The sequence below is a fragment of the Physcomitrium patens genome, chromosome 6, assembly GCF_059467195.1.
Source record: "Physcomitrium patens ecotype Gransden chromosome 6, ASM5946719v1, whole genome shotgun sequence".
Lineage (NCBI taxonomy): Eukaryota > Viridiplantae > Streptophyta > Bryopsida > Funariales > Funariaceae > Physcomitrium > Physcomitrium patens.
Window position 1 is genome coordinate 16,402,399 of NC_143415.1, and position 72,089 is coordinate 16,474,487.

A 72,089-nucleotide genomic window follows, 5' to 3' on the forward strand; every position below is an offset into this window, starting at 1 on the left:
TGGTTAAAATTATTAAAAAGAGTATTTTTAAGTACTTTGTATTAGATTTAAGCACTTTTGATTAAAAATTCAAATTACATTCTTCTTATAAAGGTGAAACATATTAGGATTTTAGGATATTTATAAAACACAATCCTATTTTCTATAGCCAGATGTCCAATGTCGTGTTGTGATTTATTTACTATGTAAAAATATTGTATTTATATGTTTGATATATGATTTATTGAATAACATGGTAAGAGCCATATTAATGGATTTTAATTGATTATAGAATGAAATTAGATTACTCTCTTAAAAGGTTAAAAGGACTATTATTAGAATTTATATAACTTTATTTTTTTTTAAAGTAACTTTTGAAGTTGATCTTATTAATAGTAATTTTTAAACATTTAGAGATATCCTTGTTAGTCATTGGTGACCCTTGAAGTTTTATTTTGATTCTTTTATTTAGTATTTAGGACATATATTGTATAAATCTTATTAAAAAAAAGATTGGAGAGGGGGCTTGAAAGCAAAAAGAGAAGTTAGGACATCCATATAGATGAATGGAAATGGATGATGAAAATCTCTATTCTTATTGGCCAAAAATCATATCCAATAGGCTTCAAGGAGGCTGCCCATGGCCATATTAGAGATTAGGATTATTTTTTTAGAGCCATTTGGACTTTGGACGCTAGGATCAGCAAGTTTAGGTTTTTGGCTATGGTTTTGGTGCAAATTTTGTGTGATTTGGAGTTTATATAAAAGAAATATGGACGCTCAAAGTTAAGATGTTGATTTTGTATCTACTGTCACTTTTTTGGATATAATGCACATGTACAAAAAGTAATAAAGAATTGAAATTTAGAGTTGAAGAGATCATTTCATGAGTACACTTTTGACATATTTTTTGATGGATTCGAAGTTGGAATGAAGGAGACATTAGAGGTTGAAATCAATGCTTGTAAATCTAAAAGTAGTAAGTAATCCAATTCACTAATGGTTGTATTTTGAGCTATATCTTAAGTACTTTGATGAGATTTTGGCTCAAAATTTCTAAAAATATATATAGCAATGTTAATAAAAATTTTGTATAATTCTGTGGCATTTGAATTTTGGATTTTTGAGTTATAAAGAAAATAGTGTTCAAATGCTTATGAGTTAGGGTTTAGAGTACCTACTAGGATTTCTAACATGTCAAAAGATTGATAGTAATTTTAAAATTCATTCTTTTTTTTTTATAATAAAGCTTAAGGATAATAGCTATATTATATAAAAATTTGAGAGAAACTAAATGATTGGATCAAAAGATATGAATTTCTAAAGTCTGGAAAGAAGAAATCTTTTGTCGAAAAAATATGTTTTGAGAGTTTTTTCTACAATTTAGGCATTTTTATATAAAGTGAAGAGGTTTTGAGAGCTAAAACTTTGTATATAAGTTAAATTTAGAATAAATCATTTATTAGAGTTTAGCAAATAAGTTAAAATTAAACTTTCTATAGTTAAATACTTAGTATATTTCTAAATTTGATATCATGCCACATGACATCGTTGCATTTCCAAACAAGATAACATGTTATACCACAACGTATTTGATATCACAACCTTAGAAGAGACTCTTGATTTTATTTGAAGTAGAAACAATTATTGATGGTATTACAAATATTTTTTTTTAAAAAGTTATGAAAGCTTCAACAATAATTAAATATGAAAGTAATCATCTTATTTTAGAATGAGATATTATTAATGGCTACCAAGACTTATGAACTACCTTCAAAGAAAATAAAGACCAAGATATGTGATAAATATAATTTGTTGCATCTTCGATTTCTTCAATATGTGATCATTACTCATTAAAGAACTCATCCTTAGAATTGAGGATAATGTCACAAATATATATATATTTATTTTAATAATTATCTAATTAATATGAATAAATAGAAGTACTTATACTATGTATATATCAAAAATCAATAATGAGGTTTAATTTTTATACTAATTTTTTTTGTAATTAAGAAATAAATATAAATAAATTGAATTTATAAATGAATTCTTATAATCTTTCTACTACAAAATATAAAGAAGCTTAAGATCAATATATAAGTGAAGTTTAATAAAACAAGATCAAAAATTTTTAAAATTTCTTTAGTAAGTCAAGTTCTTTTAAAAATTATATCTTTTTCAATACTTTGATGAAATTACTCAAGTATGATTTAATAGCATACTTCTATTGAGATTTTTTTTTTTTTGGTATATATCATTGGTAAAGAAGGATTTATATTTTTTATATAATCCAAATTTATTTCTAAAACTATTCACAATTAAATTTATAGAAGGTAATCAAAAAAAATAGTAAAAATAAGATTAAAGCTTTAACAATAATAAGCTTATTAAATTACAATTTATGTTATTGAATTCCAAAATATTTCTTGTAATATGGATTAAAGCAATAATTTCTTTATTAATCAAATTAAATATGATTTAAAAGATAATAACAAAAATCTACCATTAATATTACCAAAAATAAATTTATAACCATAATTTTTTAATTAAGTAATTATATGAAATAATTGATTCTTTAAAAAGTAAAAAGAACAAAGATATGTTTGAAGAAAAATTAATTAATTATGGCAAGAACTTTTTTGTTTCCAAAATTTATTTATCAAGACTAAAATCCATATAATTTGATACAAGTTAATTCAAGTAGTTAAAATAAAAAATAAAAAACATAGATTTTTTATAAAAAATTATATTAATATTATATGAAAAGATTATTAGGTATAATAATGTTGATATATATTCATTGGATTAATACAAATGCATTAATAAATACATGAAAAATAAAATCAATGATATTTAATTGTAATAGAGACCTTGTAATTAAAACATTCTAAATTATAACCATCAAATATATGTCTCATGTTACTTATCTATGGTAAATATTATTTAAAATAATTAATATTTTTAAAAACTTTAAATTTTGAATTTTTTACTAAAGTTCTTAATCAAATTAGAACTTCAATATATTTTATAATTAAGAACTTTGGATTACAATAAAAATTAATCTTTTTAAAGAAAATATGAAAATATCTAGTAGAAATTATCAATGGATAATAATTTACAACTAAAGATATAATGTCACGGACACAGAAATTGTCACGGTCACAGAAATATAGGCTCGAGATCTAACAAGAAGTTCAAGAAGAACTGGCAAGAACTAGATTAATCAGATGAATACAAGGACAACACCAAAGAAATGAGCTAGAGTTCCAAGAGATGTGTTGTCTAGACTGAAGAACTCTTTAGCCTCGATTCCAATATATACTCCTATTTAGGAAACTTCTTAAGTAACTTCCACTAACTAAGAAGCTTCTAGAAGGTTCCAGAGACTTGCTTCTAGAAGGTTCTAGAAACTTGTCTGTAGAAGGTTCTAAGGACTATATCCCTAACATCACTCCCTTCTTTAGCTTCAAGGTCTTTAAGAAGCAATGTTATTATCAATCAGTACCAACGCAAGAAAATGAAGATCTGTTGCATGACGTCTACTATGAACTCCAACCATTGTTCATGAGGCAAGTGGTTCATCGGCCCTTGAAGCCAACGGTGTCGTATTGTAACACGAGTATACAGTGAAAATAAAAAGAAAGGGAAATTTTATTAATATTCAGTTACCTCGAATATTGAGAGCATCGACCAACTCCAGTGTAAATACTGAGTGGTCAGGTTCAGTCACTCCGTTACAGTCAGCCGGGGCATACTGAAATGCTCCGTTCGATTCCAATAATGGGAGTCAGCAGGAAGAGAAGGACCAATTCATACGACGGGTTCGAAGAGCCAATTGGATCCAATTTCAAGAATCCAATCCGGGTCTTCTTATCCAATATGAGACCTGAATTGGTCGATCAACCCAATTACGAGAAATCCAGGTTTTACTACGGGTCTTAGCCAATCCGACGCGAGAACCAATTTAATCCAATTACGGGAACATCCAGGTTACTACTGGACTCTTATCCAATATGAGACCTGAATTGGTCGGGCGACTCAATGTGGTCCCAATTACGGGGTTCGATTCTGTTTCAGGCTGTCCTGTTCTCTGTGCCGTTTCAGGCTGTCCTGTTCTCTGTGCCGTTTCAGGGAACGTTGTTTTTGGTAAATGGATTTCTTAAAGGTAAAAACGGAGGAGAAAGCTCTGACGACGAGAGCCAATTTCAGATCCAAGCTTGACGGTGGGAGCCAATTCCGGATCTAAGATGGAAGATTGAAGAAATTCAGAGGATAAGGTTAGAGGGGATATAGTTTGAGAAAAAAGTTTTTGAAGGGGGGTTTTTTTTTTCTTCTCTGGGAATCGGGGGGAGCTAGTTTTCAGCTTTTGCAAGGTTACTAGTTCGGTTTTCATTGGAGGTTTTTGAAGATCAAGGGGATTATAGAAGAGGTGCTTCATGCTTTGGATCGGGGAAGGAAAGACATAGAATTTGGATTTTTCTTCTTCGTAGAATTTTGGAAAGACTGAGGCAATCGCTACTGAAGTCAGTATTATAATGGTGAATCGGGATTTTTAATGAAGTGGGTTTGAATACTCTTGACTGTTTTGTAAAATCGAGTTACGTCTGTGATTGAAGGATTAAAAGGGCGTCTATAGGATTGAGTATGCGGAGTGAATGAAATTTATTGGGTTAATCTAACAAGACAGTCAGTGGATACAAGATCGTAAGTACAAAGCGGTATTGAAGATTAACAGTTTGAATTATTCGGGGTTCTCTGTAACGTCTAGAGACCTACCGACTGGGGCAAAAAGGACTTCGACAAGCAGTCGAAGAGCATCCATATAGATTTACGGTACATTGTTGCAGTCGTTTATATTTCAGCAGTCAAAACTGATAGACTGCTTGACTATCGACGAATCTCCATACTACCTTCTATAGCCAAACGTCCGACGCGTTCTCGAGCAGGAAAGCACGTAATACGACAACGGTAGTGGCCCACGCCTTCGATTTTTGACCAAGCATGAACTTTCGTGTCCTCATTGTGAAATTATCCTGCAAATATGCCTTTTGGCTGACTATTATAAGCAGACTCGAACTAAAATATAATCATCAGTGATCGGTTACTAGGTATCCTCCATCGTCATCGTGGTGTAGGTGATTCTTCATCTCGGGGTCACCTTTGTGAGCTAGTCAGTTGAGATAATCTGACTGGCATAGTATCTATCTCTTGGCTATCCATATAAGAAGACCAAACTATGGCTATTGAAAAAATTCTACTTTATCTTGGAAAAAATAACTACATCAACTACGAATTTTGGTAGTGCTCTCCTCTTTTTTTATATTCTTGGGTGAGCAAGCTTCAGAAAAAAGCTATCGTCGAACCGGCTTAGGTTTATGAGCATGTTGTTGATGAAACTCCTATACTTTTTGTGGCACATTGGCAAGATTTTCAGCTGGTTCCCTCGTTAGCTCATTAATGTCGTAGCCGCACTAATGAATAAGATACTCCAACTTGTCCCACCTTTGCTGTGAATCCAGTACCTTTTCAACCTCGTATTCCTCGTGGTTCTCGATCTCAATACTAAGTGGCTAACATTGCACTCTTCTAAGAAAAGACGACTCTCGATAAGGCTCCAACAAAGAAACATGAAAGATTGGATGTACCTTCATAGAAGTCGGTGTCGTATTACGTGCTTTCCTGCTCGAGATTGCACAGGGCGTCTGGCTGTAGAAGGTAGTATGGAGATTCGCTAATATTCAAGCAGTCTATCGATTTTTGACTGTTAAAATATAAACGACTGCAAGAATATACCGTAAATCTATATGGATGTCCTTTGATTGCTCGCCGAAATCCTTTTTGCCTTAGTCGGTAGGTCTCTAGACGTTATAGAGAACCCCAAACAACCCAATCTGCTATTCTCCGATACTGCTTTATACTCACGACCTTGTATCCACTGACTGTCTTGTTAGATTAACCCAATAAATTTCATTCACTCCGCATACTCAATCCTATAGACACCCTTTTAATTCTTCAATCACAAACGTAACTTCGATTTGAGAAAACAGTCAAGAGTAATGACACCCACTTCATTAAAACCCTGATTCATCAATACAGCACTGACTTCAGCAACGATTGCCTCAGTCTTTCCAAAACCCTATGAAAAAAAAATCCCAATTCTCTGTCTTTTTTCCCCGCCCGAAGCATGAAGCTAGCTCTCTGATCCTTCAAAAAACCCTTATTCTCTCCTCTTTCATTTCTTAACCTATCCTCCCCTTTAACCCTAATTCTCCCCTCTTTCAAACCCTAGCCTCTGAATTTCTTCAATCTTCCGTCTTGGATCCGGAATTGGCTCTACCGTCAGAGCTTTCTCCTCCATTTTTTGCCTTTTAAAAGGTTCTTTTTTTAGAAACAACGTTCCCTGAAATGGCTCAAAGAATAGGACAATCTGAAACGGAATCGAAACTCTCGTAATCGGGACCACATTGAGTCGCCCGACCAATTCAGGTCTCATATTGGCTAAGAGGCCCATAGTAAGACCTGGATGTTCCCGTAATTAGGTCAAATTGGTCCTGTCTCTTTTTGCTGACTCTCGTTATTGGAATCGAATGGAGCATTTCAATATGCCCCAACTGACTGTAACAGGGTGACTGAACCTGGCCTCTCAGTATTTGTACTGGAATTGGTCATTGCTTCCAATATTTGAGGTAACTGAACATTAATAAAAGTCCCCTTTCTTTATATTTTTACGGTATACTCATGTTACAACACGACACTGGTAATTCCAGACGGTATGCCACTGAATTGATTTGCTTCTAGATGATAAATGGTCCCAATCTTCGATAGTCCAACTTATCACATGGTCACTTGGTTTTGATATTTTGTCGAAGAAGCCATGCTTTATCTCCAATTTTGAAAGTAGGTGCTTGATTTCGAAATCTATCTACAGACGCCTTGTAGGATTCTTGAGCAGATTATAATTGAAGCTTCAATGTAGTTTGAAGCTCTGATAGTTGCTTCACAAATCCTTCAGTTGCAAGATTGTTATTTGTTGACGGACTCAATAAATAAAGCTTCGGATGATACCCATAGTTAGAAAAGAATGGTGTGTATTGAGTCGATGCATAGAAAGTGTTATTATATACAAACTCGGCTAGTGGTAGATATGCGGTCCAATCGTCTTGCTGATAGTTGATGCTGCATTGTAAGTATTGTTCCAAGACTTGCTTCACCCATTTCGTTTGGTCATCAGTTTGAGGATGAAAAGCTGAAGAAAGCTTGATATCCACCTTCAGTATCCCAAAGAGAGATCTCCAAAACTTTGACACGAACTGGGTTCCTCGATCTGATATAATATCATCTAGTAGTCCATGATATCGATACACATTATCGAGAAAGAGCCTTACTGTGATTTCACTACACGATGTCTTCTTGCAAGGGACAAAGTGCGCCATCTTTGTAAGCCGATCTACTATGACAAAGATGTTGTCTAATCAATTTGATGATGGCAGGTCCATGATGAAGTCCATAGAAATTGAAGACCATGGTCGACGTAGAATTGGCAGTGGCTGTAGAAGTCCATAAGGGCGATGCCAAGGATTCTTGGATCTTGAACAAATGTCATAGGAGAGGACAAAATCTTTCACATCCTTCCACATTTGGAGCCACCAAAAATCTCAAGAAATAAGCTCCAAGGTCTTGTTGAATCCAAAATATCCCGCAACTGGAAAATCATGGCAAGATTGAAGCACTCGGAGTCGTGCTTGTCCTTTTGGAATATACAATCGCTCCTTAAAGTATAAAAGATCTCCCTCCACCTTGAACTTGTCGTCATTGGCATGCTACTTGATATCAATGGCTATTGAATCTTCAATGGTCACGGCACGTACCTAGTTTAGGAAGTGAGCATCAATTGGCACAATAGTAGCGCAAAGCCGAAATTACTCTAGCTTCAACAACGTCATATATTGTTGATCAAACGCTGCTTTTCTAGCCTTTGGTACAAGATACGATCTCTGCAATAAGACATCAGATAGTCGATGCTGCTTTCTAAGTCGATAAGCGATACCAAAATCGAACCTAGATATCAACATACTCCACCGAGCTTGACGTCGATTTAGAACTCGAGCCGACATGAAATACTCCAAATTCTTGTGATCCATGTATATGATCACTGGGTGTGCAGCTCTTTTAAAAAAGTGATGCCATTCTTGGAAAGAATCTACTATAACAAGAAGTTCCTTATTATGGATCTTATAATTGATTTCAGCAGCAGAGAACTTTCGAGAATAGAATGCAACCGAATGGAGCTTCTTGTCTTCTCCCATTTATGAAAGTACAGCTCCCAAAGCAAAATCCGAAGCATTAATTTCTAAATAGAAGGCCTTTTTAAAGTCTAGATGTACCAAGATTGGAGCCATAGTAAATGTCATCTTCAAGTCTTGAAACACCTTCTCCGCTAGAGGTCCCCATTCCAGCTTATCCTTGTATGTCAACCGAGTGAGAGGAGCAGCAACTTGAGAGTAATTCTTGATGAAGATCCGATAGAAGTTAGCAAAACCAAGAAAGTATTGTATGTCTTTAACCGTCTTCGGAACCTCCCAGGACAGAATTGCTTCCACCTTCTTGGGATCTATCTTCAAGCCTTCCGTAGTCGCAATGAACCCCAAAAACTCCATCTCGATTTGGTGAAATAAATACTTCTCCAACTTAGCATATAGTCCTTGCTCGCATAGTTTCTCAAAGACCAAACGAACGTAATTTTTTATGCTCTTCCTCATTTTTAGAGAATATCAGAATAACATCCAAGTAGATGACAACAAAATCGTCAAGGTAGTCCCAAAAAATGTCATTTATCATATGTTGGAAGACTGCTGGAGTATTGATAAGACCAAAGGGTATGACATTATACTCAAAATGGCCATACCTTGTACGGAACGCTGTCTTCCACTCATCTCCTTCCTTGATTCGTACGAGATTGTAAGCTCCCCTTAGATCAATTTTTGTAAAGATCCTTGCACGTCCAAGTTATTCAAAGAGACCACTAATCAAGGGTAACAGGTAATGATTCTTCTTTGTTATCTTGTTGAAGCCTCGGTAGTCCATGCACATCCGCAACGAGCCATCTTTCTTCTTCACAAATAAGAAAGGTGCCCCAGCGGACAATTTTGAATGACGAATGAAGTTCTTGGCTAGATTCTCATCGATGTACTTTCGTAACTCCGCCAACTCCGTCTGCGATAGATTGTAGATTGGGCCAAAAGGCGGTTGTGCTTGTTCTTGCAAGTCTATGGCGCAATCATATGGTCGATGTTCAGGTAGCATGTCGGCATTCTTCTTTTGAAATACATCTTTAAAATCCTTATATTGCTCCAGTATACTTGCTGTCGAGATCCTCTCCCCAGTGGTTGGAGCCACATAAATGACAAATGGTATGCCTTCCTTGGACGATCTTACAAACGCTCTTGCTCCAATGAATAAGGATTTCTCTATTTGGGATTTTCTACTAGGCTTGCTTTTGGATGGTTTTGTGAGAAAGTTCATCTTCCGCAACCTCCAATCTATGGATGGATTATGCTTTTCCAACTAGGAAAGACCAAGAATAATAGGATTTGATGGAGTTCTAATAATAATGAAAATAATATGACTACTATGGCCCTTAAATGTCACTTCTATAGGTTCTGATTCATGGGTGACACTACCAGACAATAAAGGTCGCCCATCTATGACCTCAACGTGAATAGGTTTGGATTTTTGTACTAAAGGGATCTTATGACGCTTCACAAATTCTTCGTCTAAGAAAAAAGTAAATGCTCCTGAATCTAATAATGCTAAGGTTCTCAGTTTTTGAGGGCCAATAAACAAAGGAATTTTAAAATAAAGGGCAAGTTGAGTGGAAAGAAAGGAACTTGGTTGTTATTGTGATATTTCACTGTCCAGTCGCATGGTTCTTATTGTGGCTAGGCATCCTCGTTTTCCTGAACAAAGGCGCCCTTGGTCCTGATAATGTGTCAATTTCGCTTCTTGCAACAGTTTTCAACTTTGTGGCCTTCTTTACCACAATATAAGTATAGACCTTCTTCTATACATCGCTTTTTTTCTTCTAGAGTAAGGAATTTGACATGTACTGCATCAATTTGTATGTCTTCTATCTCTGAATGTGAATTCATGCTGCTTGCCGACATAGTTAGGGCATGGTAAACCGTATGTTGTCTTAAGCGTTGATCTTGGCGATGTTAAAATAGGCGATTATCGCACTTCACAGCTTGGCTAATAACTTCGTTGAAAATTTGTGGATCAGGAAGAGTTAATAGCAAATCCTTCACATCGTCTCTTAAACCCCAATAGAATTGACTCATCAACGCTTCTTCATCCCAATTGATGTCGCATACTAATTGCCTGAAATCTAATGCATAGACTAATGTAGAGCGCATCCCTTGTCGTAGTGACCGGATCTTTGTTGTAGCCTATCGAACCTTATTGTGTTCACCAAATGCTTCCGTAAACGCCTCCAAAAAGGTTTCAAAGTTGTTTAGTATGGACGATTGTTTCTCAAACAAAGGAGCAAACCATAATAGAGCTTACCTTGTAAGTAAGGTTCCAATAAGCCCAACATGTGACTCCTCCGTTGGATAGCGTTTGGGCTGTAAAACTGTTATCAACTTGATTTGATTGAAGAATCCTGAAAAGTTGGAACATGTACCATCAAACTTGTCTGGAAGGCTAACTTGGGGCTCCTTATGTTGTAGAACCAGTGGTGCTTGTCGAACCTGAGGCAAAATTGCTTCTCCAAGTGCAGAAGTTTGAGGCTGGTGCAACTTAGATTGTGCTATCCCAGATGCTCCATCATTATGAAGCCTTGCCAGGACTCCTTCAATCTCAGCAGTTCTTTGTGATAACGTAGCGAGGGCATTGATGATAGCATCCAACTTAGACTCCGAACTTTCCATCATACTAATGTCTTGGCCTTCGGCCATTCTAAGAGAAGGACAGAAATGGCTCTACAAGAAGACAATATTGGTTTAGAGGAGGGTACTCCGCAACCTCTAAAATGCCTTAAGAGCTTCAAGAAAAGAGGTAATCTACTCTCTCCAAGAAGAATAAGACTCCAGTATAGTAACAAAAGAATCAGTTTAGAGGAGGGTAATCCACAACCTCTAAAACGCTAGTATACCTTCAAGTAGAGAGATAAACCACACTCTAACGAGGAAGAAACTAGCTTTGATATCTGAGGTGAGTTCAGTCTCAACAAACTGTCACGGACATAGAAATTATCACGGTCACAGAAATACAGGCTCGAGATCTAACAAGAAGTTCAAGAAGAACTGGCAAGAATTAGATTAATCAGATGAATACAAGAACAACACCAAAGAGGTGAGCTAGAACTCCAAGAGATGTGTTGTCGAGACTGAAGAACTCTTCAGCCTCGATTCCAATATATACTCCTATTTAGAAAACTTCTCAAGTAACTTCCACCAACTAAGAAGCTTCTAAAAGGTTCCATAGACTTGCTTCTAGAAGGTTCTAGAAACTTGTCTCTAGAAGGTTCTAAGGACTATGTCCCTAACATATAGTAGAAAAAATCAAGATATTGAAAGTAATATTGAAAGATCAAATATTGGATATTATCTTCAACATCAATAAATTTCCTTTAAATCTAGTAATACTTGGCTTCATTTGGTTTTAATTTAAAATATAAATACAAATAATAAATTAAAAAAATCACTTAAGATTTAATCCAAACTCCAAAAAGAAAATTTATTTTTATTTTTTTGAAACAAAATCATATTTGTAAGTTCTCAAAATTTTAATATTTATAATAATAAGTCAATATTTAAATAAAAATTGCAATAAAATCTTAGAGTAATATAAGACTTAATTTATAAGAAAAATATTGAAATATTACAAAATTATAAATCTTATAAATGTGAATTTGATATTTAAAAATAAATTCAACCACCATTTGGACCAATTCATAACTTATTGTGAAACGTTTTTTTTTATTTGAACAAAAATATTGATAAAAACATTATAATTTTTTTATTAAATATTAATCTTATAAAGATATATCAATGTATTTTGTAAGAAAGAAAGATAGATCCTTAGTCATAAAGAGAGATTATTTTGGATTCATTTAATTGACCATTTAGAATTAATATTTTTATCTTTGATATTAAAGCTTATTAATCAACTAAATAGATTTAAGATATATACTAAAATCTAATATTATCCTATAATTTAATTCACATTATGATATTATCTTATATTATCTAAAATAATTTAATCTATTTTTTTATATAAAAAAAATTATATTAAACTTTATATTATATACATTTCTATTATAAATATATTTAGAAGGTATGCTACATCTTATACATTAAAAATCAAAAATATTTTGAATAGCAGAGATTAATCATAAAATTTATAAAAAAGAATTTTTTCTATTGCAAATTTATTTTTAAAATAATATTTTTATTTATAAAATTAATTTTTATTTTATATAATTTTATATTAATGACTATAATATTAATTAATTTATATTAATACTAGTCTTAAATTATTACTAAGTATATAAGAATACTTCTTTGTTATAATTTGTATTTAATATTATATTTTTAAAAAAAAAAATAAGGCTTATTAAATATCTTGTTTAAAAGCTCTTATCTTATACTAAAAGAAAAAAATTATATAAAATCAGAAAAAAAAAATCTATTGTATTATGTAAATTATAACTTAAGAATTTATTCTAGGCATTTGGTTGAGTTCTATCAATGTATCTTAATTGATAAATTGATTAAAAATATATTTTTAAGTTATTTCATTATACAAATATTAAGGTTAGAGGGTCTTTTTGATTATTTAAGTAATTATTAGAATTTAGAAGTATTTATAAATTATAAAAGTCTTATTAGAAGAAAATTTATAAAAATAAAGTTTTATCAAGTCTTAAGGATAATTATTTTAGATTTTTTATTATTTTTAAATAGATATTAGAATTATAAAAATATTATAATATTTTTTAAGATTTATTTAGAATTTATTTAGAATTATTTTTAAAAATTTAGAAAAAAATTTAAAACTTTGGTAAAATTGAGTTGTACCACTTTGGGAGCCATTATGAAAAAATGGAACAAGATTTGAAGGTCATGTAAGGTTTTTAGGCTATTTGAATATTTTTTAATATTTTAATAAAGTCAAAAATATAAAATTATAAGTTTCACTTATAGGAAATAAGAGGACCTCCAGCTACTTTAATCCTTATAGAAAGGAAGGTGCACAAGTCTCATATAGCTTGTAGCACCTTAAATAGAATTAGGAGGATAAGACTAAGGCCTTAAAGCCTCTCTTAACAACTCATATATACTACTTGTGAGCTTTGTGTGATTGTAAAATTCACTCCTTAATCCAATTACAAGATGGCCTAAATTAAGAGTTAGTTGTAATAGGTGGTGTGAAGTGAAAGTAGCAAGAACAAGAATAAAAGAAGCAAAATACAAAATAAGTGAAACAAGTGCAATCAAGCAATTGTATACTATATAATTAGTCACATTCTTTTTACATAGTTTTTATCTAGTAAAAAGTAAAAATATAAAAATAAAATATCTATTTTTAGTGAAAAAATTCTTTTTAATGGTGTAAAAAATATGTAAATCCGATTTATTATGAATAAGTTATGAAGGTTTGAAAAATAACAAGTAAATAAATGAAAAGTTAAGTAAATAATTTTTATCTCAAGGATAACTTGCTTAAGAGATCAGGAGTTCGAGCCTCACCAAGGCTCACAAGTAGTGTATATTCATTGTCTAAAGAGGCCTTGAGGTCTTAGTCTTATCTTCCTACCTAAACCCAAGATGCTACAATCCGTATGAGACTTGTAAACCTCCTTTTCTACAAGGACTAGACTAGCTACTGGTCCTCCTATTTTCTACTAGTAAAACTCTTCTTTTTGCTTTTATGACTTCACCATGGTGTTTAAAAACACCTTAATAGCCTAAGGACGTTTTATGGCCTTCGAATCTTGCTTCATTCCTTTATAATGGCTCCCAAGGTGGTAAAACTTATTTTTACCAAAGTCTTGAAAATTATTCTAAAAATTCCTAAATTTTTTATATTAATTCTAAATAAATTCTAAAATTCCTATAATGTCTCTATAATAATAATATAAATTTAAGAATATAATTTTCTATCTTGATGGTTTTTATAGTAATAAAATTAATTTGAATCTACTATAAATCCTACCTTCTATATAACTAACTAAAAAGATACGAGGTTCTTTTTCATGCTTCTTTTAACTACTAACTAACATTTACATTTTTTTCTTATAAATAATATGTATAGATAGAAGGTCAATATAAATATTGACCTTAGTAAATATTCTTCAATACTCAATAATAAATAAAAAATACTAAATCAACTAAAATAATTACCTCTAAGACTTACTAAGACTCTAATTCTTCTCTATTAATACTATTTTCCTTCATTTAACATCTTCTAAGCACATCTTCACCTAAAAATTGTAATTTTGGCACTCTACATGCATTCTTTTGTTCCAAAATAATTGATAAGTCAATTTGATGACTTACACTTTAGTAAGGCTTAAACTTTTGATCTCTTAAGTAAATTATTCTTGAGATAAAAGTTATTCACTTAATTTTTTATTATTTATGTTTTATTTAAAATCTATAATAAAATATTCATAATAATTTGGATTTACATGTTTTATATATTATTTAAAAGATAAAAAATTATCTATCTAAAAATATATTTTTTATTTTTTATTTTTTAATAGATAAAAATCCAATAAATAGATTGTGACTAATTTTGTAGTGTACAATTACTTGATTACACTTGTTTCACTTAGTTGGTATTGTTCCTTTTTTGTTCTTCTTTTTTGCAACTTCTACTTCATACCACTTATTATAAACAACTCTTAATTGAGGCCATCTTGTAATTTGAGTTGAGAGATGAATATCACCTTCAAAATTTGATTATAGAAGAAATTTATCTTAAATCTAGTATTTTATTTTTAAATCAAAAAATAAAAATGAGATATTTAGAAACATCCATCTTGATAATCTAGATCTTGTTAGAATTACAAAATAAATTCAATTCTAAATTCTATCAATTCTAAATTTAAAACTTAAGTAATTCTAAACATCCTATAATATAGTTTTAATAAATTCTAAGTAAATTATTAAATATATTTAAATTAAATTTTATCAAATCCTAAAAAAAATCTATTAAATATCAAATAAATTTTTAAAAATTTCTAAAAATTAAAAATCAAGATTGATCTTTGAATTTATTTGCCATTAGATTTTTTAAAAAAATAAAATAGTAAATTTTAAATTAGATCCAATAAAATAATTAAAAATAATATCAATTTATTTAAATATTGGATAATTCCATCCAATTTCAATGTCATACTTCTAGCCATAAGTTTTTTTTGTTTGATGTTAGTAAATTTTTAAGCTCAGCATCAATCTTATACTTTAAGTTATTTATGAATATAAGTTTTATATATCAATCTAAATTCTAGATTTTTATAAAAGACCTATATTCTTATTTATCTTTAAACTATTAATTACAATTATTCTTTTGTAATTGAATTTTAATAACTTTTATAATAACCAAAAAAGTATACTGAAATTTAATAAAAATTCAAAAATAATATATTAATCAATCTACCAAAATTTAACCACTAATGTAGTACAAGTTTAAAAATATAGCTAAAATCTTACATCTTATTTAATTATTAATAATAGTATTATAAAATTATAAAATTTAACTTTGATTAAATCTATTAAAGTCATATTAAATCCAATCTACATACATCTAACACTCTTAGAACTATTTAAAATTTCTCTTTCAAATGCCACTTTTTTATCTTTCAAAAAAATTGATATTACAATAGATTCTTGTTTTTTTGCTTTAGATTCGATTTTGATTTTATTTCACATTAGATCATCGTTAGATATCAATCTAATCTTTTCTATAGTAATTTTTTTACTCGAAGGTATTATTTTTGGTTTTATATCTTATTTACTATATCGTATTTCATATATGATTCTAAAAAATAAATAAAGATATTTTAATTTTTTTTATAATAAGAGTAACATAAAACATCAAAATATTTATATTAAAAAATAATATGTCGACTAATTTTTCAATTAAATCTTTATATCACAATATTAATATATATATATATATATATATATATATATATATATTCACATATGCATATTGTTTTCTATCTACTCTTTCATCTTATAGTCATGTTACAACATAATACTATATTTTTAAAACCAAAGAAACTATGACTATGAGCAATTAATCTTTGGTACTATCTTTTTAGATGAAGTTTGTTCAGTTGCACTAACATAATTATTTATTCATGATTTATTTAAAATAACCGCCATAATAATTTTAAAAAATTTGATTTCATAGATAATATTCTTTATTTAAAATGAAATTTATATATTTTGAAGATCAAACACACTTAGGTGCACTTCAAGCAAAATAAAACTTTCTAAATGCATAATACTTTGGACATAATAAAAAATATTGTACTTATTTTAAGAAATTTTTAGTGTCCTTAAATAAAGAATGATATTAAAATATTTACTTCGTCTTTCAACATGTATTCTAAATCAATTATTCTTAAATATCAAGCCTACAGATATTTTTAAATCCTACATATTTCAAAGTAGCCTTAATCATTTGGTTTAATAATCTTTCTTATTAATCTTCTCATATCTAATTTCTATGCTTCTATATTTATAATTATAGATTATTTAACTAAAAATAGTATATTTTTATATTGTAAATAATAATAATACTATAAGATATTTTAAAATTATATTTATAGATATTATAGACTTCTAAGTGATATTATATTCAATCAAGGCTGCTAATTTGTATTAAGGTTTTGGAAGACACTTTTTAATATATTAAAGATGAATATAAAAATATATTTATTTTATAATCTTCAACTTTACAGAAAAGTAGAATATATGAATGAAGTATTGAAGTAATATTTTCAATATACCATGAACCATTAAAAAGAAAATTAGATAACTTTCTTTTTGTTAATAATTTTTTTATATTATAATATAGTACATTTTTCTACTGATAAAAACTTTATTTTCTTGTTAATTCTTATTTCTATCTATAATTTATTATCATTTATTATTTAAAAGATAAGAATATAGCATTTGATGATTTATTACAAAGAATTGGAAAACTTTATTTAATAATGAAGATACAAATAAAAAATATCAAAAATGATTAAACTAATATAAATTTATTTTAAAGAAAAAAATTAATTTGAAAAATTAATAAGATATGGTTATTTTAGGCTAATATTAAGATTAATTGAATTATAAAAACTTTACATAATAAATATTTATCTTATACCTACAAGTCTCTTATTAAATCTAACACTATAATTAATATAATAAGAAAAATTATTTCTATTACTTTTAATAGATATAGATAAAAACCTAGAGCTAAAAATTAAAAGAGTCTTGAACTTAAGGCAATGTTCAAATGAATTATAATCACTTGTACATTGGCATGGATATAATATTACTAAATATGAGAATCTTTCAAATAGATTAAATTTTGTTATTAATATTTATTAATAATATTTATTAAAATAAGAACTAATTATTGACAATAAAATGGTATAATTTAATTGGCATGGATATAATATTGCTAAATATGAGAATCTTTCAAATAGACTAAATTTTTTTATTAATTTTTATTAATAATATTTATTAAAGAAAGAACTAATTATTGACAATAAAATGGTATAATTTAAGAAAAAAAAAGGTTTAGAATTAACTTATAAAATTTCTTTGTAACATAAAAAACCAAATTCTAATAGATTAATTTTAAGAAATATTATTTTCAGAATTATTATATAAAACACTTAATTTTTTTTAACTTAGTTGATGTGAGGTTTGTTATGAATATCTTTTTTTTAAAATGCCTTTTTTTAAATAGATAACAAGACATCATATATTTGATACTATAATCTTAGAAAAGACTTTGTTGCTTAGTGATAATATTGAAGATGGATAGTATATGTGATGGCATTTAAAATGTATTATTTAAAGGTAATTATAAATTACTTAACAATGATTAAATAATAGAATGATTTTTTCACTTTTATATAAAATATTCTTATTGGTTGAAGAAACATATTGATTATTAATTGACTTGATTTACTATGCATTAGATATGGATTGATATGGTCAATATAATAAACAAAATCAAACTAATAAAATCTATATCGTAAAGAAACATAGACCAATAGAGTTTGGACAATAGAAAAAATTAGACTTGAGTATTTAAATATATAAAGAAATCTAGACCAGTAAAGACTAAATAAAAATAAATTAAGTTTGAATAAGAACTTCCAAGAAGTCATATATTTTTAATCCAATTAAAGAACCAAATCCTTGTGTAGAAGAATTAGATTAATACAATAAAATATATATTCAAGTAAATAGCTATGTATTGTAATTTATTCGAAATACAATAAATATACTAAAAAAATTAAAAAATATTCTCTATTGTTATTTGGTAATTAAAAGTTTCTTAAAGTCTTGTGTTTTTTATGGATTGATTATAATTTGATTCAATTTATCATCATTTTTTTTCTTTTATTATTTTTCCATACTAACAAGGTAATTTTTTGCTTTAACTTGGCTTCTAATCATTATTAGTATGAAGTTATTTCAAATTGAGATTTTGTTGATTTTTTTTACTTGATAAAATACTATATTATTGAGATTTTTTGAAGATAATATTAAGTCAAAGTTCAACATATTTAAGTACTTCTTGAAGTTGATTATGCTTCAATTATTTTTTTAAAAGGTTTAATATTTATTAAATTTAGTTATTATATTTTATAATAACTACAACTTTCAATGCAATTAAGTTTTTTTAGAGTTGATTGTCAAGGACAAGACGTCGATGAAAAAGTAATTCAAACAAGTGAGCCTTTACTCAAAAAAAGGTAACAAAATATAAATAAATAAGTATGTATATTGAAAGAGAAACTGGAATGGCTATTGCCAAAAGACAAGAAAACTAGAGATCCTTGAAACTAGACTGGAAGCAAGAAAGGAGTTGATAAGAGTGAAGAAGGCTTCACTCTTATCTTTATATATACTATCTAACTAGGGGCTACGTGGCGATGTTGTATAGGACCTCCAATAAGTATTGACTTTGTAGGACACATGCCTTGACTTACAAGCCAAGTTTTTCTATGTGTGGGCCACATTATTAGCTTGGTCTTCAAGGTAACAACATGTGTGGCACATGGCCAACTTGTTGACCACGTTTTTAATCCAAAAAGTCAATTAAAGACACCAATAAAGTCAAAGCACCGTCTATGAAGCTTCTAGGAAGCTTCCATATCAAATAGTATAGAATTAACTTACTTTTATCTACTTTTACTTACTTCTACTTATTTATATATGTAATTATTGGCTTACATGAGTATGTCCGTGACAATGACTACTAACTTAATTTAGTTCTTTAAAGAGCTTTTCTATTAGAACTTGACTTAATAAACTTTCAAATGATCAATGCTTCTATGTATCAAAGTCTTGATTAAAGACTGTCAAGTAAAATATCTAAATTTGAGATTAATAAATACTTCTTAGTATCAAAGGTTAAACTATATGTTTATCAAAGAAATATTTGGAAATTTGACTAAGATACATATTTAGTACCAATGTCCAAACTAAAAGTCCTAAAAGATATTTGGATTACAAGCCATCAAATATTTGTTTCTTTTATCTTGTTTTTTTCTAACTTTCTTTTCTTAAATTTTGGCAATTATTTTGGAAAGAACTATTTTTCAACTAACTTAAAAACTTAAGTAAATTTCAGCTTTATTTAAGATCTTTAAATCCTATTATTTTAATTTTTATCTTGATAGATTTTAATAATTTTTTTAATTATTATTTATGAATGTGTATTATAAGAAATTTTTATAAAATATTTTTATAATAAAGTTTTTATAAATAGGATAACATTAATGAAAAAAATCTAGGTAAAATTTAAGACAAGATCAACAAAAAAATCAAATAAGAAAATAAAATTAGACCAAACTAATTTTTTCTCATCAACTAGTATTGATTTGATTAAAAGTAGATGGATTTGCATGTGCTTTTTAAACTTTGTGATATGTCAATGAAATGATTTTTTTCAATTCTTATGATATGATTTTCATCCAAATTCATATCATGGTTCTCATCTACATCCATAACTTCATTCTCAGTTATGTCTATGATTTGATTCTCACCTATGCATATAATATGGATCTCATCCTTATTTATGATATGGTTTTCATCTATATCTATAATAATATTTTTAGTAAAAAAAAAAAAAAAAAAAAAAAAAAAAACTTACACATGTATAATTTATAGATAGATACTATTTATTACATATGAAATTCTATGGATAGATGTCATTATGAAAGATCATAAAATTTTGATAATATTTAATATTATATTATACCTTCAATTCATGTTAAAGTTTTTTATATGTTTTTTTAACCTTATCTAAAATTTAATGATTAATAATTTATTAATTATTTTTAATTTTTTACAAAGTTTTATTAAAATAATATAAGATGAAATACTTCTCAATTAAATTTATATATAATAATAAATAGGTTTATATTTATATTTTATTTTTTAAATATTTAATTTTTTATTTAAAGTTTGTGTAGTTTTAAAATCTAAGTTTCTTGCAATTTCAAAATTATTAGTCTTGATTATAAAATTTCTTCTTCCAAAGGATCTTCCTATCTATATTAATTATTTTATCTATTATTTTAATTCAAAAGTTCTTTTTTTTAAAGACCAAATTTTATAATATTAATTTTTTTCTATTAAAATAATATTTTTTTATTGTAATATCAAACTTTTAAAAGTCTTTTTAAATCATTAAGATTTTTTTCTTAATTTCTAATTTTCTAAAATATTTAAAAATATCTTCTATTGGTTGTTAGTTACGATCTAATTATATTGAATTTGTCTTTATAATGCTGATTTATTTCTTCAATATAATTGATATTTTTAGAATTATAATAATTTTAATATATTCTTTATAATTAAAAAAATTATTTCTACACCTTATCACACACCTAATCACACACCTAATCATATTAGCTACTTACTTTCAATATTATTCTATATTTTTCAACCTAAAAAATCTAGTTATTTTTTAAAATTTTAAAGTATTATTTTATATTTTAATACATAATTCTAATCTTATACTACTTCATACTTGCCTCAAAATCCATTTAGATCTAATTCTAAGTATGATGATTAGGAAAAGGTGTTAACTAAATAAGAGTTAGAATTAACACCAATCAAAAAGATATTACTTGTCAAATGTAGGCAAGCCTCTGCAAGCACTATTAGACAATCAACTATTAGTAGTTTATGCTCACTTATTTTGGAAAGAGCTTGCAAAAGTTGGCTTTGAATCGAAGTCAAATTCTTACTTTGTAGTTGACTCTATACTTCTTACACCAAATAAAAATAGTCAATGAAATAATCACATTACAAAATAATCTATAATTTTTTTTATTATGTCATTATTGAGATAGTAGAAAAGTCAAAATGGTTATTAGTGTGTTTTTTGCCCATAGATGAGCAACCAATGGTATTGGTAGACCTTATTGGATGAACTATTTTTGACTTTATTTCTATATAATTACATAAAAATTTAAACCTAATTATCAAATTAAATTTATACAATTACAACTATAAAATAGTGTAAATAGTACCCTATCAATGAATAAATTAGTGTGACTATATTTATATTATAAAGAACTTTTCTATATATATTGTGTTATTTTTTTGTAATGTCACTTATTTATCCTCTCACTTCTTCATGGTATCAAAGTAAGCTTATATTGAATTGATTTATCACATCTTTTTTTACTCATTCTTTCTCCTTATTTTCTTTCCTCTTAAATTACACAATCATAGATTTTTCTAATTTTTTTCACTTTTTTCATATCTAATCCACAATTTCCTTCAAAATATTTTGAAATATCATTTATAAGAATTATTCAAATAACACTAGCTCAAAATGATAGGTTTACTTGACTACAAAGTAGGAAAAAAAATCTTTTTAATAATCACAATTATAAGGAATAGCAACATTTAATATAAAGTATATTTTAGAGAGATAATCTATAGAATGTAATATAAACACCATCTATATACAAGATGATCTTATCATTTGAGAATCTGTAAAACAAAAGAGCAATTGATTTTACTAATTTGATTTTTATAGTAGCTAAATGGAACTTTCAATATGAAAGAAGGACCAAGACAATATCCTATCTATGTTTTTTTTTTTACTTATAAGATATTATTACATATCAAAAATACAAATGATTTTAAACTCACTTGGATAAATTTATAGAAAATATTTCAAATAAATACTATTTAAGATACAATAGTAGTGCTAAAAAATTAAAAAGCTATTAAGATGCATAAAAATTAAGATATTTTATTCTTTATTTTGTCAATTTATAGTATTATTTTAGAATTTAAAGATATAAGAGACTCACAAAATGATAGTTATAGTATATATAATATTGAATTATTTACCTTCTTAATTAATTAATTTATTTATTAATATTTTAAAATTAAAAAGACAATATTTGTCCTAAATGAACTAACAAACATGCTACAAATAGAAGAAATGAATGCAAAGTTGTGTATTTTGTTAAAAAATAACAAAGCTTTGGTGATGCAAATTTGATCTATTGTTAATCAAAATTAATTCAAAGGAGACAACTTTGGTAGATTAAAAATATACTTCTCCACATTTAATAACTCAAACATATTCAATAAGAAGCTATAACAATCAACATCTTAGAATATCTTCACAATTTGATCAGAGATGCATATTAAATAATCTATTTCAAGAAAATAGTAGTATATTATAAATATAAAAAATCAAAATAAAATACATTGGAAGATTTTGTATGGCATCAATGTAAAAGCAATTACAATAAGATATGCCAAATTCAATGAAAAGATACTATGGAGCAAACATATTTGAAAAAAAAAACTAAGATATCATAACATATAATAGAAAGATTCTTCGTCCATCTAAAGCTAATCTCATATGAAGTTACAAGGATATTAATTAAGCTTTAGTAATATTTTAGTGCTTGAAAGCCTTTAAAGATAGAATATGATTCTTTGACTCTAGAATATCTAAACATTTCATATAGAATATTGAAGTACTTAGTAGCCTAAAATTAGTCTTGAATATTACCATTGTCAACTTCATAAGAGAATAATCTCATACCATTATATACAACAAAGTATCATATCTTTAATATTATATAATCTTATTAGCTATTTAAGACTATTTAATCTTAGCTACAAACCTTTAGCTAAAGAAACACCAAGATTAAAACCAAGAAAAATCATTTGTCATATCTACATATGTACAAAACAACCTAGGAAGAACATACCTGAATAAACCATTTATTGGGCCACCAAACCACTTAAACAAATCTACAAAGATTTATATAGAAAAATTTTGATCACTTCTTTAGGAAGCTCAAACCACTTCATGATGCTCATAGATGACTACTTCCTAAAAACATAGATGTATTTTTTCAACAAAAGACCAAATATTTAGTAGATTCTTGTAATTCAAGATTATGATTGAAAAACATACATTCTATTAAATCTAAATAATATGCTTAGATTTTGAGAAAGAATTTTTATCCAAATAATTTATTGATTATTTACTCACAAAAAACGTCACTAGACAACTAATCAATATTCATATACCACACCAAAATAGTGTAGCCTAAAAATATATATATATATATATCTATCATAAATAACATCAATAATATATTTATATATAAAAAATTATCAAAATATCTTTAGACTATAGTAGCACAAATGGATGTTTCTCTCATTAACTACTCTTTTATTAGCAAATCTTGGAGAGACAAAAATAAAAAAATAAAAAAATAAAACTTTTTAAAATTCAAATTTTTCCAACTTCATGTCTTTGATTGCTTCTTGTACATGCACATAGGAATAAATCAAAGAAAAAAAAATTAAAAACTAGATCTAAACTTAAAACTTATCTAGGCCCTGATGAAGAAATAAAAGAATTTAGAATTTACAAAACTCTAAACTATAAAATAACATTAACCAAGGATATATTTGATGAGTCAAAATTCTACAAATTTGATTACATTGAAACCACTTTCAATTTAGCAATTTTATTCTCACTTTTTGAATATTTTCTTACAGAAAATAAAAACAATAAAGACAAAGAGCCAACCATTTTAAAAATGACTATGAAACAACAACAATATTCTACAACATCAACTCGGATTTTATCACCTACTTTACAATCAATAATCAAAAGTGACGATCCTTACTATGTTGAAGAGCCTATACGATAATAACTCCTAAGATCAGATTTCATGATATACCACTCAATTCTTGACTATATAGAAAAAAGACCCACTTTGAATACATTCAACAATTACACCTTATTTTCAAACTTATAAGAACTTCTTGATCCATTTCAAGTAAAAAAAAATCAATTCTTTTAACAATAGAAGAAAGGTATAAAATAAGTTTAGGTAGGCTATTCAAATTCTCACCATTGCTTACAAATCATTTTGTAGGCAGTTTAGACCTACATTATTAATCAACAATCTTTAAAGAAGCAACTTATCAATTTTCATGGAAATATGCCATGGAAGAAGAAATAATTTTTATTTTTAAAACTAATATATAGGAATTAATAGAATTTCTAATAAGTAAGGTACTAATATCAACAAAAAAAAATATAAAAAAAAACTAAAAAATAAGACTATTAGCTTGTGATTTTAAGCAAAAAGAAAGAATAGATTCTAAAGATATATTTGCTTTGGTTGTTAAATGAACTACAATTTGTCTTTTCATAGCTATAACTACTCAACATGACTAGAAATTATTCCACCTTTATGTGAAGATATCTATTCTTCATAAGGATTTATAATAAGTTGATTGCATGATTCATACATTAGCTTGAATCAAAATTCAAAATATCAAAATTGAATAAAAGACAAGTAACCTTATATCTTAAAGTTGAATCTATTTAAATACATAATAGCATATTCTTCATCCAATGTGACTAGACTTGGCAAACCTTATTGCTCTTTGAATTACAAGACTTAATTTTAGTCTAAATACTAATAGTAGAGAAGTTAAAGTTTATTATTGATATGAATAATTTTTTTTTGATTCTATAGAATATAAATTGTTAGTGAAAAAAATACTCCATCTTTGTTACACTTGCTTCAACATAAGTTTTTTTTATTGGCAGAAACAACCGCTTGATGTTATAACCACAAGTACCACATATACAAGCAATAAGACAAATATTAAGATACATCAAAGGAACTTAAGAGGACATGATTTTATATAAAAAGAATTTAGCACAAAATATCTTATGATCTATAGATAGTAATTAAATATAGGACTTGGAAGGAGTGAAATTGACAACATGATTTATTTTTTTCCTAAGAAAGAGTCCAAACACATGGCTATCAGAAAAATAACATTTAATTGTGCTATCTTTCTTTGAAGCTAAATATATAAAAATGTCTACAACATCTTACAAATCCTTTGGACTAGGGATGCTTCATCACAATCTAGGCATAAAGATAACCAAATCAATGGTAATCAACTATGATAATGAATCTTCTATGAAGATGGCAACAAATTCACAAATTACACTACATATAAAATAAATTGCAGTAATTTTTTATTATACAAAAAAAAATCGGCACAAAAGACATTCAACTCAAGTATGTATCATTAATGGAAGAACTCATTGATTTATTTACAAAGTATTTTTGTCAAGGCTTATTCAAAAAAAAATTGACATTGTATCAATTTACATGACTACAAGAATATAGTAGAGCCTCCACACAAGAAGTACAAAATGTAAACTATCTAAACTCCATTTTCAAAATTATTTTTTCTTAATTTCTAATATAGATCCTATAATACTTTTATTTCTTCTTTATACACAATCTTGTAGTACTATTCAAAAGACAATCCATCAAAATCTACAAACAACTACTAATCCTCTCTCATACTCTTTTTTATCATAGGCATCTTATAAATCTTGATTTTCTATCCATTTCTTCTAAGCTCTACAAACAACTTATAGAAAAAAACAATAGCTAGTATAAATTACTTACATCTTTTGCATTCAAAACTAATTTAGACCAAATTATAGTTTCACTTGCCTTCATAAATAATTTGCTTAAAAAACTAGTCTTTGCCCTTAATTCCACCACCACCTCTTCAATCAAATTATTTTCAATAGCTTTGGCTCTCAATTTCTTGTTAACTGTAATTGATAACAAGTAAAAAGAAGAACAATCTTTGACTTGGTCACCTTAATTGTCAATGAAGGATAGACATTGTATAGAATTATTGAAGTAGTAGCAACAAAAGTAAAACCAATCAATATTAGAGGAACAACAAAAAAAAGAATTGAGCTTGAAAAATACAAACAAAAGAGTGAAGCTTAGACAAATTGACAAAAAAAGAACTAAAATTGTAAAAACCTAATTTTTTTTGCGGCATCTAGAATATTAAAGGACTCTAAAGCAAAGTTATAAATCTCTAAATAAGAAGAAGCAGAATTTGAAGAATTATCAACATATGAACTTCCAAATTGCAAAGGTGCAAACATAATCAAATCCAAAATCCTAATAGTATTCTAAAACAATAAAAAAAATATGAGCATTATATTACCAAAAATAAGAATTATATATATATATATATATATATATATACAATAACAACAACAACAACAACAATAAGAGATCCACCTCCATTGAAGAATTGGGAAGTGAGTACGACATTGAAATTCTTCTCTTTGTATTAAATTAACAATAGTATCTATAAAACTATGATGGGACTAATAAAAAAAAAAGAAAAAAGAAATAGGTCCATGATAAAGGGAAGTGTTGGATGAACTAATATTAATTCTATTTCTATAGGATTAAATAATGAACTAAACTTAATCACTAAATTAAGTTTATATAACATAGATTACAAAACCATTGTTGTGTTTTGCAAAGTTTGCTTGAAAATGTACCAAGCACCTTATTGTAGAAGGTAAAATAGAACTTACAAGAAGAAGATCCTAAGAATTCTAATAGAATCCTAAACAAACTCTAATTAAATTAAAATAATACTAATTAATCTTTAATTAAATCCAAAAAGAAGTCTTAAAGAACTTAAAATAAAAATATAAAAAAATCAAAAATTAATCTCAAAAGAAAAGATATAATAAAAAAATCCTAAAATAATATCAAAATATTTTTAAAAAAATATTAAAAATAAAAATCCTAATTGAATCCTAAAAAAATTCTTATGTAATCTTCAACAAATCTTAAATAAATCCTAATTAAATCCTAATGAAATACTAAACCAATCTCAAACAAATCATAATAAATCTTAATCAAATCTTAATCAAATCCTAATAAAATATTAAATCAATCCTAAAAAAATTCTAAATAAATTTTCATAAATTCTAATAAATTCTAATAAATTCTAATAAAATCTTAAATCTAAATTCTATACCAAATATTAATTAAATCTTTAAAAAATCCTAAATAAATCCTAATCAAATCTTAATAATTCCTAATAAAATCTTAAATTCTAATTCTAAATCAAATCCTAATTAAAACCTAATAAAATTTTAGATCAAATTCTAATAAAATCCTAATAAAACCTTAATCAAATCCTAAATCTTAATCTTAGACCAAATTTTAATCAAGTCCTAATTAAATCCTAATAAAATCTTAATTAAATCTTAGACCAAATTTTAATCAAGTCCTAATTAAATCCTAATAAAATCTTAATTAAATCTTAGTCAAATCTTAATCAAATCCTAAATCTTAACTAAATCTTAAACAAATCCAAGAAAATCTTAAATAAATCTTAATTAATTACTATAGTTGTTTTGAAACCTCAATAAATATTGATTAGTTTTTTTTTATTTTAAATCTTGACTAAAATTTCACTTCGATTTTAATCCTTAAGCAATTTATAATCATACAAATTTTGAAAAGAGTCAAACTTAGCAATTGAAAGAAAAGCTTCCAAAACCTCTTGGATATTGGATGCTTTTTTTTTTCCAACTTGAATGTTGATCTTCCAATAAAGATTTTTCCATGTTGAATAATTCAATTGCTCCAAAATTTCTTAGTATGTAGGTATTTAAGTCTAAATTTTTGTTTCTAATTTTTCCTTTAATCAAAAATCCTCAATGATCCTAAATTTTAATTATCTAAGACCATAATCTACAAAAACTCTCATTACCTTCAATCTAACTACTTAATTGATATTAAATTTCTAGCACATATTTACAACAAGCACAATAATAAATTAAAAAAATATTTTCTTATAAATAAGCTATAAAATTCATAAAATCATCAAATTTATAAAACTTCTTTTTATTTCTTAAAATCCAAATCCACTAAATACATCTTTCACTTTGAAAAGCTTTCAAAATCTCAATATACCTTCAAAACACATAAAATCAACTCTCCAAAATCTTTTCATAAGTCTGCTTTCAAATCCTACCCTCAAAATGACCAAAGAACCTTGGAGTTGCTATAGGTGTATGTTGTTTTTTACCTTGGGGTCTGATTTCAACCTTGGTTCACAACTAGTTCTCTCTGCATATCAATTCTTTATATTTTATGGTAATTTTTGCTAAAAACCTATTCTTAATCTTCTTTTAAACATGTCTATATTAACTACTTATGTCATTTACTTTGATATTGCTTGTTTATGCTCCTACAAAATAAATAGAAGTCTCTTCTACAAAAAGGCAGCATTAAGACTAAAGTTTTTACTATCTTCCTATTATTTATCATTGTTTTTCTACTATATCTTTCTACTAAGCTCTTCTACACTAAAATATTTCCTTTTTTCTTTCACCTAATGGCTATATTACTACATGACATTGTATAAATAATATTGTCTCAATCAATAAAATAAGTAACATGACTACATTAATATCATGCATAACTCTATATATATATATATATATATATATATAGTATCCCTTCTTTGCTTAGTCACTTCCTTATCCTCTCACTTCCTCATACCTTCCAATCTAGCACTCTTTGCACATGGTCTCTAATTCTATTTAAGTCAAACCGAACCACATCTTTTTAGCTAAGAATTCAAAAGAAATTTTGGGCATGAAAGGGTTCTGCTCAAGGTGCGACTCACACTCATATCGAAATTTGAAGTACGGCGCACGTGGAGATTGGAGAAGATGCCTTCACTACGACTTTAGTTGTAGTGTCGTAATAAATGAACGAAACCATGGAAACTGTCAAACCAAACTGCAAGAATAAGTTTCAATGAATTCGTCAGCTCGTGATCTCACTTATTGAAGCAAGTAACGATTATGTTGCGAATTTTGACCTTTGTTTCAGTACAAGGATATTGGATTCAACCTCCGCTAATTGTCATGGAGGTCTACGAAGGAATCAGCTGTTACGATTTGAGCATGTGGAAATCCACTCTTGTAAACGTGGAGCAAGAGCCACAGTTTCGATGCAGTTCACTGGGCAATTTTCATGCTTCCAATGAAAAGTATGAATCCAATGATCATTGAAATTGAGAATGTGATTGTGCTTTTGCTGTGCACGACATCTGCACTTCGAACACGGCATATGATAAAGCTTGTGTAGAAAGTATTGCCATAGCTGTGGTGATATGTCTCTTTCTTTGGTAGCTCCTTTAACGAGTGTTAGATTCGGTGCAACAGCTGAGTAATTCAGGAGAAATCATGATTTTATGCATCATTCGCCAAAAGAAATAATATGGGATCACGTGTAACTTGAGGTGTTTGCAGAAGCAAGGCCGCAGAATTCTGATTCTTCAGACCGCAAAGCTAAACTGATCTCCGGTTCTGGATGTGAACAGCAAGCAACACGGGAAGGAGGGTTGTTGGTGTTCTTTATTTTTCAAAGTGACCTTCCACCTTTTAATCATTCCATGAGACTGCATGTGCGACATTGAAACGATGGACACATAGATCACTCGTTTCATGAATCAAGATCAAGGATTTTGATAAATCCGTGCCAACCATAGTTGAATTCAGGGATACTTATCGCACAACACTGCTGACAGAGAAGCAAGCTTGTTTAACCTAGACAGCATTGATATACGTCTGGATTGCAAAACCAGATTTACCGGTCCAAACTCAAACTCTAAAGCCCTGGCCGAAAACAGATATTTGGAGAAGTTCATCCATGCAAACGACAGTTCCATGGCAATGCCTCCGTGCATCTTTTGGGATGCTTTTTCACCATCCATCCGTTCCCAGAGTTTAATATAGTTCATATTTCTTGAAAAATCTATCTGGGACAAGTGGAGCCTTGTGCGTAGCCGATTTTAGCACAGATTCTTCGTTGAGTCTTCCGGATCTCGATTTTGCGGCAGCCTTAGTTGAGGGCAGTGGATCTACGGAGAGCTAGTTTTGGAGGTCAAGTTGAGTTTTGTTTGGACTGACAAACTCGAGGTAAGTGGGCGGAGGGAACTTTGAGCCAGGCAGGTATTGATCGACAATCTAGTCAGCCGCCTCCTCCACTACGATTTTGTAAGTTTTGTCACTCTTAAGCCCTGTGGGGATTTTTAAGACTGTTGATCGTCAGGCCGGGAGGAGGAAGCAAGGATGGTGGCCATGGCAGCAATCGTCAAGCCATTTCGTGTTGTGTGCTTGCATGAAGGCCATGTGGTCGATCCAGAGAGGATTTTCAGAGGGAAAAGACCGCAAGCCAGTCTGAGTACCCAAGCTGGAGTGTTTTCGAGGGTGGTAGGGCTGAAAGTACCTTTGGTTAAGGCGGCGCCAAAACGATTTTTCAGAGCATCAGCTCTACCCGAGGTTGTAAGCTTCTGCCTTTCAACTCTTTAAGTTAGTCGTGGAAATTGCTGCCCCAATCCACTCTGCTTAGGTCACCATCCAAATGTACTTAACGATTAAGGGTTTTATATATAACAGGTTGCCTGATCCTTGCGTGCCTCTTTTCATGTAGGATGACCTAGTTGCGGAGACAACACCTGTTATTCAAGAGCCCCTGCAAGTAGAGCATACCAGTGCTGGAGAACCGGATTTTGAAGGTAATCTCAGAATGCGAAAATTGTGAAGGCCCCTTTAAATCTCTGATAGATTATGTATTCGAGTTCAATTGGAAGCTAAAAATCCGAGAGTGGCCATGCATCTTGGGCAAATTTTTTGTTCAAGTCTGGGTAACTCACGTATAGCGTCATTTAATCTGGTAGGAAATTCTATGTAGGAATTCTGTCCGTACTATTTCTAACGAGATCAACGGATGGTTGTGTCCTTGTTTGAGAAACAAAATGCACAAGAGTTTTGGACTTGATAACCGGTTTCTGTGTTCCTCAGGTCCTACAGTGAAAGTGAAATTCGAGCTTCAACGAGAGTGCCACTTCGGACAGCAATTCAAAGTTGTTGGTAGCGATCCTCAATTCGGTAACTGGGACCCAAGTGCGGCTGTACCTTTGAATTGGTCTGAAGGTCATCTGTGGACTGCTGATTTGGTAAGGACATCCTTTTCTTTATGACTGCTTCAGAATCATCACAACAAAATCATGAAACCCTTGTGTTTACACGCCAATTCATATCTGTGGCTATGGGCTCGTTTCGATGACAGGATGTGCCTGAAGGTAAGAAGATCGAATATAAATACATTCTGGTGTCCGATCAAGAAGAAACGGTGGAATGGCAACCTGGATCAAACGGCGTTCTGGAAACGGTAGCTGGAGCAGGACCACTTTTGCTCTCTGAACCGTGGGAGGAGCCACAACCGGAGTCCATAGATGACGTTGATGCTCAACCTGCTGGTGAGGAACCAGTGAGTGATGATATCGAAGCAAGTAGTCCAGCTGATGCAGTGGCGGATGTGGTAGCCTCTGCTGCTGCAGGTGCCCTCAACGCCGGATTGACGGCAGCAAAAGCAGTAGAAGGGACTGTGGACTCTGTCTCTTCCAATGGCAAGACAAACGGAGTGGCAGACAAAAAGGAAGGTGCTTCTACTGGTGTTGAAATTCCTGTTGTCGACGCGGCTCTCGCTGCCACTGCCGAGCCTGCTAAATCCGCTGCACCACCTGCTGAGTCCGCTGCACCTCCTGCTGAGTCCGCTGCACCTCCTTCCAAATTTGCTGCACCACCTTCCAAACCTGCTGCACCACCTTCCAAACCCGCTGCACCACCTTCCAAACCCGCTGCACCACCTGCCAAGGAGGTGAGAGGGACGAGCACAAAGACGCAAAAGACGACCTCCAATGATGCATAGAGGTGATCCATGCTTGATGATGTGGGAATTACTGCAATGCACTTCTCGCATAGCCGTGTTGTAAAATCAACCGTGCTTAGGAAAATATAATTTATTTTTTTAAACACTTTACCTGATTATACATAGTAGCAGCGATTGTATTTGAAGTTCTTAATCGGTTCCCGCATGGTGACACTCGTTTTTCACCATCCGCAGACTGGTTTTGTCTACATTGATTCCCATGTCGTTTTCACTTACATTATCTGACTACTATCTGAAGTCCTTTTCCAATGTCAAGGTCCGTGTCCCACTAACCACTGCCCGTGGGAAGTCGCCTAGTGGAGCCATGATAAAAACCACTGCCAGTTCTTTTTCTCCCAATGTACAAGCCAGTACTGAGTCTTAAAACTGAGTTTGTCGCCTTTCTTTTTTATGTGCATTTTACTATCTTCACGTAGATTCATCACTATTCTGTTTGTGATGACAGCCCGTAAGGAACAATAGAACTGCAGCAGCGACGACCAGCCGTGCCGAAACTGCCACCACAGAGGAGCAGCTCACAAGAAAGAAGCAGCAGCAGCAGCAGCAGGAGTCTATTTCAGAAGAAGGACGACAACAACAACAACAAGAGACGACCACGGAGAGCTTCAGCCCTTTCAGAAAAGACTTAGCATGGTTGGCAAAGACTCTCTTTGGTAGGTAATAGGGGAAATTTCTGCAGTCCGTGACAGAAACTGAGACTTCACAATCTCAATCCAAAGGACCTTCATTATTGTATATGAACATGAGCGAACTGACTTGCTTTATCTTCCTTACCGTCTCATTTCTAACGTATACCACGACTACTGCTGCTGTTACTACAATAAGTCTGGCTGTGATGAGCTGCAATAATTTCCTCTGAGAAGACTTTCGTTGCCGATCGATATAGCTTTCGGGACACCGGCTCACGCCCACTCTGCATTCGTCGTGTGAAATGTTTGGGGATCCAAGTCCCCGAAACTAGAATTGGTTCGCAAAAAAGAAAACAAAAATAAAAATAAAAATAAAAACAAAGTACAACAGTTCGTAGAACGGTTTGCACACTGAGCGAGGAGCATCAACAATCAAACCAAATGATATTATTTCCCTGCAACAGCAAAAATTGCAACGTCCTTACGTATTCCATAAGTTATTGGTGTCATGCTTCTTTACGTATATATACACATGGAAGTGGATCATTTCACAAATATCTGACTATATCAATACACAAAAGTTATCCCATGAGGAGTCGTAATCGTTCGTGGTCTCGGATCAGATATTTATGTCCAAAACTTTCCAGTAAATCAAATAGCATGTGACGCGTGAAAGAATATGCAACTGCTTAAGCCTATTTTATATAATATTATCCAAATCAGTTACAGGTTTTTATATTTCTTCGAATGAAATAGAAATATATTTAATTGTAGTATTTTTATCCACACCTCTTGTATTCTACTCCATGCAGGCGATGAGAATCATCCGCGAATGAGCTTTCGTATACCGATTGTGGATGAATGAGGTGCTGTCCGTCGGGGATGGAGTCGTCGCTGCACTGCAATGCGGATCTCGGATGTGGCCATTGTAGCCGTTAGTGGAGATGCGGCAGCTGTGAATGGGATTATTTGCAGCCAGTTTTGGTCAGCACCGTAATCGCAGTCATTGGCGGTGTACGTTATTTTCGCTAGTCAATCAGCGTGTGTGCGTCACTCATTTCATAGAATGAGACAGATTGGAGATGGTACATGCGGCGTTTGCCGCAGGCAATGGTTGGGGAAAGAAGCGGAGGAGGGATCATTGAAAGACGTCAGAATTAGGACGTGGTGGTGGAAAGAGTTTGCGTTATGGTCTGCTGTGACAATGGACTTTTATGTGTGCAGAAGGGTGTAAAGTTTTTTTAGGCTAGATCCTTTGTGGACGTTTTGGAGATAGGCGAAGCTTATTTTCTGCAATACGAAGGTCGGCAAGGAGTAGGTGCTTGTGTAGGGTGCACGTTGTGGAATTTTCGGTTTGCGTAGAGAGTTCGTTTGGAAAGTAAAGTGCTCTTGTCAGTGTTGTCTCCGCTGGCGACGACATTAGAATCGTACAGCGCTGTCGGGTAGTGTTGTCAGAAACGAGGAAATAGATGCGTGTGTGTAGTAAATGTAGTGAATTGGGCTGTTCGGAGCGAGAGAGAGAGAGAGAGGGTGTGTGTGTCATTATATTTTCAAAATAGCTGTTAGTTGTTGGTACTCGAGTCATCTATAACGATTTGGTTTAGCTTGTGAGAGAAAGAGAATCAGAACGCTGCGGGGAAGTATTGCTATAAGGAAAAATTACTTGTGCTTGAAAGGTTGTTCACTCTGAAAAGAACTTGAGTTTAGGTTTATTGCGTTCGTTTCCTGGGATTTTATATTCAGTTTTTGTTCATCAATTGAGCTGGACGGAGATTCCGACAGTGCCGTTACGTTCTTGACTGCCAATGATCTTATCTCCTCATTCGAAGAAGCGAATCAGTGCAAGCAGAATAGATAGATAATTTGCGCAGGGAGGCTCTGACTTGGAAATGGTTTTTCTATTTCATCAATTTATATAACCACATGGAGACCGATATTCTCTCACGATTGAATGTGCAGATAGATTTATGTATCTGCGTTTTACTTTCTGATTTTAGTGCCGTGCGGAGCTAATTAAGTGCCTTCCACGACCGCTGTATAATCACGGTGCAACTCAGTCCTCCTTATTTTCTCAGTTCTGCGCGTGTCGAATCATTCACAGAACTGTTTTTAGTGGTTTCGAAATCCTGCTTTGAGTTGATACAATGTGGTTACCATGGTGAATGCTTATGTTGTTGTCATTTAATGAGACAAGTAGTTTGCGTAATCTGATAAGATCAAGGTTGAAAGAGACATTGGTGAAGTAAAGAATGCATGGATTAATGAATGCCGTGCACTCGATACGGAAATATAGGAGGTTATTGCATTTGGAACTTGTGCATACTTTTAGTATACACTCTCTCTGTAAAGTATCGTGTTTTGGTTCTTTCGCTAGTTGGTTCAGATTTTCTAATTATGGTAAGTTCGTACAGTTTCATCTAATTTTCTTTTTAGCTTTATTATTATTTTTTTCGTACCACCACAATTTCTCTGGGAGTCCATTTGATTGTTTGCCGATTGATCATATCGCAAGAGGATGGGTGCCTTAGAGTCCTCGCGAGTGAATTTCTGCGAGTGTCGTCATGACAGGATAATGCGGATGTTGGAGAACGTGATAGTCTTTCAATGTCTCACCTTAAATGATAATTACGTTCCTGTAAATTCCTTGAACTTCCTTCTATAGGACACGAGAGTGACGTGGCTCTTTTTGTCTAGGATCTTGTTCCGCAGAAATGGATTCAGGTTCTGGGTTTGTGACATCGATAGCAGCCGGCCAAATTCTGAGTCAACAGCTGCGCCATGGCGGTGGTGTTAGTGCTCCATCTTTGGGGCCTCCAAAGCACTCTACAATACCGACCATGCCTGAGAAGAAAAAGATGAAAGGATTGCCCACTTGTCCTATGATTTATGCCATTATTACAGATCTGAATACATTTGGTAATCCCAAAGTGGATAATGCACACGGCAGTCTACACCCGCCAACATTTCGAGCAGATGCCCCTCCTCTACCTGCTTTGGTCCCTCTCAGTCTAGAAATGATTGAGCTGGATGTTGCATGTCATATCAGCACAGGTTTTGTTACCGCAAAGAGTAGATGGAACTTAAATTGCGTGCGAAGTCAAGCAAGTTGTGATTGCCTTCTTGCTCTCCCCATGGACCACCAGGTATGTGCTTTCTGCTAAGAAATAGGCTGTAATGCAAGTATGTAGGATTCTTACAGCTTCTAGAAACAGCGACAAATGGAAGGCAAATTAGTTATATTTTTCCTCCGTGGATTAGTTTTGGTGCTATTGCTATTTGAATTGGCTTTCACAGAAACAACACGGTTTGTGTGATATCAGGCAGATGGAATCTTTAAAAAAATCTGGAAAATGAATTGACGGCCAACTTTTTACTCCATTTTGGGAAAGAAGCTCACTGAGGGTTGTGATTTCTAGAATTACGGCTAGCTCATCAGCTTATTGCGTGTGGTTGGCACCCAATTCATCGATAACTTGTGTGGCAGGGTACAGTATCAAGTGTCGAGATTGACATGGGCCATGGCCGATTCTACACTACGGTAGTTGTTCCGAGTGATGAAGCTGCTAGCTATGGTGCAAGAGGTAGTCCAAATGCACAAATAAATGACCCTGGCACTTATAATCCCGAACTTTTCCGACTGAATCTTCCACAAGTGAGCTCTTCTCTTTCGTTTGTTTAATGCACACATGAGGTCTTTGGTATTGTATTTTTGTCTCATTATATTTGTACCTTAAAAATTGGTTAAGCACGACCAGTTATTTTTTAGTATGTGTTGTATGGATTTTACCGTGTAAAGTTGGTGCATTTTCGAGCTCGTAAAATACCGGGGGTATCAAAGAATGGAAATTTTTTGGCATATTGACTTCATTAACGGTATAAATTATTTTTGTATTAATTTTTTATATTATCTATTTGTGTGGTCGCACTTACAAGCATCTTTGCAGGTGGAGGGTGGCACAAAATTGGAACTGAAAATTACATGGTTTCAAGCTATGACATTTGAAAGTGGATTATATTCATTGAGAGTTTCATTTGTATTTCCTGAGGACATCGTGCCTTTAGGAACAAATTTGGCTTCTATCACAAAAGTCAAATGTATGATCAATACAGGGACAAACGATACTGTAGAAGTTGGTTCATTTGGCAATCAATTGAAGGTGGGTACTTTTTGCTTATTTGGTTTAAGGATCAGTTTCGTCTGCTTTCTCTGCATAAGATGAATTTTGTCGTGTTATGCCTTCACCACAACAACTGCATCATGTTGTCGCTGTCAATGACCTTTTTGGTTTTAACGGTTCGTGTATTGCAGACAGACCGTTGCAGCGTCCTGAAACAGTATGCTTATTCGGTGTAAGGTTTTGTATAGCCAGTTGTTCTTCATATTTACTTTGCAATTTGCTTTGGAATGACCTATTTCCTTCCTACTGATCATGCTTCAGGAGACCTTTAGAGAACCTGGTATAGTAGCGTTTGAGAATGAGAGCAACGGTGATGCAACGGATGGGAAGAATCAAGATTTCGTTGCATCATACCAAGTAAGCAGCATTCCTTTTTCTGGTGGTTTTGTATTTCAATCTGATCATGTGTTTCATATTTTGAGGCGGGATGGTCGCTGGTCTCAAGCATGTTCAAAGTATGTTCAATCCTGGCATTCTCAGAGTATGATTTAGTTGTATCGGAGGCTCACATGTTCGCCAGCAGGTGTGGTCCGATGGAATATTCCCAAATTTGATTTTTCAAGACCCGGAACCTGGTGAATCTGACAATCGAGGGTCGTTTTGCCTTTCAATATCTCCACCAGATCCAAGCAAGATCACGGTAATTTTTTCATTCGGTTTTGAATTGCAAATTGAGTTGTTGGGCATTTGGACGGTGTAAATATAAAGGTAGATGATTTGCCGCAGGGGTTCCTTTTTTCATGTCTTATGGTCTCTTGTCAAGTCTTTGCGACTTGCACATCATCTTTCTTTCATCGTGCTCTGATTTTATGCTGTTTTATTTTGTTTTCATTTATTTCTTTACTTAATGATGATGATGATGATGATGATGATGATTATTATTATTATTATTCGATGGTGTTTATGCTACAGATTACGATGAAACTATTCTTTATTCATTGCTTTCCTTCTTGATCTTGTAGTGATCCTAGTACGTTATGCTTTAAGTTCTAAAATACTGTTGTGTCTGATCACAGGTATTTCAAAGGGCTGTAGTCTTCTTATTGGACAGGAGTGGCAGCATGTATGGTGATCCACTAAACGATGCCTTGCAGGCTCTGTACTCTGGGCTGGAATCCCTCAAACCAGAAGACTCTTTTAATATTATTGCTTTCGACCATGAGACCGCCTTGTTTTCTTCTCAAATGGAGCGCGCAAATAGTGCTTCCATCCTTCGGGCTCGTGAGTGGGCAACGGAGAAGTGCAAAGCCAGAGGTGGCACTGACATTCTCAGTCCTCTTCAACAAGTACGTCCTCGTCGCGACTGTTTGCTGGTGATAACATATTCAGTGGAAGATTTTGCACCATACATATGGTTTTATATCTTCTTTGGATCGAGCGCATTTGTCCTTGATTTTTTAGGGGCACATGCATAGGAAGAGCAGATTGATTTCATCAACATTAACCACAGGTCTGATCATCCATTTGCGGTATGACATGCAGGCATTCAAGCTTGTTGAGAATTTTCCAGGGGCAGTTCCCTACGTCTTCTTGATCACAGATGGAGCTGTCGATAATGAGAAGAATATCTGTCTCACTATGCAATCACGTATTGTCGAACTAGGTGCAAGGGCACCTCGTATTTCCACATTTGGAATAGGTAGGTGGTCCTCTTGCAAAGTTCTGAAAAACGAATTTTACCTTCGACTATATTGTTCAAGTTTCTCTTGAGTGGTAACTCCTCACTGGATTCATAGCGAGGTCTTTTGGTTATTCATTTAAGTTACGAGCTCTTTAGAACAGGTTATGTTAGTAAATGACCCTTGAAAAGCATCGGCGAAGGCTTTTAATATTGTTTACTCATGAGCACTCCAATCAAGAGCAACATTCTATTGCTTGTTAGGACTAATGTTGCAACTTATAAGAGTTTACTTCGCCTGGAAATTGATTATGTCCTTCGCATTTTGCAGGTCACTACTGCAACTATTACTTTCTGAAAATGCTTGCTGTTATTGGCCGTGGCTTAAGTGACGTAGCCTTTGCATCGGGTATGCTAATCGTGTATGTTTCTTTCTCAGTTTTGTGCTTCTGGTCTGTACTGGTGTGGATCAGTATATTTTAACGCACCAGATCAGTATGAACGCACATCCTCAATTCTTGATATTCTATGAAAGCGGGAAGCAGACGTATTGATAGATTTCATACAATGTCCAGGTAAACTCCGGGGACAAATGGAACGTATGCTGGTTGCTGCAGCTACGCCAGTTCTCACTAATATTGGTTTAGCAGGGCTACCGGATGGTTGCGAGGTACCCCATTTATCCTATAATTTTCTAGGACTATATTAATCAACTGGAGCAAGAAATGTTTTCCTGGGGAGTGCCTTTAGTAAACCGTACTGGAACTGGTTAATTTAACTTGGACTGTCTGTACCTTGTTTCAGATTGATATAAGCAAGTTCTGGTCTGCTGGCATCCAAAGTTAATCTCTTGTTGAACTTAGACAGTTTCGTATTTTTGATTTTCTGTTTGGAACTATGGAGACAGCAATTTCACAAGGTTGTGAGACGGATACGTTGGCTACTTCTTTCCGTAAGCACAAATGAATGAAACGTTGGGTTTTTCAGGTGTATCCATTTGCAATACCAGATTTATTTTGCGGCAACCCTTTGGTAGTTTCTGGAAAGTTTCATGGCAGTTTTCCTGATACTATATCCTTCTTTGGCCTTATGCCTGATCAAAGCACGTGGAAAACTGAGGTTCCAAGTAGGAAAACATCAAAGGTCCCTCTAAGTAAGGTAAAGTCAAGAGAATTGTATGTCGGTGATTTATACTCATGTTTTAGCCGGGATTGAATCCCGACATTACGTGCATGATCTAATCGTGCTGTGAATGTTCGCATTCTTATAAGTCCTTTGATATTCTAAAAGCCTTCGAAATTCTTATCTAAGCCTTCTGTTCAGGTTTTCGCAAAGCAGCAGCTTGATCTTCTTACTGGTCAAGCATGGTTATATGGAGACAAACGTAGACAACAAGAAGTAAGTGTGAAGTGTATTTCAACTCCCCTCATTCCGTTTTGTTACGCTACATAATTATTACTGCTACCCTTCTGCGGGAAAGGTATTTCTGATTTCATCGTGGTTGCTTGTGGCAGGCTGTTAACTTAAGTTTAGCAACAGGTATGCCCTGTGAGTACACTCGGATGATAGGCTTTGAGACAACCCCGGAGAAGTACCAAGAGTTTCAGAATGAACGGAAAAAGGTATTTTTCTTATTCCTTTATGAATGTGGTCTTGTCGAGATCTTAATGTTCTTCTTTGAACATGATGTTTATCTCCTTCATGTTCACGTGCCTAATTCAAAAGACAAGTGAAAAGGTGATTGGAAGATTATAAAATGTAAGCATGCATATATCGTAGAGACCTTTGAAGAGGTCAGTGAGAAGTTTTGAAATGCATATCAGAATTTCATTGTTGCCACGCCTATCCTGCATTTACACGTTCATTCCAAGAGGGAAAGAAAAGAAAAGTTCTGAGATTACCTACATTTGTTCTTGTACTTCTAGTACTGATCGCAGCTCTGAATTTTGCAGGGAAAAAAGTTAAACATTAAAAAGTTCACTGCTGGTAAAGTTGCTGGTGTTGTGCTAGTTGGGGGTCTTGCTATTGGATTTGGCAATGTTGCTGCCACAGTTGCAAATGCAGCTGTGGGTGATCTTTCGTTGGACTCCCTCGGCAATTTTCTAGGAGACTTCGGTGGCGACTCTATCTTATGTTGCTGTTGTAACTTAGAAGAGTGTGAGAGTTTGTCGTTTCTTGGTTCATGCTTCGATTGTGGTGAGGGCTGCGACGGTTGTGGGGATATCCTTGCTGGATGCGGGGCTCTTTTGGAAGGTGGATGTGGGTTTCTCTTTGATTGTATGTGCGGCCTTCTTACTGAGTGCGGCTAATTGCGCAATGATGTTCGAACCCAGTGATGTGCGATTCAGATTGAATGCAGTAACTGGCAGGTTGACTTGCTCGACAGTCCAATCGAAGCGTTAAGCTCTGAGAATGTCGAACATATCCACACCTGACCGCTCATTTCGACTCTCAACTCAGTGTCCTTGATTTTCAAAGCCCTTGTGTTACACTGAATAGATTCACGAGACTTCAGTGTGCACCCAGTGGTTAATGTAGACGTCAGTTTGAGTTACACAGTCCAATCCTTCCTGTTTGTAACACTACACTGGTCAAGGTTTTGATATATTTAGGAAGATGCTCAGAAAGCCATAAGTTCTGTGGCATAGGAATTTTAATACAAATCCTCCAAATCTATCAATATGGTTTTTCAGCTGTGACGTATTGCATTACCGATGAAAAGGTAATCTGATCCATTATCTCAATATGCTAACATGTTCTTAGAAAAGAACTTTTGGCAGCTTGCATCTTTCTCATTGCAACAAATGGTTAGTATCACATTCTATCTATAAGTTTCACTTAATTTACTCTTCACAGATAGATAACCAACCATGCTAAAAATTTGGGCTTTTTAGGAAAATGATATATGGTACCTCCGTGTTAAACATGATAAGATAAATATTGGGTTTATTTTACTGTAGTATTACTTTATGCTTTGCAGTATGGGTGGTGTTTTGTTTGTATATAAAATTCTCACACTATTAGACATTGTATGTACTCCCATGATAAAATTATTTTTAATCAACTACGATGGTAAACGAATTTTAATGGTTTTGTTGGTAACAGTTTTTCACAGTTTAATCTGTTTTTTAGAACAAGTACCTAACTTGGACTTTGATCTTTTTATTTCGTTCATTTGTCAACCATGCATATCTACAGAAATAGATGTTGGTAGCTGTCTCAAACTTTGCAAGTGAATTACTAACAGGCAACCAATTGTTGGAAGTCACTAAGATGTTGGTAAAAGTGTAGAATTGAGAGGGTGGGGTTTTCTTTTTTTTTTCTTTTTTTTTTCTTTTTTTTAATTACAAATTATTTATGGACAGTTTAACACGGTTGAAGGTCTAGGATTTATTGAGATGTTTTGGCACATGATCCCAAAATAAATTCTAGTGCACACTAATCTCCACGATGATGATGAAGGAAACACAGGGCAGAGGGGTGCTACAGACTACAGATGTACAAAATGTTCTTTCTCCAATCAAAATGTTATGTTTAGTACAACTAACAATGGACCATATTCCTGAGAACATATTTATGTTGCTGTAAGGATTTTCAACACTTATCTTGAGAGAACAGTCTATCCAAGTTTTTTGGAGAAAAACATTGCAAACCCAAACCAAAATGGAATGTTCCGATAATTCCGATTCATTGTAAACCCATGTACAGGAACAATCAATACACAACTGTTACTTATACAACTTTGCTTAAGCAATCAGCTTGAGAATAAACTTAACTCTTGACTGCAGAGGCAGAAGCTGTCATAAATTTTCTTGGAAGTAGAGCGACTGAAAAGGTTAAATTTCAGTTGTGATCCGTGGAGACGTTGCAGTCTTGAATTCGTAAGGCCCTTGTCTTACGCCCCAAACCTACAAGGAAGCATATACTAATGAGGATGGGTGGCAGTTGAACCTGCTCAAAACCGTTGCAATTACATTGACCACGTTAAAATTGGTTTCGAGGTTGAAACGGTAGGTTACCTGATTGCCCTCATCGTCGTAGGCACGGTCCCAGCAATGAACTTCCCCATTTTTGTAGATGGTCAATTCTGATGTGCATCTGGACGCTCCATTCTGCAAAAACCTAAGCGATCAGATATCCGTCCTATACTACAAGAAATGAACTTATCTCTTAACAAAACGCAATTTTCTTTTCGTTGTAATGGTCAAACAGAAAGAACTGAAGCTTACGTCTTTCCGTTAAATAATACTATGTGTACCTTTGCAGAGTGACGATTGTATGATCAAGAAAGTAAGAAAAATTCCAAAAATTTGAGGAAATTCACAAGTTGGGTTATATGATGAATTTCGTGCGAGAGCTCTGTTACGATAAAACTTCATTAGAAGCAGAGAGCGTCACATACCCAGGAGTTGGGAAAACCTCCAGGAGGAGTAGACCCCTCATACAAACAACGCCGTCCACGTTCACAGACAGAAAGATAGACAGTGTTCAGATGCTCTGCCATGTCCTGAAATTCGCATGTAAGCATTGGGCTAGCTATTACACTCCTGATTAAGAGAAACATTCAGCTGAACATAAATGTCCACAGCAGGACAAGACAACTACAAACATTTAGACTAAGAATCAATGATGTAAGCAGAAAAGGGATATTATAAGGAGAGTCTTGTCCCTGCAAGATGTCATCCTGCAGCTGACATGTTAACATATAATACTACTTCCACGCAGAGAGATTGTACAAGGATTTCGTAACTGGATGCTGAGAAAAGCACAAGCCTACTGAATCAAAACTGCAAGTTGAAATATATCTACCTTGAGCACCTCATCAGGTTGAGGCCTTTCATCTTTGGAGCGGTCACAAAAGTTTTTGTATTCTTCAATATCTCGCACAGCGTATGAACCTACCTGCATTACCGACTCATATAGATCCGTATCAAGAAGCAAATAAAAGTCGACAAGCTAACACTGGCAAAATATCAGCTTGAAAAAAGCAAGGAAGAAGAATGTCGAAACAGAACTGACCTCTACGTCACATTTCATTTCCTTGGGACAAGGCTTAATGCTGTAGAATCTCTGCATAAGACCACCAACAGAAACTATTAGAGGCGGATCGCTGTAACCCATCCTTGACAGCATGAGCGTTTGTTGAAGTCATCCCTGAACACCTTTAGATAGATAATACACAGTACTATGTCCAGTGTCCAACGCTAAAATGTAGGCATAATACCTGACGATACGGTCTTTCTGGGGTCCTCCAAAAAGCCTGTGGTTATCACACGCAATCACAAGGTTGTCAATGTGTCCGGAACTCATAATCTACAGTAAGTCCCTCACTATTCAAGTGCATTTCAAACAACTGAAAATTTAATCATCAGCACAAATCCTCAACAGAACGATAATACTAAAACTCGTTTAAATATTGATTCAAATAAGTGCAAAGTACCTGCTCGAAATACATGACACGAGCTCCATCTGCTAATACGGTGGCTGGGCAAGTGAGCAATCTGCTCCCACAATGAATATGGATCAAGATGCAGTAGGTCAAAAGCGTTCTAGGTCCTTAAATACTTCAGTGTAATTTGAGTACCCAAATCTAATTTACTTCACATATCTCATAAACATTATACTACGAAAAAAATCCAAGTCATACTCGGGCGTGATCTCTATCTTGTAGCAATTTCTAATACTCTCCGAATCCGAAGTAGTGCAAAACTACTCTCGAGAGCTGCCAAATACCTGAGATTAAAATACGTCGTAGGATCTCGGGCTGCTTGCTCTGTGGAAAACTGCAATTAAAGATTGCAATACAGAAAGGTCAAGTAGCCCCATAAGCCATGGATGAAAAAGTGAGGAGTCAAACATATCCGCCAGTTTGCAAAGAAGAAGAACAACCCTAATATGCAACACTGATTTACTACTAGCAACATTGGTTTCCCGCAATTGACGTTCTAAATCACGCACAAATAAGCTGTAGCAAAAGAAGTGTGCTCTTAACCTTCTCGCCGCTGAGGGATTGGGCAACCTTGCGAGCATGGTCCCAACGAGTTGTGCTCTTGGTCAACTTGCGAAGGAGAAAAGCTCCTCCAATGAGACACGCAGCTTTAATTACCAATCCTCTCACCATCCTCCCGCCGCCGCCGCCACCGCCACCACCACCGCTCCCGCTCCCAGCCACCTCATAGCTCCCATTGATTTTATAGCTTCCCCCCGGATTATACCTCTCACCTAAACTGAAGCTTGGGCCGGCATCACTAGCCCCAGCCATGCTGCGCGACGCATCTTCCAAATCTCTAAAACCAACCGAACTGGCGTCAAAGCTCCCCGAGCTGCTCCGCGACACAGGCATTGACGAACCGGGTGACGAGACAGATGGCTCCATAATTCTATTTTCCTTCACATGGCTCTCCCGACGCCACTACGAAAAATTCGCCTTCCCTGAAATCAAAAACGAACTGAACACCGCTTCTAACGGATCCACGAAGAGCATTCTTGTCAACAACTCTGCTCTCCCACCTCTTCCGCGCAATTCACCTCCTCAATCCGGCCAGCAATCCTCCTCCCTCCTCCTCCTCCTGCTTAAACCCCAAGAGAGCACCAACTAACCACCACCCCACCCACGCGACGCCGAGTCAGTCCAAGAACTACAATGGTCGCATGCTTGGCATCAATCGGATTGCTCATGGCAATGCAAAGCCACCGAGCAATGAGGGTGAAATGCGCTACCCTAAACAAGAGTAAAGCGAGAAGAACGTAAGAAGAGCGTGTGTGCGAGGAGAGCGAGGAAGCAGACAGAAAGCAATACAGAGCAGCAAGTCGAAGAAGAAGACGACGACGAATGTGATAGGAAAGGCGCGGGCCCACATTCTAATCGCATTTCCACATGGCAATCCTACGTGGCGACCCTACGTGGCGATATATGGCTGGATAACGCTTTGCCATGTAGATCCTTGCCACGTGTGTACTTTACTTCACCTTTGTTCAACTTTACGATGTCTTTTTTTTTTTAATTTTTTTTATCGCCATTAGTATTAAGATAATTGTTTTCTTTTAACACAAACTCAAAAATCAATGAATTAAGCTCCACTACTTGTATTGACATTGTTGGGATTGGATTGTAATGAATTTTATTAATTAAAATTTTTCTATCTTTATTTATTATATATTTTATTGTTTATTACTAACATTCTTCTCTATAGTATATAGTTTGCTTAAGTTTCTATATTTCTCAATTTATATCTTATTACTCTTGTTTATATTCTCTTTAGAAGATATTGGACAACATCAAAAGAAACATATTTATTTTTTATTATTTATGACTTATAATAATTGATTTCAATTTGCTATCTAAACTATCCAAGTTAATATAAGAATATCAATAATTACAAGGTTGCATCAAATCCTAACTCTTACAATTCTTTGGTAGATCTAAAAAAAACATAAATCCTTTCATGATCCACCCCTCCTAACTTCATTTTTTTTTTTTTTTTTTTTTTTTGTTCTATTTTCATTCACAAACATCCAAATGTGAATAGGCAATAGTCTTTATTTATCTTTTTATTATTTGGATTGCAAAATCATCCACTATAGTTACAAGATGTGTTCTTATATATTCCTAATGACTTTATGCTTCAATTTAGGCTTGCTACTATCATTTCAACATGACACAATGCTAAACTTGTTGGCATGTGTTGAATAATATTATATTGGTTGTACTACAAGTTGAGACTTGTCTAGCATATAATAAAGTTCTACAAATTGTCACCTTCTCTTATTCTAGCACATTAATATTTTCAATTTGAATAATGTTCTATTTACAATACATGGTATTAGAGCCCTAGTTGAACAAGTGATGTAGATGAAAAAATTTGGCAAAAATTCTAGATAAATTTTATGGATGAAGTTTTATAGATGAATTGCTTTCATCTTATTGCCGCTAAAGCCTTATCTTGCTACTGATTTTGATTTCTATTAGAATTGATATATTGTTGGTATTAAAGAAGTATTGTTTTGTTCCATCATAGCTTTATATTACCTCCTTCTATTATTTCATCTTATAGAACATTTGTTGATTGCTTTTCTATAGCCACCGCAAGGTTTGTTATTGTTGAATAATCTTATTGTTTGTTGTTATTGCATCAATTTTTTTGGCAATTGCATCATCTTCAACCAACCATTACATTGATCTATTGGATGAGAAGAACTATGGCACATGGGCATTTTTTTATGAAGCATTTGATGTGCATTTATAAGTTCTACATGCACATCGACAAGATATTGGAATGTCCTATAAGTATAGATGAAAAATTTAAATAGAAATCAAGTAAAATAAAAGCACAATCATTGATTACCTTCAATGTCAAGCCTTTGCAATTGACTCATATATGGAAATATAAGACTACAAAGGAAATATGGGATGTTTTGGCTGGAATCCACAAGGCTTCATAAATTTTTATTAAGATATTTTTTTATTAAGAAATTTCATAATTTATGATACATTGATAGAAGATCTTAAGAGATTTTTTTTGAAGAGATTTTTTATCTTAGGGATCAATACATTATATTTGATGGTGAAATAGACAAATAAAGCATGGCATTTTTTATACTTAGTACATTGTCAAAATTATAAGTTCTATTTATTTAATTGATTGCATCAAAGAGATAAGAAGAAATCATGGAAAAAGTAGTGCATTCTATACTTCTTGAAGAAGAGATGCAAATGAAAGAAAATATTAGTTCTCTATTTTTTGCCTTAGTATAGCATCTTGCAAAGAGGTAAGTCTTCAGAAAGCACTATCCATGATAAAAGCAAAAATCCAAGATTGATAAGTCTAAAAGCTCTTATAGGATTTGTAGACAAAAAGACCATTGGCAAGGATAACCTAGAATAAACATCAATGGTATAATAAATATTGAAATTGTTGTTCTTTTCTCAATCTAAGAAGCATCATGTAAGTTATAAATAATAATTGCATTGTTGTCTCAATTATGTCATTTTATTTGTATTGATAGTGCAATAGATGTACAAATCCAAAGAAACAAAAGTAAATTCTTCAATTTTAATGAAAATGCAACTATTCAACTTCAAAGCTGCAATAGCAGTATTAGCAAATTACAAGGCTCAAATGAGATGAATTTTACAATTTTAGATCCTAAAAGAAATTATATTGTGTAGTTGTAAAGGATATATATTGAATTCCTAGAGCATGTAATATTCTCTTATTAGTTAAAATCTTATGCAAGAAAGATTGCAAAATCAATTTGGATGATAATAGAGTCAATTAGGTTCTTTCTTTAGATAATATATTCACATAAGGCACATTCAATAGTAAATCTTAACTTATGTATTGTGAAATTGAAGAAATTGCATCAATTTCTAGTTCATTTATTTCAAGTCGTACACTCACTAAATGACATCAAGCATTAGTACATGTTTCAATGCATATTATATGAAAGGCAAAGCAAATAAAATAGTGTTGAAGGATTGAAGATCAAGGGTGAGAAGGATAAGATACCTACATATAAATCGTGTCTTCTTGGTAAAGCCTATAGGTAATTTTTTCCTCATAAGCACAAGCATGTTAATGATATTTTAGATGGAATAGTGTTTGACCTTGGTTATTCTAATATAGCTAATTTTGATAGAGCCAAATGATTAGCTATGTCAATTTACAAATATTCTAGTTATTATAGTCTTAGATTTCCTCAAACTATAGAGTAGGTATATGTTACTTATAAGACTTGGAAAAGAGAGATACAAATAAGAACCAAAGGAAAGGTGAAACCTTTTTTCACTAATAAAGACATTAAATCTTTTAATTATAAGTTTGGTTCTTACTTCAAGATTGAAGGCAATTGATACATAATTACTCTTACATATACACATGAGATTCTTGGCATGGTAGACCATTTGATGTGAACTATTTTTGAAGGAGTACAAATACTCCTAAAAAATGCTAAGTTAGATCATCAATATTTGGTATTTTTTGCCAAGTTTGTGACTTGGACTCACAATCACCTTCTACTTACAACAATTACTAGTAAGATACAGTAAAGTTTTACTACAAAGACATTATAATATAGGTGGGATTGATCCAAAAAATATCATAAGTAGTAGTAGGATGTGTTGCATGCATTGAAAAAATAACAATAATTTTTTTTTAAGAGATTATGAATTGCCAATTGAAATAGTGGATGTTGTTTATATTGATCAATATGTAGAATCAGAAACTATTAAACAAGCTATGGATTCACCCCTTTGTAAGGAGTGGAGTCATACCATGAAAGAAGAATTGGATTTTTTAAAAGATCATAGTATATGGAAGTGTTCATTTTTACCAAATTGCAAGAAGGTGTTACGGACATAATCATGTAAGCCAGTAATTACATATATAAATAGGTAGAAGTAAGTAAAAATAGATAAAAGTAAGTTAATTCTATAATATTTGATATGAAAGCTTCCTAGAAGCTTCATATATGCTTCTTTGACTTCATAGGTGTCTTTAATTGATTTTTTGGATTAGAAACGTCATCAACAAGTTGGCCATGTGCCACACATGTTGTTAGCTTAAAGACCAAGCTAACTATGTGGCCCACACGTAGAATAACTTGCATTGTAAGTCAAGGCATGTGTCCTACAAAGTCAACACATATAAGAGGTCTTATAGAATGTCGCCATGTAGCCTCTAGTTAGATAGTATATATAGAAACAAGAGTGAAGTCTTCTTCACTCTTGTCAACTCCTTTCTTGCTTCTAGTCTAGTTTCAAGAGTCTTCATGTTTTCTAGTCTTTGGCTATAGCCATTCCAATTTCTCTTTCAATATACAAACTTGTGTATTTATATTTTGTTACCTTTTTTTGAGTGAAGGCTCACTTGTCTAAATTGCTTTTCATCAAGTTCTTGTCTTTGACAGATTGACAAGAGTACACTTACAATATCAGAGCTTTGTCTTATCTTGATTAAGAGTGGATTATCCTTTTTTCTTGATAAGATACAAGCATATTAGAAGTTGGGGATTACTCTCTTCTAAACTAATATTGTCCTTAGTATTTTTTTTTTCTCAAGTCCTCTCTTCTATTTGTCTTGAGTGATATTAGACATCTTCTCTTTTTTAAGTGTTATCATGGCAAAACTTACTGAAATGAAGAGTGCAATGGCACAAATGCAAGAGCAATTGAGGGAGTTAATACTTGCAATGCATCAATTCAATTTACCACCACAAAGAGCAACAAGATTGGCAGGAAGTGAAGATATAGAAATGATTGGAGTTGCTTCAATATCTGCACCAAATCATGTCCCTTCTCCTATAGTGGAACGTCCTTCCAGTGTTAGAGAACCAAGAGTTACCCTATCCGAGAAGTTTGATGGCACCAGATCCAAATTTTGAGGATTTATCAATCAAGTGTAACTTGTGATTGAACTTCAACTCCAAAGCTATCCAACTCCAGGATTGCAAGTTAGATTCATTAGTACTCTTCTTTTAGGTTGAGCACTATCGTGGTTTTTATCTTTTCTTGAATGATGAGATTCAATATTGGATAATCTAGAGGTTTTTCTGGTAGAGTTTTGTAGAATAAGTAGTTATTTTCAGAATATAGATACCTAGTGTATAGTGTAAACAGGGATAGATAATTGCTGAAAAGATGGTTCAGCAGGTAGAATGGATGAATAGTCAGGAAAAGTAGTTATCATCTATAGTATAGGAGTTGGTATCTCGAGGTAGTATAAGGAGGATGGAAGAGGGGAAGAAAATGCCAAATTATGAGAGTTGTGAGCCGAGGGTCAGACTGCGATAGTACTGAGCCGGGGATAAGCTTGGTGCTATCTCTTCTTTTTAATTTTCTTGTTTATTTTGTGTTAGTGTTGATTCTAGTGAAGAGAATCGATTTAATGAATTAATGTTTGATTTATGAAGTTATTTATGGATCATTGTTTATCAATTATTGTAAAAGATTGAGGACGTATGGAAGTTTTCAATCACTATTTATTGCAAGGTTGTAAGTTTAGTGGAGAGGAATTGTAATCGAAGGAATTGTCTTGATTAGATTCTGTGGATTGAAAGTTGTTCGTTCTAGGGTTTGAGATATGCTTGTGTGTTCGTAAATTACACAGGGTACTGAAATCGTTGTCGTGGATGTTATTGTATTGATATGAGAGAGTGGATAGTAGGAGGAAAAGTTAAATGTTCTTCGATATGGTAAGCATTCAGCAGTAGCAGTTAATTGTGTGATCCTAACAATTGGAGCTCATATACATGGTCATTCTCCGTGTTCGAATCCCCCTATACGGGTTTATGCTGGGAGATTTCTTTTGAAATGAGTAAAACGAGCAATCACATTTTTGGCGCCGCTGTCGGGGATTGACAACATTATTGAGTGTTAGGAATTAATTGTCGAAGCAATAAAGGAGATTAAGAAGCAAACTCAGTAGAAATAATGAAAGAGTATGGTTATTAAGAATGAGAATTTAACAGCAAAGAGAATAAAGCAATCAAAAGAAAGAACATAGCGATCACAAGCAAGAAATTTGTTGCGTAATGAGCGAGATTACAAATTGAAAAAGAAGCATCGACAAAGTTGGATTAAGCCATGGTTGCATGCCTGTCGGCATATTTGATCGTACCCAGAAGACAATCAACCTCTAATATTTTAGAAGTACATACTATTAAAGAAATTACCAAGAGCACTCGCAGGGAGCGCTGCTAATAGTCTAGCAAACCTCTCAAAGCCGTTTACGAAAAACGAGGAAGGCACAGAGGATTTAGGTACCCCACTGAGTATCTTCTCAATTGGAAATACGTCCGATCTTAACAAGACTGGTTCTGAAGATCGTCATAAATCACTTGCCAATAAAGACTAATTCAGAGTATATCAAAACTTGTCGTTTTCACCTCATATTCAACTAGTAAAATTATTTGGGGATAATAATAGTCAATCGGGAAGGCCTGGAAGTCCGAAAAAGACTTTTGTAAGAGACAATTTTTATTTTAATAAGAAATTGAGCGGAACATCGGCATCTTTAATGATGTCCGGAGGACCAATAGTTCCGATTGCAATTCAAATGGGTGTAGTGGGCGATCAAATGACTAGCGTCGTGCCATTACTTACTTTTCGGGGTTTGCCAAGTGCGGATCCAGATCAACATTTGGCTGAGATGGCTGCTAGTGACATTGAAAGACATAGGGTTTGAGTGGTATAACTGCCAACTTGTGGAACAATTTATCAATTGGGAGGCATTGAAAAATATATTTTTAGCCCATTTTTTATCAATTGGTTTTGAAGAACGTCTTAGAAAAAAATTAATGAACAGCAGAATGCTACTAGGGGAAGCGGTACAGTCATATTATGGTCGTGTAGCAGATATACTTCGAAAATGGCCAAATAACCAAATGTCAAAATCATTTGTGTTGTCCATATTGGTTAATAGACTATACCCACTAGAATTGAAAATGTTTGTAAATGAAGCCCAATCAGCCACCATTACATCATTTCTTGAGTGAGCAAAAGTATGGGAGGAATGTCACTATGACCAGAACTTAACAGTTGGAGCCACGATGATTCCATCTCAAGGAGGTTATCAAATGACAAATTGGAATGACACATCGAAAAGTTATCTAGGAAGCAATGATTATGGTACAATTCCATAGGGAATAGTGGATGCCGTTCCATTGCAAGCTGTACCACCATCATCATTACACCCGTATGTGCCTTATTCCGCGTATCAGAAACCAATACCTATAAAGGAATTACGAAATGCATTGGTATCAAGGGATCCTAATGAATCATTGTTGTTAACATTGATGAAAAAAATGGATGAATTGGCTATGAATCTGGCCAAGGATAAAAAAAAAAAAAAAAAAAAAAAAAAAAAAAAAAAAAAAAAGCATAAACCAACTAATATGCGTCCCAATGTCTGGTGCAGCAATTGTAAGAGGCAAGGTCATTTAGTAACAGAATATCCTTCACCACCCCAAATGACTGTACAATATACCTTTTGCGGGGGCAAGCATATTACCACCAATTGTTCAAATTTACGAAAGCAATAATAATTCAGTAACTAGATAATGACTCAACCAACTTCATGGGATGTCAATCAAGTACAGACGAATAATAGGTTTGGCTGGAATGGAAATCGAGCAAATAAACAAAACAGAAATTATTATAATTTCTTCAACTCTGAATTTCACCAAGAAGGTGTATCCAATACTCACGGATTGGCAATGAACCAACCAAGATACCATCAATATCCACCCATGACGAAGCCAATGCCAGACTCTACAGTAACAATGGGTCAACTAGGATCCTTTACTCATCCGACATAGAACAGACCTAGCCGTTATATACTAGTAGAGACACCCATTATCCCTGAAGGAGTTGGCAGGAGACCACTTCATTGCTATCGTTGGAGACAAATCAGACATTATGCGAGTGAATGTCCTAATCTAAGGACCAGTGATGACTATGCTCCAATATGTGGAAATTGTAAGTAGTCTAGTCACACGTATCAGCAATGCAATGCATCCTTTAATTATAATAACCGGGACCAATAAATCCAAATAAGTCAACCGACGGAGGACAAAGGCCCTATTCAACGAGATGCACCAGTACATCCTATCAAGGTGGTGAATGTAGTGTTTACCAGAGGCCAACAAAAAGATAAGAATCTAATTCAGGACATGGATGAACCAATCACAGGAGAGCAAGTAGCGCCGTCTACAAGACTAAATGAAAAAATATCAATATTAGGATGTATCCCAATATTGAGACCTCAACGAACTGAGGAATCCAATTCGGTTCCACATGCCAATTTGTCGAGACCATCCAATCCAGGTCCTCTTACGGGCTTCATACCCAGTATGAGACCTGACTCAGTGGCACAACCCAATGAGGTCCCAATTATGGAGGCTTCAATTTCGTTCTAAGTAATTCCGATCTCTACGCAGTTCCGAGAAACATCCTATCCGTTGAAAGATCCTTTCGGAGGTGGCAATTCCAAAGAAGCCCCGACTGCTGTTCCAATTCCGAGTCTATGGCGGAAGAATATCTTACCTCACGGAGTTAAACTCAAACCAATGAAAAGAAAGAAGGCATTGAGAATTACCCTAAATATGGAACCCTATGATATTTTGAAGGATCTAGATGCTATTTGGTCTTCTATTTCTATGAAGCAACTTCTAGCGGTCGCACCAGAGTGCCATTCTACATTGAATTCATCGTTAATACGGCATAGGCATCGTAATAAAGAAGTTTGTGAAGTCAGTTTGAACCCTGACCTAAGTGCACCAACCATCGATGTTTCGATTGACAATGTTATGATCTTGGGTGTTCAAGTGGATGGTGGTTCCAGCGTCAATTTAATGAGCACTGATACAATGGATGCTTTAGATTTGAAACACTTAGTACCCATGACATTGGTATTACCGATGGCAAATTATAGTCGGGTTAAATCAATGGGTATCTTATGGAGTGTTCAAACTATGATTACCGATATTGCATATAAAATTGGCTATATTGTCTTTCGATTATAACGTTTGACTTTATTGTATCCAATTTTATTAGGACGACCTTGGCTTTATCAAGCAAAGGCCAAGAACGATTGGGATCGGGGTACTTTGATAATTGACAAGGGCAGAGACAAAATGGTGTTACAAATGTACCCCGTATACTATCACGGGGAGTCTCAATTGCCAGCATCTGAATTAACGTCGGACGATGAGCTTAGCTCTGATGACGACACAGTAGCATCAATTACGCAGGCGTCCATGGAGGCAGTACTACACCCTGGAGTCGTGTACCAATGTGGAGGTCCAGGAGAGTACTTGATATACCCAACGGACTCGAAAAACTCGGATTATGTTAGTACTGATTGGACGACCAAGTATGATGTGCACCATGTTAGTGCCCTGGATACAAGATTTAGTACTTCATACATGTCGAACTTACCGACTGACTTTAAACCAGCGCGGGGGTTGAAACAGAACATCGTCGTTGCACCTTTATATCAAACTATCAACTTAGCGACCACATCAGAATCTCGGACGATTAAGATCTATGAAGGTATTAAGGAACAAGAGTTGACTTGTTGGACCGAATTTTTCTTGCATCATAAATCCGTTTTTGCTTGGACTTATGATGATTTAAAAGATATTCCCGCTGAAGTCTATAAGCATCGTATCATTTTAGAGGAGAATGCTAAACTGATACAGTAGAGGCAACATCACCTTAATCCTAAATATTCCCTCATGGTGAAAGAGGAATTGGATAAACTTCTCGACATGGGTTTTATTTAACTTGTTCCACATAGTGCATGGGTTTCTGCAATCGTGATGGTACCGAAGAAGAATGGAAAAATCCAAAATTGTCAGGATTTCCAAAAACTTAATGCGGCCACCAAGAAAGATTACTTCTCATTACCTTTCACGGACAATATGGGTAATATGTTGTCATTACCACTACTAGGTAAAAAAATAGGAGTGGGGCACCAGTTAAAGTCATTCTGTGGTATTGTTTTGGGTTGGTTGGAGTGCCATTTTCTTGTATTTCTTATATTTTCGAGAGTAGTAGTTCCAAATAAAAGTTAACAGTGAGGAGCTAGTCACAAGAAAGACAACGCATGGTAAAGACCCACAGGCAAGAACTATTCCGGGCTCGCAGTAATTCAATTTTGGAACTGGAAAAAGTGAAAGGTCAGTTGGTAATGGAACAAGAAAAGACCAAGTTATTGACGCAAGAGAAATTGGTATTGAATGACCAATACAGATGTGAAACAGAGGATTAAGGGCTAAAATTGAGGCCTTGAATGCCGAGGTGACAAGATTGGCAGAGGATTTAGTCAATATTGGTCAAGCACAAGTATCGACGTTGCCAATTCTCAAAGTTCTAAAAGAGAGGAGTCACTTTCAATGCCAGTTGGAATTGAGAGATGCCCAGATCCTAAAATTGGAAGCTCAAGTCCGTGAATTAGGCGAGTACAATGAAGACCTTGTAGCTCAGTTGAGGTAGAAGCTGATAGAAAGATTAGAGAAGGACGAAGATTTGTAGTTGAAATCGGAATCGGTGGAACCAATAACAGATACTACGGCAATTGATTAATTAGATAGGCCAGAGGGATCCTAATTTTTGTAGAGTTTTGTTAGATAATTTTTAGATAGGTATCAATTGAGTGTTTGTGAGGATGCTGCACAGTTAGGAGTGGGGCTATGTAGAATAAGTAGTTATTTTCAAAATATAGATACCTAATGTATAGTGTAAACAGGGATAGATAACTGCTGAAAAGGTGGTTCAGCAGGTAGAATGGATGAATAGTCAGAAAAAGTAGTTATCATCTGTAGTATAGGAGTTGGTATCTCGAGGTAGTATAAGGAGGATGGAAGAGGGGAAGAAAATACCGGATTGTAAGAGTTGTGAGCCGAGGGCCAAACTGCGATAGTACTGAGCCGGAGATAAGCTTGGTGCTATCTCTTCTTTTTAATTTTCTTGTTTCTTTTGTGTTAGTGTTGATTCTAGTGAAAAGAATCGATTTAATGAATTAATGTTTGATTTACAAAGTTATTTATGGATCACTGTTTATCAATTATTGTAAAAGATTGAGGACGTATGGAAGTTTTCAATCATTATTTATCGCAAGGTTATAAGTTTAGTGGAGAGGAATTGTAATCGAAGAAATTATCTTAATTAGATTCAGTGGATTGAAAGTTGTTCGTTCTAGGATTTGGGATATGCTTGTGTGTTTGTAAATTACACAGGATACTGAAATCGTTGTCGTGGATGTTATTGTATTGATATGAGAGAGTGGACAGTAAGAGGAAAAGTTAAGTATTCTTCGGTATGGTAAGCATTCAGCAGTAGCGATTAATTGTGTGACCCTAACAATTGGAGCTCATATACATGGTCATTCTCCGTGTTTGAATCCCCCTATATGGGTTTATGCTGGGAGGTTTCTTTCGAAATAAGTAAAACGAGCAATCTCAAGTTTCGTTCCATGTATGGAGAACATGATGCAATTCGTGTTGCAACCAATAAGATCTGTATTTTACAATAAGGCAATCGATCAGTAACGTTGTATGCTTCACAATTTTGATAACTTGCAACTGATATCAAGTGGAATGATGCTGCACTTATTAGTCAATTTCTCTATGGATTACAATATGAGGTAAAACAATTAATATTCAACTTAATTGATCTTCAAACATTGAGTCAAGCAATTGACTTTGCTATGAAGTGTGACAATCGCCTTTCTGAATTCCAATCTGAGAACCGTACAAGTGGACCTCAACGTAACTATAATTCAATAGCAACACCAACATCTCTTCAACACATACATTCAGAAATAGAGGATATGCAAATTAATGCAGTACATTTCAAACCTCTTACTGAACAAGAAAAGACTCGTTGTCGTCAAGAAGGATTATGTTTATATTGTGGAGAACCAAAACACATTGCTCAACATTATCCAAAGAAATGACGTAACCACAAAATGAGGAGTATGGCTGTCAAAGAAGACAATATGTCAGAAAACAAGTTTCTCCAGCTACAATAGGGACCGTGCGATTGGAACTTTGTACAACATCTAGTAAAGGTCTTATTCTCTCCTCAGAGCCCTCTCTTTGTTTTACATTAAATGTTATTTTAGGACCTAAATATTACAAAGCCTGTTCCTTGTTAGATTCAAGAGCCTCAGCGTGTTTCTTAGATGAAGAATTTACTAAAAGATATAGGATATCTTTAGTAAAGAAAACTAAACCTGTTCATGTAGAAGTCATAGATGGTCGTCCATTGTCTTTTGGAGATATTACTCATAAAATTCTTCCTATAGAAGTAATAATCAATGGTCATAATAGCTTTGTAGTATTTAATATCATTAGATCTTTCTCTAATCCAGTCATTTTAGGTTTATCGTGGTTAAAAAAATACAACCCTCAAACAGATTAGATTTCTCAAATTCTTACTTTTTCTAAAAGTATAACTACTAGTGTAGTTAATCAAGTATAGAGTCATAAGTCCAGTTCAATTAAACCCATGTTTATAGATGCAAAAGCTTCCTTGCATGCTGCTATGAAAGAATCACCATATATTATGTATGTCACACTTGTTTCTAATGGTCCAAAGACTTCAAGTGGCATTCCAAGCCAATATCGAGAATTTTAAGATGTATTTGAAAAAAAGAATGTGGATACAGTTTCGGAACATCGTTCCTATGATTTCTCAATTGACCTTCAAGAAGAAGCACAACCGCCATTCGGACCAATCTACAGTTTATCAAAAAATGAGTTGACTGAACTTAAGGAGTATATTGAAGAAAATCTAGCCAAGAATTTCATATACCATTCTAAATCTACGGCAGGAGCTCCAATTCTATTTATGAAGAAAGAAGATGGTTCATTGCGGATGTGTGTTGATTATCGAGGACTCAACAAGATTACCATCAAGAACAGGTATCCACTACTTTTAATATATGGATTTCTTGATCAGTTGAATCAAGCTAGGATTTGTACAAAAATAGATCTCCAAAGAGTATACAATCTAGTATGCATCAAAGAAGGAGACGAATGGAAGACTGAGTTTCAAACTAGGTATGGATATTTTGAATACAACATCATGCCTTTTAGACTTACAAATGCACTAGCAGCTTTTCAAAATTTAATGAATGATGTTTTTCGAGGATTTTTGGACGATTTTGTGGTTTGTTATCTAGATGATATTTTGAGTTATTCTAAGAATCCAAAAGAACATGAACTTCATGTTTGTCGTGTATTACAAAAATTAAGAGATGCAGGACTCTATGCCAAGATAGAAAAGTGTATATTCTACACTACTCAAGTCGATTTCTTAGATTACATCATTTCAAATGATGGACTTATGATGGATCCTAAGAAAGTTCAAACTATTATAGATTAGAAGATCCAAAAAATGGTAAGAGATGTCCAATGCTTTTTGGGATTTGCCAACTACTATCGGATCTTCATCAAAGACTTCTCTCGAGTTGCAACTCCACTTACACATTTGACTTGCAAAGACAAACTCCAATGGAATTAAGAAGCGAAAGTTGTTTTTGAATCTATAAAAACAACGTTTGTTTCTGCACCAATCTTGTATCGTGTTGATTTTTTCAAAGCATTCTTTATGAAAACAGATGCATCACACTTTGCTCTGGGTGTAGTTTTGTCACAAATGGGAATAGATGACAAACTTCATCCAATAGCCTTTCATTCAAGAAAATTCTCAACAGCAGAAATTAATTATGAGATCCATGACAAAGAACTTCTTGTAATTGTGGATTCTTTTCAAGAATGGCATCATTATCTAGAAGGCACTTCCAGTCTAGTTTCTATGTATATGGATCAAAAGAACCTCGAATATTTTATGTCAGCACACGTATTAAATTGTCATCAAGCTCGTTGGGGCATGTCTTTATCAAGATTCGAGTTCATTATCACTTCTCGGCCAGAAAAACAACAAGGTTTGTTTGATGCCTTGTCTAGATGTTCCCATCTTGCACCAAAAGAAGGAGATGCAGCTTTTGAGTAACAAAAAATGATTCTCTTGAAGCTGGAGCAATTTCATCTTCGAGTAATAAAATCAACATTAATTGTTGATTTAACTTTTCTCAAGAAAGTCTAGTTAAGTATGTCTTCAGGCCCTCTTGTTCATGATGTCAAGAATAATTCTTCTAAATCTCATGATCTCTCTAAATTCAAGTTCAAGAATAACCTATTCTATTTTGAAGGACACCTACATATTCTAGAAAGAGAAGCATATTTACATGTTCTTCAAGCTCGTCATGACTTCCCAACAGCAGGACATTTTGGATACAATAAGACTTTGGAGCTGATATCTAGGGATTTTTGGTGGCCTCAAATGTGGAAGGTAGTCAAAGATTTTATACAATCATGTGATATTTGTTCAAGATCAAAAACTCCTCGTTATCGACCTTTTAGACTTCTTCAGCCATTACCCATTCTAGAACAACCATAGTCTTCTGTTTCTATGGACTTCATCACGGATCTTCCAATCTCAGGTTCTTATGACTCTATATTCGTGATACTAGATCGTTTTACTAAGATGGCACATTTTGTACCATATACAAAATCTATCACAAGTGAAGAAATAGCTAAGCTCTTTCTTGACGATATCTATCGCTATCATGGATTATCCAAGGATATTATATCAGATAGGGGAATTCAATTTGTATCAAGATTTTAGTGGATTCTTTTCAAAATTCTAAAACTGAATATAAAACTATCTTCAACATTCCATCCTCAAACTGATGGACAAACAGAGCTTGTTAATCAAGTTTTGGAGCAATATTTAAGATGTACTATTAACTACCAACAAGATGATTGGACAACTCTTTTACCATTGGCAGAGTTTGCTTATAATAATACAATACATTCTTCTACAAAATAAACACCTTTCTTTGCTAATTATGGTTATCATCCATGACTTGATACTGTTGACTTTTCAAAAGTTGATAATCCCACTGCAAAAGATTTGGCGATTCATTTGTCAAAGCTACGTGCAACGATGAAGGCGTAGTTAAAAGAAGCTCAAGAATAACAAAAGGTCAATGCAGATGTCTATCGAAAGGAACAACCACCATTCCACTTAGGTGATAAGGTATGGCTACTTTGTCGTAATATCAAGACCACTCGTCCTTGTGACAAGTTGGTTTATCGAAGGCTTCGACCATTTTCTATTTTTACATAAATCAATCCAGTTGCATATCGTTTATATCTATCGGAGTCAATGAAAATCCATCTAGTATTCTTCGTGTCTCTTCTTGAACCATACAAGACAGTGGACATACCAATAAGACGACAAACTCCACCTCCTCCTATAGAAGTGGACAATAATGAAGAGTTTGAAGTAGAAGAAGTCTTAGATTCAAGGCGGTGCCAAAATAAATTGGAATATCTTATCCATTGGCGTAGATATGATATTAGTGAATGCACATGGGAGCTAGTAAAGAATCTTGCAAATTCAACAAAGGCAGTGGAGGCTTTTCATCAACGACATCTATTAAAATCAAGATGAAAAACTTCTTTATAAAAGAAACAATATCTAGGTAAGATAACATTCTACTTTCAATCGTTGTTTGTAGCTTCTTTGTAGTTGTGACACTCAAAAGATAGAAAACCAACAACTAGCAGATTCGACTCAAGAGCCTTCATTTATTGACCTGCGAGATGAGACATTACGATTGTCACAACCTTTAAGATGACGCAATCGAAATGAAGGTCTTCAAGAACGACATATTCTTCTTCGAATAGATGGCGAGATACAACGCGTTTGGTATCACGACTTGGAAAGGGACTCCCAATGTTTGGTGATTTTACTAGAGGTAGGAACAAGTCCTGATGGTGTTCCAAATGTTCTATTCAAAGGAAGTTATGAAGGCCTCAAAAATGATCAAATAATTAGGTGGTCTTTTCGCCCTAGTATGGGACACCACCAATGATTGAGAAGCCTAATCAATCATCTTCAAAGAAAACAAAGATCAGAATATGTGGCAAATACAATTTGTTGCATCATAGATTTCCCCAACATATGATGACCACTCCTCGTGGAACTCGTCCCTAGAAAGGGGGGTATTGTCATGGATATACTCATGTAAGCCAGTAATTACATATATAAATAGATAGAAGTAAATAAAAATAGGTAAAAGTAAGTTAATTCTATAGTATTTGATATAGAAGCTTCCTAGAAGCTTTATAGATGCTACTTTGACTTTATAGGTGTCTTTAATTGACTTTTTAGATTAGAAACGTGGTCAACAAGTTAGCCATGTGCCACACATGTTGTTAGCTTGAAAACCAAGCTAATTATGTGGCCCACACGTAGAAAAACTTGTATTGTAAGTCAAGGCATATGTCCTACAAAATCAACACATATTGGAGGTCCTATAGAACGTCACCAGGTTGTCATACTGTAAATGCTTACAATATGTAAAAATTAGCTAAAACATATTATATGTTGATAAATCTAGATGTGTGTTAGAGTGGCTAGTAGATTAAATTAAAAGGAGTTGGTATAAGAAACTTTACTTTGTTTCTTTACTTCTTTTGATTTTGACATTAATATATATATATATATATATATATATATATATAGGACCTAAATGTTTAGTATGAAGCCTTGGAAAAAGGTGGAAATCTAAGGATGAAAATCTAAACTAATAGGAGGTTAATTGAAAGAGATGAAAGCAAAGTATGGTCTGATGAAGGCAAGGAATGGAGAACTTCATCCCTATTGGTCGAATACCATGTCCAATGGGCTTTGAGGAGGCTACCCGCGACCTTAAGAAGGGTTTTGGCGACTTCAAAGAAGACATTCGGAGATTACAAGCTAGGATTGTAAATTTTAGGATTTGGGATACAATTTTTGTGCAAAAATTAGAGGATTTGGAATTAGGGTGAAAAAGTTATAGCCGTTTGAAGTTAAGGTATTTATTTAAGACATACTGTTACTCTTTTGAGAGTACGAGGAGTTTTATAGCAGCTTTTGAAGATCGGAAGGTGTGACTAGAACGGCGATTTCAAGGTCTACATCTTTGATGAAAGAATTATTGCTTTTAGAGTTTATATGAAGGAGTTATAAGGAGTTGAAGGCGGCGCTTCCAAATCAAAGGTAGTAAGTAAGCGGTTTTGTTTGTAGTAATGGTTGGAGCCATAACTTGCATATTCGGATGAATTTTTGGCTCAAACTTTCAAAAAGTGTAAATTATTGTGTTAAAAAGTTAGACATACAAAGTTTGTAGAATTTGAGCTTACATTTTGTGAGATATGAAGAAAATTGCACGCGGATATATAAAGATAAGGGTTTGAAGCGACTGTTAGGATTTTCAAGATATCTCAAGTTCTACAACGAATTTGTAGTTAAAATTTGTTATAGAAGTTAATAAGAATACATCAGTACCTCATGTAAAGTTTGAATTTGTTTGGACGGTTGGATTAGGAGATATGAGGTGTTGAAGTTCGAAAAAATTTCCACATAAGAATAAATAAGGTTTTAGAAGATTTTATCATAGTTTGGAAGTTGTGGGTTACTTGAGGATTGTGTATTGGATGTAATTACTCAAAAGAAAAAATATATATATAAATTTAGGGCTTCCCTTATTTTAAAGCTTAATTGAATAATTAGTGAGAGCCAGAAGCCCAGCATTTTCTTGAAGCAAACTCTCTCTACCTCAACAACATAGCTCCTAGTTAGATAGTATATATAGAGACAAGAGTGAAGTCTTCTTCACTTTTGTCAACTCCTTTCTTGCTTCTAGTCTAGTTTCAAGAGTCTTCATGTTTTCTAGTCTTTGGCAATAGCCATTCTAGTTTCTCTTTCAATATACATACTTGTTTATTTATATTTTGTTACCTTTCTTTGAGTGAAGACTCACTTGTCTGAATTGCTTTTCATCGAGTTCTTGTCCTTGACAGAAGGTTGTGGATTCAAAATGGATTTTTAAAAAGAAGCTTACTAATAATGGTCTTATTAAGTATTTTAAAATATAATTAATTACAACAGATTTTACTAATATGATGGATCTTAATTATCAAAAGACTTTTGCACCAATTGCTTATCTTGCAACAATTTTTATATTTGTTGCAATTGTTGTTATCTTTATTTGAAATATATTGTAACTTGATATTATTTCAACTTATTTGAATGATGAATTTAAAGAAGAAGACATCTATATGAAGATTTCAAAAGGATTAAAAGTTATATTTGAATATAAAGACAAGTATTACAATTGCTAAAGACTTTGTATGGTTTGAAGCAATTTGGACACGGATGGAATGAAAGTTTGGATAGATCTTTATTGAATCTTGGTTGAAAGTTCTTAGAATCAAATTCTCATTTGTATATAATATACATTTAAGAATTAGTCCTTGCTTTGATTATCAATGTTGATGATGTATTAATCAATGGCAAGAACATTAAGATCCTTGTGAAATGCAAAGATGAATTGCAAGAATGCTTATAAATAAAAGACCTTGATGAACTTAGTCATTTTTTTTGAATTGATTTCTTATAAGATAAGAAGAATGGTACTATTAATTTGAGCCAAATTAAATATATTTATTAAAATTTGGACAAATTTGGAATGAAAGATACAAAAATAGTTACAACACCAATGATATGAGATCATCTCATTAAGCATGAAAACAATAAAATTTTTGATACAAAAGGTGTAAAACTTTATCAAAAAGCTTTAGGTTTGTTATTATATTTTGTGAATGATACAAGATATGACATTGCATTTATTTGTCAATATTTCGTTTAATACATGATACATCCATATGTTCTACATTGGCAAGGAATTAAACAAATATTTTGTTCCTTGAAAAGAATAAAAGATATGGTGTTGTAATATAGAAGCAAAGAAACAAATTTGTAATTTGCAAGCTATAGTGATGTAGATGGAGCATGTTGTATGGAGACATATTTTTCATTAGATGGTTATGCATTTATAATAGGTAGTGCAATTATCACTTGGTCAAGTAAGAAGCAATTATTAGTTTCCATTTTGTCAATAGATATAAAGTATGTAACTTTGGCTATTGCAAGGATAGAGACTTTGTCGCTTTGTATAGTACTTAAGAATTATAAAACTCTTAAATTAGAAAAATTCCTTATCTATGAGAATAACCAAAACACTATTATTATTACCAAGAATCCAATATACCATGGACATACAAAGTATTGGGATATAAAAAATCATTTTATTAAGTAATATGTAGAAAAAGGACAAATTGGTTTGGAATATTATTCCACAAATATCTTTATGAAATCTCTTCCTAAAGATAAGTTTCTAATTTTCAAAGACATGTTAAATCTTGTTTTAGTGTAGAACTAAGTCCCACTTCTAGAGGAGAAATGTTACCATATTGATTGTACCTCAAGCTTGGACTTGTTCAACACATAACAAAGTTCTATTAACAATGTTCCCTTCTTCCAGCACATTCATGTTTGCAACTTGCATGAAATTCCATTTACTTAATAGCATGCTGTGAACCCCATAATACATAAGGTCTCACACATAAATACACAAACACATCCAATTCCTGATACCAAACTCACGGCAACCTTCACACCAGCAGCGGCAGAAGCTCTTGTGGACTAGTAGCAGGTTAGGGCTGTGGACCCCAGATTTCAAGCAGTCGTTACAGTCTCACACCTGTAGAGCTAGATCTGTGAACTCGTGTTAGAATCCTTGGCGGAGGATTGAATTTGCCTGCTTTTGTTAACACACAGATTGCATCTGATCTTTTTTCGGATGTCCAAAACCCATTTTCACAGGCAGCAGGAACCTGAATGCAGACATGTGGGGCTATTCACCAGGCTGCCCTTGATATCAATCCTTTAGTTTGGTGTTCAACACTGTGTATTAACTTTCCCCCAAGCCATACAAAATCCTCCACTCAGGATTTGCGTTGTTTCAGTTTCTCATCAAACACATGGATCATGGCGTACCTAGAGAATGGAATATTCACGGATGTCAGCCACCTGCATGATTTCACGATGCTACCAGAATGTATAAGAATTATTCATATCCCATCACACAGTGACTGATGGCAGTGTTTGTCAGAGGATTTATGGGTGGAGTGCGTGCCTGGGAAACCCACTTTCTTATCCAGATTTAAGGAAGTGGATGGTGCTGCGTCTTCGGCATCTCGCGTGTCGCCATCTTTGCAAAAGCTCATCCCACCTCAAAGTAGAGATAGACTTAGCCACCAAGCAACATGCCCCCATCCTCATCGCACGCAAATCAATAATGTACTTCTCTTCGATTGGCGTGTAGAACAATACTTGAATCATTGAATATTCAAGGACGCATGGGTCTCCATGCACTTTTTCATTGCAGCAAACATAGGTCCAGGCTGAAATATTTGTTGATCTGCACCTGAGGTGAAGAAAGAATAGATAACAAATCAATGGGTCGTGGATGCGAAGCGGGCTGGTTTGAAGCAATTCCAATGCGATAACTGGTTAAATGTTAACTTCAGATGGAAATGTGTACCTAGTTCCATTGAGAATTAAGGTGCACGGCCACAACAAAATCCTTCACAGCCGAACATAATTCTCAGCTGTTGATCACGAATGTAGATATTCCTTCGTTCTATCGAGACCGTTGATGATGCAAGCTTCAATATATTACAACTGGTGTAAGCGGAGATTTAAGTTTTACTCTGATGAGAAGTTCAAGACTCATAACAACAAGCAGTCTAATCAAAAAGACTCAGCAGAGCCCCATCACAACATCACTCCTGTATATCCGACTCAGTCGATCCAACTATCGATGCACACCCATTCTCTCGGAAGTAAAAACACTCAAATTTAACGCAGTATAAAGAAATGTGTGTCTATCACTTCATGGCAATGGAACTTCACTTTATGCTGCAGACGCACTGTTTTGTCCAAACATGAAGGACAAAGCAAATCTGGATATAGCACCTTTCAACTCACATGACACACAGAAGAGTCAGATGAATCAAAGATAGTTTTGAATTTAGAACCATTCTTCAGTACATCAACACCACCGCTGATGGAGTGCCTCAGCAAATAATTAAGTAAAACACACCTGCTCAGTCTAGTTTATACACAAATTATACAAACAATCGGTCACTGCACAACCACTAACGCCTTCGAGGATGCGGTGCACTGGAAGCAGTTAGGGCAACACATGACTGAGCACCAACTGGAGGGGTGTGGAGGAGAGAGTAAGGGGAGTCAGGATGGGAACACAAGCAGTCCACAATTCGCAGCCAGTCTGCAAAAGGAAGATGGGTGGAGTACTGTAGTGAGACGCACTCACGGCCCCGTTTCCAGAGGTAGTAACTCCGCCAAAACTCAAGCAGAGCACGGAATGTTCGCAGTACTCTCATATCGGCTGCTCTAAGTGCTTGAAGATAACCTTGCAGCTCTCCATTCTTCTCCGCAAAAATGAGGAAGATAAGTGCTGTGTTGAGCACACATATGTTATCCTGCAATTTTCGCCCCATACCATTCTCATTATCCCATTCTAGAACAGAACTCGATTACGGAATCCCAGACAAACACACAAGGAAGACTACATATGATGTTGCTGTCTGGTCTGAGAAAGAGGCAGCTGCAAGTACAGGCGAAGAAACGAATTACCTGATTAATGTCACTGAGGCGCACTGAGCACATGAGGTCCCTCAGCAGCCGAAGTGTGTTATGAGAGACAAATGCAGTGATCATGCAAAACTCGTTTTCGCCTTTGGCCCGAGACCAGGGCGTGTCTCCAAATTTGTAGTTTTCACTGTTTGTGGGCATAAATGCTGAAGGTACAGTAGTCCCGATTTGTCGAGATCTCTTGAAGAAATCCAACGACAGTATTACAGAGCGTACAAAAACGTTAGAGTCCACCAGGTTTGTCACCAAAACCTGCAAGGGAAGTATCATCCAACATAGATAAAAGTAAGCTTTTCATTCAAACAAATATCCAATTCTTGCAGACTGTGGACCATTCACTTAGGCAATACACCAAATGAAAGTGGTGATTCACCTAATGAGAGCAAACATAAACCCTACATAATTTGAAGACTGCCCACTTATGCCAAAATCTCATGAATGTCATTATAGCATAGCTGTCATAACATTCACGACAGAAAGAACATACCTCAACAAATACATTGAACTTTTCGCCAGCTAGATATCCATTTAGATCTCGAAACAGTGATTTGTTGAACTTAATGAGCTCTCCGAGCAGATCAAAGTCAATCTGCACAAGGTAATCAGAGAAATAAACATTCAATATCTAAAGAGCTATTTCTAACTGTTTTCCGTAGAAATCATAATGAAAAGAGCAGAAAAGCCCATGAGTTAGTAGATTCTCCAACTCTACAGACCTGTAAGGAAGTAGAACATCGAAAGCCTCCTTTCAAGATTTCATTCACTAGATGCTCCATTAGGCCTGTTGATGCCACAAATTCCTAAAGATTTGCACAACTTAATCAGTATTCAGTTGGCAGAAATGATGAACATTAGTTTGATGAACAATGAAAGTGAACACCGGCATGTGCTTGAGGCACACTTTGAACAAACTCTGCCCTTTGTCAACAGCGGTCTAATCAACAAAAGAGTTCACTACTTTGCAATCTTAAATATGGCTCTCGATTGAATACACTAACTCATGTAATCTAATAGGGGTGGAAATCTTCAACCTTGCGGAATTAAAAATTGATCTTACCCTTACAAAGAACAATTCTTACACGATGTGTGTGAAGTTTTTCATTAAGTAATTGTGAGGATTATGAAGATTACGCTGCCCACTTATACAAGTGCTGCAAAATCAAGTGCAATTCTTTTTGCAAGCACTTAGCACTAAAAACGTTGCAAATTTAAGGAAGTACAGATCAAAATTCAATTAGGAGTATTGCGAGAACTACACTCTACAAATTATATTGCAAATCCTCAAATAGTGAACTCAGCTGAAAAAATCCTAACCTGATCCTTGCTATCTGCACCCCGCAGAAAGGCTTCCACGCAAGACGCCAACCAGAACCTGCCAAAACCACTTCATCACGTAAGAGGAACAAATGCTATGTTTATCCTCGAGAAATACACTAACTCGTCGGTTACAAAACATTTGAAGACACATTTTAGTTTATGTCCATGTAACAAGAAGATTTGTAAAAAGGCATACCGATAGAGTGAATCTGCAGGTTCATTAATTAAGACCTTCAGTATTTTCACCATAAGGCCTTCTGGCTCCTTATATTCACCAACCCTGTTCCAAGAATAACTTCCATCCTGCATGACAGTGAGCAAATAAAGAGTAAGAAAAAAATATATAATAACAAGTAGCTTTGACAACAAGCCTTTGTAAGATAGCTTCTGAAGTACCTTGGAGCTGCTTGGCTGCAACAAGAGCTGTTTGTTTGCACGATTACAGCTATCACGATCGCAGAAATTATGAATAAGCCTCAAAAACTGAATTTTGAGGGCCTGCAAAAATCCGATACGCAACGACATAAGGTTCACGACAGTATTGCTTGACCTATCTTCTGCACAAAGATATAAAACAATAGAGTCCTCATTATCTCGACAAATCATTTATATATATATATATGCGTGTAAAAAATATATATATCAGGCCTCTTACCGATTTCGGGTTGCATGCACAGCCATATCCATGAATACCCCGTCTATTAACGCGTGGTTTGGTTACCATCCAGTCTAGTTTGTCGAACATATCATTAAGGACACCGACCAGCCCCAGCTCTGCTAAATAGTTCTGCACCTGTCAAATTAATGTACCCCAAAAGTTTTATGCCTTATGCGAGTTGGCAGGAAATTCCACAATCGCGACACGTACCTCTTGTCTTCTACTTTTTATTTGTTCTATGATCAATTGTCTATATTCTAATAGTGGTACATTAGTTGGTGTAGCAAAATTACCCAATCGAAAAGTAGTATTTGTAGCGAACAATGTATAACGTGTTATGTGTTACCTGTTCCCTCTTCTTTCCTCCGCACAAAGCACACAAGACGAATAGGACCTCCACATGATGCTGTACGAAACCATGGCAAGTTGTTAGTATGGTCATGGACCTCCTCCAACAGTCCCTATACATTTCGTGACTCAGTTGGATTGCAATGGTGGCGCTTCTACTTATCCATTTAAAACACTGTAAGGTAATCCAGATACTACATCATGTCAGTCATAACCTAACAATTAGAAGGATGACCACATTAACAGAAATAGGTTGAGGAAACTTTTCTTACATTGAGAACAAGAGCAGTGGTTGAAGGGCTGCGATCCAAGAACACATTCCAATCTAAGAAATCCTCGTCTATGATGGTCGCAACTACTCGTTGGTGGGCATGAGAAGCAGGATCTACTCTAGACCCATTTTCTGCAAACGGATGAACAATTCGAGTCTCGTCATGAGGTGCACGTCGACCTTCAGTAGACGCAATGAATGTGTTCTCTGGAACTCCTTCCACATACACAGTTGCTGTCAAGTCGGAAATTTCAGATGATAAAACCCCCTGCAATCTCTTCAGTCCATGAATCCAGTTGGTTCAGGAAACTTGTGAACTTTACCAATACAACAATTTCAGAAATTCATTGCACTTGAAATGAGAGATAACTCCAGAATTACAAAGATGCACACAGAATTAGGTCTTCTGTTGCCCGGAGCCACTAATTGGCAGCAATTCAATTTTCTTACCTCGCGACCAAACGGCACTTTGTCAAATGTCAAAAGCATCACCAAGCGTTCAAGAATATCAGGAATGAGTAATATGGCATCATGGTTCTTGTCGGCCACGGTCCATTCTGGCTCCTCAGACCTTGGCCTCTGCAACGGGAAAGTATTCTCCACGCTCCGCTCCTGTCCCATCCATGGATTCCCTGCCTTGAAACCAACCCCAAGAGAAAAGACCACAGGCTTTGGCACTCTTCTTCCCAATACTGTGTGAAAAAACTCTTGTTACCGAGATTTGCGGACCAAGCATAAACGTAGGATCTCTTAGCAATCAAATTGACTAATCTTCATGACTTGGGTTTTCTTGTGAGAGGTTCCGCATTGAGTCTTTTATACTATAGCGAAATGGGAAATCCTTTTGGTTTATTAAAACAATTGTGGAACAGATGATTGTGAGACTCTTAGATAAGAAAAACGGTCCTACGTGATCGGAAGATTCTATAGAAGAGAATCAACACAATATCTTAAGCTCACAGCTCAGTTTGATCTGGGTTCACGTATCAGTTTGATTCTCACATTACAACTTCTTAACTTTAGTATTTTCAAGGCAGTGAAGATCGTGCCTTTTAAAGATCCAGCTTGGCATTACTTCCTTTGCAATGAGATGCCGAATAAAGTTGTGAATTGGAAAATTTTACAGAATCAATTACGCTTAGTAGGACGAGTAAAAAGACAGTACCTCAGATTCAAAGGCGACCATTGCAAGAACGCGACAAAACGACGCCAATTGCCTGGATGAGAAATTGCGCACCAAATTTGCAAAGTCTGGAATATCCTGGACTCTGAGAGTGTCTTCTCGGGCTGCCAAAACATCTTCTGCGAGACTAACGGCTACACAAGAGATGCATAGAATTCAATCTTAACCCATTTATCTCGAGCTGAAGAACAATTAATACCAACAACGCTGTTACAATCTGGATGACATGCACACGCTTCCTCATTTCCACATAAAGCTACAGTTTCACCCCATCTTAGCAATCAGATGTTCGTAAAACGACCGCCATGCTTGCAATGTTTATCAAAAAAGCACATGTAACTTTTAGGTAAGAGGTGTGTGCGACCAATGGACTTTCCAAAAGACCTGATCGATGCCACAAAATCAACATTACTTGACACACATGTGAGATGTGCGTAAGAAGAGACTGACCTTGATCGAAGGTGGTAATATTGCCCATGAAAGCGAACAGCTTGATAACGAAGTCTCCATTGGCTGCCAAACCCTCGGGGAAGAATGGCACCGTGAAGCAGAGCTCACGTAAGAGGCTTAGACAATCTCGACGCACAGCCAGCACCTTGGAAGATCCCAGCTTTTCTATTCCATCCTCACTGGAGAACGGATAGAACAAGGCCCTCAGAAGCAAGACATCGCCTCCGAACAACACAAAAGCTTCTCGGTTCTGCTGATAATGCGGATTGTTCCACTCGCAAATACTGTATAGCAAGTTGGACAGCACCCGTTGACAGGCCTCCACATGATTGCTCACAAGCCCATTCTCCAAATCCATACACAGAGGCGCCATATTTTTGGAACTCGTTTGAAATCTACAATACACCACCCTCGGCAGCTGCCGAATTGACTTCAGCCCTTTCCCCGTAACTTGCGATTCCATGAGCGCCTTCACTACCGACGTCACACCAGTTGAGCTTCGTTTCCCCCTGCCTCCTCCGCACACATTCCCATTCTTGCCCCTTAGATAGCCATAGCCACTCAATTTCCCCGACGGCCCCATTTCAGCCGCCTCCCGTCGCAACTCTCGGTCCCCCAACACAGCAAGCCTCCCTACGCATCCATCCGCGCAGTCCCTCCCATCTCGGCTTTCAACTCAAACAAATCATCTCCGTTACCAAAATTATGTAAAAGGCCTGTCTGCTTCATCGCCCTCTTCCGACACTAAAATTCCCCTCAATCATGCCCAACAACGCAGCCAAGACCGATCGCGGAGGCCGATTCGGTACTACATTCAAAGACCCAAAGCGTTACATGATCAAAAACCCGCGCACTCTAACAGCAGACACCCGAAAAACCG

The 72,089-nt window shown here is 33.9% G+C and overlaps 4 protein-coding genes across 13 annotated transcripts in view; 2 read left to right on the top strand and 2 right to left on the bottom strand.

Moving 5' to 3' along the window:
* The first annotated feature begins 30,563 nt into the window (after positions 1 to 30,563).
* On the top strand, positions 30,564 to 33,182 carry LOC112283652 (uncharacterized). Of its 4 annotated transcripts, none has more exons than XM_090251424.1 (6): positions 30,564 to 30,597; positions 30,731 to 30,960; positions 31,112 to 31,196; positions 31,483 to 31,637; positions 31,751 to 32,394; positions 32,859 to 33,182. In XM_090251424.1, exons 2-5 carry the CDS (start codon positions 30,751 to 30,753, stop codon positions 32,390 to 32,392), a joined length of 1,092 nt encoding a protein of 363 aa, XP_090107550.1. In that variant the 5' UTR covers positions 30,564 to 30,597; positions 30,731 to 30,750; the 3' UTR covers positions 32,393 to 32,394; positions 32,859 to 33,182. The 4 variants fall into 4 exon arrangements, with proteins under 4 accessions (XP_090107550.1, XP_073390958.1, XP_073390959.1 ...); XM_073534857.2 differs by having other exon boundaries at positions 31,751 to 32,341; XM_073534858.2 differs by having other exon boundaries at positions 30,564 to 30,960.
* Positions 33,183 to 33,969: 787 nt separating this feature from the next.
* Positions 33,970 to 41,518, top strand: LOC112283651 (uncharacterized). Of its 5 annotated transcripts, none has more exons than XM_024522676.3 (15): positions 34,050 to 34,718; positions 35,002 to 35,088; positions 35,737 to 36,185; positions 36,527 to 36,694; positions 36,987 to 37,199; positions 37,482 to 37,577; positions 37,744 to 37,860; positions 38,237 to 38,506; positions 38,703 to 38,859; positions 39,170 to 39,247; positions 39,414 to 39,508; positions 39,826 to 39,996; positions 40,162 to 40,236; positions 40,353 to 40,460; positions 40,791 to 41,518. In XM_024522676.3, the coding sequence occupies exons 3-15, from the start codon at positions 35,754 to 35,756 to the stop codon at positions 41,145 to 41,147; spliced, it is 2,337 nt and encodes a 778-aa protein (XP_024378444.1). In that variant the 5' UTR covers positions 34,050 to 34,718; positions 35,002 to 35,088; positions 35,737 to 35,753; the 3' UTR covers positions 41,148 to 41,518. The 5 variants fall into 5 exon arrangements, with proteins under 5 accessions (XP_073390675.1, XP_024378444.1, XP_024378445.1 ...); XM_073534576.2 differs by having other exon boundaries at positions 34,579 to 34,718; positions 35,752 to 36,185; XM_073534574.2 differs by having other exon boundaries at positions 33,970 to 35,088.
* A 965-nt stretch (positions 41,519 to 42,483) lies between these two features.
* Positions 42,484 to 45,633, bottom strand: LOC112283653 (chromophore lyase CRL, chloroplastic). Its single transcript, XM_024522682.3, has 9 exons — positions 44,831 to 45,633; positions 44,572 to 44,621; positions 44,279 to 44,339; positions 44,063 to 44,098; positions 43,858 to 43,908; positions 43,648 to 43,740; positions 43,241 to 43,345; positions 42,858 to 42,950; positions 42,484 to 42,746 (listed from the first exon to the last, which is right to left on the bottom strand). The coding sequence occupies exons 1-9, from the start codon at positions 45,212 to 45,214 to the stop codon at positions 42,675 to 42,677; spliced, it is 945 nt and encodes a 314-aa protein (XP_024378450.1). The 5' UTR covers positions 45,215 to 45,633; the 3' UTR covers positions 42,484 to 42,674.
* Positions 45,634 to 66,313: 20,680 nt separating this feature from the next.
* Positions 66,314 to 72,089, bottom strand: part of LOC112283875 (uncharacterized) — a 6,037-nt gene continuing 261 nt past the window's right edge. Inside the window, exons 1-13 of one of the 3 annotated variants that reach the window (XM_024523173.3) lie at positions 71,210 to 72,089; positions 70,742 to 70,893; positions 70,027 to 70,212; positions 69,578 to 69,853; positions 69,304 to 69,363; positions 68,955 to 69,092; positions 68,696 to 68,797; positions 68,496 to 68,602; positions 68,297 to 68,354; positions 67,699 to 67,782; positions 67,470 to 67,571; positions 66,965 to 67,234; positions 66,314 to 66,810 (exon numbers count right to left, since the gene is read on the bottom strand). The exon at positions 71,210 to 72,089 is cut by the window's right edge and continues 261 nt beyond it. In XM_024523173.3, coding sequence (XP_024378941.1) covers positions 66,463 to 66,810; positions 66,965 to 67,234; positions 67,470 to 67,571; positions 67,699 to 67,782; positions 68,297 to 68,354; positions 68,496 to 68,602; positions 68,696 to 68,797; positions 68,955 to 69,092; positions 69,304 to 69,363; positions 69,578 to 69,853; positions 70,027 to 70,212; positions 70,742 to 70,893; positions 71,210 to 71,792 — 2,466 coding nt within the window. In that variant the 5' untranslated portion in view covers positions 71,793 to 72,089 and the 3' untranslated portion in view covers positions 66,314 to 66,462. The remainder of the gene's footprint in view (positions 66,811 to 66,964; positions 67,235 to 67,469; positions 67,572 to 67,698; positions 67,783 to 68,296; positions 68,355 to 68,495; positions 68,603 to 68,695; positions 68,798 to 68,954; positions 69,093 to 69,303; positions 69,364 to 69,577; positions 69,854 to 70,026; positions 70,213 to 70,741; positions 70,894 to 71,209) is intronic. The other 2 variants (XM_024523174.3, XM_024523175.3) reach the window with 2 other exon arrangements.

Coding starts and splice junctions, on each gene's coding strand:
- LOC112283652 (XM_073534856.2), top strand. CDS start 30,751: ATGGTGGCCATGGCAGCAATCGTCAAGCCATTTCGTGTTGTGTGCTTG. Junction 30,961..31,111: donor GAGCATCAGCTCTACCCGAG/GTTGTAAGCTTC, acceptor CTTTTCATGTAG/GATGACCTAGTTGCGGAGAC. Junction 31,638..31,750: donor ATCTGTGGACTGCTGATTTG/GTAAGGACATCC, acceptor TTTCGATGACAG/GATGTGCCTGAAGGTAAGAA.
- LOC112283651 (XM_073534574.2), top strand. CDS start 35,754: ATGGATTCAGGTTCTGGGTTTGTGACATCGATAGCAGCCGGCCAAATT. Junction 36,695..36,986: donor TCCGACTGAATCTTCCACAA/GTGAGCTCTTCT, acceptor GCATCTTTGCAG/GTGGAGGGTGGCACAAAATT. Junction 38,860..39,169: donor TATTTCCACATTTGGAATAG/GTAGGTGGTCCT, acceptor CGCATTTTGCAG/GTCACTACTGCAACTATTAC.
- LOC112283653 (XM_024522682.3), bottom strand. CDS start 45,214: ATGGAGCCATCTGTCTCGTCACCCGGTTCGTCAATGCCTGTGTCGCGG. Junction 44,340..44,571: donor ACGACGTATTTTAATCTCAG/GTATTTGGCAGC, acceptor TTGTGGGAGCAG/ATTGCTCACTTGCCCAGCCA. Junction 43,346..43,647: donor AACCTGATGAGGTGCTCAAG/GTAGATATATTT, acceptor TGCGAATTTCAG/GACATGGCAGAGCATCTGAA.